Source organism: Pelophylax lessonae (genome assembly GCF_965119305.1).
Source record: "Pelophylax lessonae genome assembly, chromosome: 10".
NCBI classification, from domain to species: domain Eukaryota; kingdom Metazoa; phylum Chordata; class Amphibia; order Anura; family Ranidae; genus Pelophylax; species Pelophylax lessonae.
Window position 1 is genome coordinate 7428582 of NC_138777.1, and position 72089 is coordinate 7500670.

The 72089-nt window shown below is 45.0% G+C and overlaps 2 protein-coding genes across 2 annotated transcripts; both read right to left on the minus strand.

Annotated features, from left to right (window-relative positions):
• Window positions 1-1248: 1248 nt before the first annotated feature.
• LOC309565494 (vomeronasal type-2 receptor 26-like) lies at window positions 1249-35784 on the minus strand (the record flags this gene model as incomplete). The annotated part of the gene is made up of 4 exons (XM_082270464.1): window positions 1249-2156; window positions 25489-25612; window positions 28896-29108; window positions 35719-35784. The coding sequence occupies 4 exons, from the start codon at window positions 35782-35784 to the stop codon at window positions 1249-1251; spliced, it is 1311 nt and encodes a 436-aa protein (XP_082126590.1).
• A 1616-nt stretch (window positions 35785-37400) lies between these two features.
• LOC309565371 (vomeronasal type-2 receptor 1-like) lies at window positions 37401-52114 on the minus strand (the record flags this gene model as incomplete). Its single annotated transcript, XM_082270293.1, has 2 exons — window positions 37401-38183; window positions 51854-52114. The coding sequence occupies 2 exons, from the start codon at window positions 52112-52114 to the stop codon at window positions 37401-37403; spliced, it is 1044 nt and encodes a 347-aa protein (XP_082126419.1).
• Between the last annotated feature and the right edge of the window lie 19975 nt (window positions 52115-72089).

Here is a 72089-nt window from a genome sequence, read left to right on the forward strand (position 1 = left end):
TAAATAAACGTCTGATGCCCATTTTTAATTTTATTTTCTATTTTTTATTTTCTCTTCTTACATACATTATTTTTACGGAATTTTTTTACACATATTCGTTCTTAATAAAAAATTTTTGTTCTTATATCCTTGTAATTCAAAATTGATCCACTAGATGGCAGCATGATCTATTATGATGATCAATATAGCCTAGAGAGACATCCCATAATAAACCTGTACACTCCACCATTTCTCCATTTTCATACAATCATCCTCAGATGTGTATCAGGGCGAATGATTGGCTGATGGGATGACTCTGGCTATTTCTGGACGATGAGGTCGACTGACGGGTACCGCTCCCCGTAGACGTCCTATGACGAAACGTACGTAGGGCGGAAACCCACGTCACTTCCGGTCCGCAGCTCGCCTAGGCTTGGAACGCAGGAGCTTCCTTGGCGCAGACTGCCAATATCTGAAGGGATCTGCTGCATCTACCCAAGCGTGAGTCGCTACTATCACATTGTATACCCGATCCACACTTATCACACTGAGTAGCTTTTCTCTTTTCTCCCTTTTGTACCCAGATGGGATCTTTTTGGGTCCGAGGGGACCGTCAGTAGACAGGTTTGAGGATCTCACCTACATCCTGTCTTTTGGCTCATATACTTAACATCTGTGGTCTTAGGGTAAGTGTGACACCTAGTGTTCAAATTGGAGAACTACATCCCAAAAGGTATACAATTAGTATCCTCACTGCTCCTTTGATTTAAGATCGATTTATAACCAATACATTGAGCGTTTTTTTTACCTAATATTTATTCAACAGTATTTATTCTACATTATTCACCTATTTAATAATTGTATTAATCATCACTTATTCAGCAGTACCTATTGGAAATCACTATATTATTGATTTTATATACATCTTTTAACATACATTTTTACCAAACTTCACATTCTTTCTTTTATTCATTTATTTATTTATTGTCTTGGCCTAAGTTTTATATACATCGACCTATGTACACAACTATCTATATGTCACTTTGCACGCACTAAGCTTTTTTTTCCTCTTCACCCGCATCTTTGCACATGCGTTAGGTAGCGCCGTTTTCCAACTATTCACCCCCACACTATATATATTAGTATGTGCATTAATTATGTTCTGATTGATCTGTATACCACATTATTGGGCTATATGGTCACTTACAATCCTTGTCAATAAAGTTTGGTTCAAAAAATCTTTTTTGATGTCTTTAAATAAAAGAAAGTTTATATATTTCTTTGACTGTGCAGATAGCCTTTTGTATTCATTTCTGGCCTACAGAGAATTATAAAGCATTTTTTAAAAAATAAACAATACAAGAGACCATTATTTGAAATCAGTATGGCGAATATCTCCACAGCCACCGTGTATTTCCCTTTGGTGCTCAGATAGGCCGGGATCATGGCAATCCACACACTGCAGAACACCAGCATGCTGAAGGTGATGTATTTGGCTTCATTAAAACTGTCCGGTAATGTCCTGGCAAAAAAAGCTATAATAAAACTAACAGCGGCCAGGATCCCCATATAACCCAGGACAGAGTAGAACCCGATAACTGACCCTTCATTACACTGAATGATGATCTTTTCCTGGTATGAGTGTGTGTCCAATTCCTGGAAGGGAGGAGAGATGGTCAACCAACTAACACAGATTATAACCTGAACAGAAGAACATGCTAAGACTATACAGATGGGCAGTTTTACCCCAATCCATTTCTTCCAAACACTGTTGGGTTTGGTTGCTTTGAAGGCAATGCAAACCATAATAGTCTTGGCCAATACAGAAGATACGGCTATTGTAAAGAGAATTCCAAAAGAAATTTGGCGTAGCAAACAGGTTACATCCACAGGGCGACCCAAAAATAGGAACACACAGAGGAAACCCAACATGATGGAAACCAGAAGGACAAAGCTGAGGCTCTTGTTATTGGCTTTCACAACTGGTGTGTCCTGGTGTAAAATAAAAATGATGAGTACTAGAAGAGTCTTCCCAAAACACAACAGTGAGAAGACTATAAAAACTAGGGAGAGAGTGTCATCAGCGAAGGATAGAAATTCTACTTCCTTGGGAATACAGCAAGTTTTGTTCTTGTTTGGCCATTCATGATCGGGGCATTTCATGCAGTTTTTACTATCTGGAAAACAAAATAAAATCAATGAACACTGTGATCACTTACAGGATATCTTGTTTGGTTTATGTATATGGATGTAATCAGATAATAATATGCATCAAAATATCTAATCAGCTACAGTGGTGATCGAAAGTTTGGGCACCCCAGGTAAAAATTTGTATTAATGTGCATAAAGAAGCCAAGGAAAGATGGAAAAATCTCCAAAAGGCAGCAAATTACAGATTAGACATTCTTATAATATGTCAACAAAAGTTAGATTTTATTTCCATCATTTACACTTTCAAAATAACAGAAAACAAAAAAATGGTGTCTGCAAAAGTTTGGGCACCCTGCAGAGTTAATATCTTGTACTGCCCCCTTTGGCAACTATCATAGCTTGTAAACGCTTTTTGTAGCCAGCCAAGAGTCTTTCAATTCTTGTTTGAGGTATCTTTGCCCATTCTTCCTTACAAAAGTCTTCCAGTTCTTTGAGATTTCTGGGCTGTCTGTCACGCACTGCTCTTTTAAGGTCTATCCATAGATTTTCAATTATGTTGAGGTCAGGAGATTGTGAAGGCCATGGCAAAACCTTCAGTTTACGCCTCTTGATGTAATCCCCCATGGATTTCAAGGTGTGTTTAGGATCATTATCCATTTGTAGAAGCCATCCTCTCTTTAACTTCAGCTTTTTCACAGATGGCTTCAAGTTACCATCCAAAATTTGCTGAAATTTTTTTAAATCCATTTTTCGTTCTACTCGTGAGTAGGGTTGAGCGGACACCTAGATGTCCGTGTTCGACGGGTTCGGCCGAACTTTAAAAAAAAGTCCGGGTCCGTGTCCCGGACTTTTACCGAACTTTTCCCGGACACCGAACCCCATTGAAGTCAATGGGGACCCGAACTTTAAGGCACTAAAATGGCTCTAAAACACCAAAGGAAAGGGCTAGAGTGCTGCAAATGGCAGCAAAACGTAATTAAGAGCATGGCAAGTGCTCTGCAAACAAATGTGGATAGGGAAATAACTTAAAACAACAAAAAAAAACAGAAAAATAAAACAATGTTCTTCTTCATCTCTGAAGGACGAGGCCCATATGGAGTAGGAGGGAGGTTGAGGTGGTGGTGGATGTGGCGGTGACATAGGCGTGCGCACAGGGTGTGCTGGGTGTGCCTGGGCACACCCTAATCACCTAGGGCACATAGCATTGCCAGTGAGGAGATGGGAAAGATCTCCCTGGGACCTGCTCTGCTCTATTTCTCCTTGCCTACAGGTACATGGCCCCGATACATTACTCTCCCTGCTGGCAAACACATGCATGTGTATTTCAACTTTGGGGTGCACACCTTAATGCAATAGGCTGCGCACACCTATGGGCGGTGTAGGTGGAAGCGGCGGTGGAGGAGGACCAGGGCCGGATTAACAGCATCATGGGCTTGGTGCTGAGGATTTTGAAGGGCCTTAAGGGCCGTGCCTTGCCATGCACCCAGAGGAGGAAGGGTGCAGCCATGCATGCCTAATTCAACATGGGATGCTGTCTCTGAAGCCCATAAACACATCCATGCATCGCCAACTGTCCCTCCTTGTCCGGCCTTCACGCTGTGTGGGGAGGTTCTGAGGGTGCTGCCTGGGGAAGCGAGCATAGAAGCCAGACTTCTGTGTTTACAAGTGACAGAAGAGCGGTAACAGTGAATATGGCCAACCCGGGGCCTATATAAAAGGTAGGGGCCTGGAGCTGCAGCTCCAATAGCCCCTACATTAATCTGGCCCTGAGGAGGAGGACGAGGTAGCCAACACTGCTTCTTTTCAAAAATTTTAAATGAGGGTACACCCCAAAAGAGTGAGAAAGAGCAAAAATGGAACAATGGGTGGGTAAGGTCGGTATCCATTGCTATTCTGCATAAGGTACGGAAAAGTCCCGTGGGATCCATGCCTGGTTCATTTTAATGAACGTGAGCTTGTCCACATTGTCTCTGGACAGGCGGCTGCGCTTGTCTGTTATAACGCCCCCAGCCGTGCTAAATACCCGTTCAGATAATACACTGGCTGCAGGGCACGCCAGCACCTCCAAGGCGTAAAGGGCAAGCTCAGGCCATGTGCCCAATTTGGAGACCCAGAAGTTGAAGGGGGCAGACCCGTCATTCACTACATGTAGGCGTGTGCACACATACTGCTCCACCATGTTGGTAAAATGCTGCCTCCTGCTAAGACGTTCCATCTGAGCTGCTGGTGCTGCTGTTTGTTGTGGCGTGCTGACAAAGCTTTTCCACATTTCGGCCATGCTAACCCTGCCTTCTGAGGTGCTGGCGGTGCCCTGGTTGCGTTGGCGACCTCCTCCTCCTCCTCCTCTGCCTTGTGCTTCCACTGTGGCCCCGCTGTCAGATGGGAATGCCAGCAGCATGGCGTCTACCAGCGTGCGCTTGTACTCGCGCATCTTGCGATCGCGCTCCAGTGAGTGAATTAAGGACGGTACGTTGTCCTTGTAACGGGGATCCAGCAGCGTGGCCACCCAGTAATCAGCACAAGTTAGAATGTGGGCAACTCGGCGGTCGTTGTGGAGACACTGCAGCATGTAATCGCTCATGTGTGCCAGGCTGCCCAGAGGCAACGAAAGGCTGTCCTCTGTGGGAGGTGTATCGTCCGTGTCCTCTGTATCCCCCCAGCCACGCACCAGTGATGGCCATGAGCTGGCCTGGGTGCCACCCTGCTGTGAACATGGTTCCATCTCCTCCTCCAGCTCCTCCTCCTCCTCATCCTCCTCATCCTCCAGAACTGTGCCCCTGCTGGACAATTGCGTCCCTGGCGTTTGCGTGTGCAGGAACCCACCCTCGGAGCCCCTTGCGAATGACTGCCCTGAAAGCCTTGGAAATGTTACCTCTTCATCCTCCTCCTCCTCCTCATCCTGTGCCACATCCTCTTCCATCATCGCCCGAATTGTTTTTTCAAGGAGGCATAGAAGTGGGATAGTTAAGCTGAGAACGGCGTCATTGCCACTGGCCATGTTGGTGGAGTACTCAAAACAGCGCAACAAGGCACACAGGTCTCGCATGGAGGCCCAGTTATTGGTGGTGAAGTGGTGCTGTTCCGCAGAGCGACTCACGCGTGCGTGCTGCAGCTGAAACTCCACTATGGCCTGCTGCTGCTCGCACAGTCTTTCCAGCATGTGCAAGGTGGAGTTCCACCTTGTGGGCACGTCACATATGAGGCGGTGAGCGGGAAGGCCGAAGTTACGCTGCAGCGCTGCCAGGCGAGCAGCAGCAGGGTGAGAACGCCGAAAGTGCGCACAAACGGCCCGCACTTTCTGCAGCAGCTCTGACATATCGGGGTAGTTTTTAAGGAACCTCTGCACCACCAAATTCAGCACATGCGCCAGGCAAGGGATGTGCGTCAAACCGGCTAGGCCCAGAGCTGCTATGAGATTTCGCCCGTTATCGCACACCACCAGGCCGGGCTTGAGGCTCGCTGGCAGCAACCACTCATTTGTCTGCTGTTCCATGCTCCTCCACAACTCCTGCGCGGTGTGTGGTTTGTCCCCCAAACAGGCAAGTTGTAAAACTGCCTGCTGTCGTTTACCCCTGGCCGTGCTGAAGTTGGTGGTGAAGGTGTTACGCTGTCCGGATGAGGAGGCGGTAGAGGATGAGGAAGCGGAGTAGGAGGAGTTAGGAACAGGAGGCAAACTGAAGCGCCCTGCAATCCTCGGTGGTGGAAGGACATGCGCCAAATTGCTATCCGCCTCAGGCCCATCCGCCACTGCATTTACCCAGTGTGCCGTTAGGGAGATATAACGCCCCTGACCGTGCTTACTGGTCCACGTATCCGTAGTTAGGTGGACCTTGGCACAGATGGCATTGCGCAGTGCACACCTGATATTTTCCCCCACTTGGTTGTGCAGGGAAGGGATGGCTTGCCTGGAAAAGTAGTGGCGGCTGGGCACGACGTACTGTGGGACAGCCACCGACATAAGGTTTTTAAAACTGTGCGTCTCCACCAGACGGAATGACAGCATTTCAAAGGCCAATAATTTTGAAATGCTGGCATTCAGGGCCAGGGATCGCGGGTGGGTAGGGGGGTACTTCCTCTTCCTCTCAAGTGTTTGGGAGATGGAAAGCTGAACGCTTCCACGGGACATTGTGGAGATGGTTGTTGGTGACCCAGGTGGTGGTGTTGCTGACAGATCGTCTGTTTGCGGGGTGGCAGGTGCCGGTATCACTACAGATGTGGCTGGAGCGGCCGAGACTGCAGCAGAAGAGGAAGCAGGATGAGCCAGAGACGTTTCTTGGTTTTGAAGGTGTGTACTCCACTGCAGCTCGTGCTTTGCACTTAGATGCCTGATCATGCAGGTTGTGCTCAGGTTGAGAAGGTTTATGCCTCGCTTCAAGCTCTGATTGCACAGGGTGCAAACCACTCGTGTCCTGTCATCAGCACATTTTCTAAAGAACTTCCACGCTAGAGAACTCCTTTGAGCTGACTTTGGTGCGCTCGTTCCCTTGCTGCGTTGGGCAGTAGCGGGCGTAGTGTCTAGGGCACGGCCGCTCCGCTTCTGCACCCTGCTCCCTCTTCTGCTGTGCTGGTGGCTCTGTGCGACCACCGCCTCTTCCTCCAAACTACTCAGGTCACCTGCATGACGTTCATTCCATGTGGGGTCGAGGACCTCATCGTCCTCCACATCATCTTCCACCCAGTCTTCACCCCTGCCCTCCTTGTCGGTCTCCACAATGCTGAACGCCGCAGCAGTTGGCACCTGCGTTTCGTCATCATCGGAGACGTGCTGCGATGATCCTTGCATGTACTCATCTTGAGAAATAAGTGGTTGGGCATCGCTGCACTCAATCTCTTCCACTTCTGGGGCAGGGCTAGGTGGATGGCCCTGGGAAACCCTGCTGACAGAGTCCTCAAAAAGAATAAGAGACTGCTGTATGGCTTGGGGCTCAGACTCCTGGCCTGATTTGCAAGGGGGTGAGGTGAAAGACGGTTGGACATTGGCTGCAGGTGCCAACTCTGACCTTTCTGCAGTAGACTGGGTGGGAGACAATGTGAAGGAACTGGAGGCACTGTCAGCAGCAAACCAATCTACTATCGCCTCAACTTGTTCTGGCCTCATCACTTCTAGGGGCGTTTGATGCCCTACCAAATACTGATGCAGGTTCTGTCGCCTACTCACACTTGAGGAAGGTGTTTCACTTGTGCGTGTAGCTGGCACAGATCGACCACGTCCTCTCCTTGCAACAGGAGCTCTACCAGCAGCACCACGACCCAGGCCACGGCCCTTATTTGACGGTCTCCTCATATTTCTGTAATTTAAGATCTTGCCCTAGAAAGGTTTTTATTGAATAGCGGAATAGGAAATATGATCCAAAAAAGTGTATGTATCTCGCACGTACAAAACCACACTAGGCCCCAATTACTATTGTTTCTACCCCTAAAAGGATGGATGAGGAGTAGGAGGAGTATGGAACAGACAGCACCCTCAAATCTTCAGAAGTATGAGATGAACCCCAAAAACTTGGAAAGGTGGATCTCACACGTACCGACACAGACTATCCCGCAATTCAATTGATCCTCAAAGGTTTTTATTGAATAGCGGAATAGGAAATATGATCAAAAAAAGTGTATGTATCTCGCACGTACACAACCACACTAGGCCCCAATTACTATTGTTTGTACCCCTAAAAGGATGGATGAGGAGTAGAAGGAGGAGTATGGAACAGGCAGCACCCTCAAATCTTCAGAAGTATGAGATGAACCCCAAAAACTTGGAAAGGTGGATCTCACACGTACCGACACAGACTATCCCGCAATTCAATTGATCCTCAAAGGTTTTTATTGAATAGCGGAATAGGAAATATGATCAAAAAAAGTGTATGTATCTCGCACGTACACAACCACACTAGGCCCCAATTACTATTGTTTGTACCCCTAAAAGGATGGTTGAGCAGTAGGAGCAGGAGTATGGAACAGGCAGCACCCTCAAATCTTCAGAAGTATGAGATGAACCCCAACAACTTGGAAAGGTGGATCTCACACGTACCGACACAGACTATCTCGCAATTGAATTGATCCCCAAAGGTTTTAATTGAATAGCGGAATAGAAAATATGATCAAAAAGAAAGTGTATGTATCTCGCACGTACACCACCACACTAGGCCCCAACTACTATTGTTTGTACCCCTAAAAGGATGGTTGAGCAGTAGGAGGAGGAGTATGGAACAGGCAGCACCCTCAAATCTTCAGAAGTATGAGATGAACCCCAAAAACTTGGAAAGGTGGATCTCTCTCACACGTACCAACACAGACTATCCCCCAATTTAACTGATCCCCAAAGGTTTTTGATTAAATAGCGGAATAGAAAATATGATCCAAAAAAAGTGTATGTATATCACACGTACACAACCACACTAGGCCCCAATTACTATTGTTTGTACCCCTAAAAGGCTAGATGAGGAGTAGGGGGGGTATGGAACAGGCAGCACCCTCAAACCTTCAGAAGTATGAGATGAACCCCAACAACTTGGAAAGGTGGATCTCTCTCACACGTACCAACACAGACTATCCCCCAATTTAACTGATCCCCAAAGGTTTTTGATTAAATAGCGGAATAGAAAATATGATCCAAAAAAAGTGTATGTATATCACACGTACGCAACCACACTAGGCCCCAATTACTATTGTTTGTACCCCTAAAAGGCTAGATGAGGAGTAGGGGGGGTATGGAACAGGCAGCACCCTCAAACCTTCAGAAGTATGAGATGAACCCCAACAACTTGGAAAGGTGGATCTCTCTCACACGTACCAACACAGACTATCCCCCAATTTAACTGATCCCCAAAGGTTTTTGATTAAATAGCGGAATAGAAAATATGATCCAAAAAAAGTGTATGTATATCACACGTACACAACCACACTGGGCCCCAATTACTATTGTTTGTACCCCTAAAAGGCTAGATGAGGAGTAGGGGGAGTATGGAACAGGCAGCACCCTCAAACCTTCAGAAGTATGAGATGAACCCCAACAACTTGGAAAGGTGGATCTCTCTCACACGTACCAACACAGACTATCCCCCAATTTAACTGATCCCCAAAGGTTTTTGATTAAATAGCGGAATAGAAAATATGATCCAAAAAAAGTGTATGTATATCACACGTACACAACCACACTAGGCCCCAATTACTATTGTTTGTACCCCTAAAAGGCTAGATGAGGAGTAGGGGGGGTATGGAACAGGCAGCACCCTCAAACCTTCAGAAGTATGAGATGAACCCCAACAACTTGGAAAGGTGGATCTCTCTCACACGTACCAACACAGACTATCCCCCAATTTAACTGATCCCCAAAGGTTTTTGATTAAATAGCGGAATAGAAAATATGATCCAAAAAAAGTGTATGTATATCACACGTACACAACCACACTAGGCCCCAATTACTATTGTTTGTACCCCTAAAAGGCTAGATGAGGAGTAGGGGGGGGTATGGAACAGGCAGCACCCTCAAACCTTCAGAAGTATGAGATGAACCCCAACAACTTGGAAAGGTGGATCTCTCTCACACGTACCAACACAGACTATCCCCCAATTTAACTGATCCCCAAAGGTTTTTGATTAAATAGCGGAATAGAAAATATGATCCAAAAAAAGTGTATGTATATCACACGTACACAACCACACTGGGCCCCAATTACTATTGTTTGTACCCCTAAAAGGCTAGATGAGGAGTAGGGGGAGTATGGAACAGGCAGCACCCTCAAACCTTCAGAAGTATGAGATGAACCCCAACAACTTGGAAAGGTGGATCTCTCTCACACGTACCAACACAGACTATCCCCCAATTTAACTGATCCCCAAAGGTTTTTGATTAAATAGCGGAATAGAAAATATGATCCAAAAAAAGTGTATGTATATCACACGTACACAACCACACTAGGCCCCAATTACTATTGTTTGTACCCCTAAAAGGCTAGATGAGGAGTAGGGGGGGTATGGAACAGGCAGCACCCTCAAATCTTCAGAAGTATGAGATGAACCCCAAAAACTTGGAAAGGTGGATCTCTCTCACACGTACCAACACAGACTATCCCCCAATTTAACTGATCCCCAAAGGTTTTTGATTAAATAGCGGAATAGAAAATATGATCCAAAAAAAGTGTATGTATATCACACGTACACAACCACACTAGGCCCCAATTACTATTGTTTGTACCCCTAAAAGGCTAGATGAGGAGTAGGGGGGTATGGAACAGGCAGCACCCTCAAACCTTCAGAAGTATGAGATGAACCCCAACAACTTGGAAAGGTGGATCTCTCTCACACGTACCAACACAGACTATCCCCCAATTTAACTGATCCCCAAAGGTTTTTGATTAAATAGCGGAATAGAAAATATGATCCAAAAAAAGTGTATGTATATCACACGTACACAACCACACTGGGCCCCAATTACTATTGTTTGTACCCCTAAAAGGCTAGATGAGGAGTAGGGGGAGTATGGAACAGGCAGCACCCTCAAACCTTCAGAAGTATGAGATGAACCCCAACAACTTGGAAAGGTGGATCTCTCTCACACGTACCAACACAGACTATCCCCCAATTTAACTGATCCCCAAAGGTTTTTGATTAAATAGCGGAATAGAAAATATGATCCAAAAAAAGTGTATGTATATCACACGTACACAACCACACTAGGCCCCAATTACTATTGTTTGTACCCCTAAAAGGCTAGATGAGGAGTAGGGGGGGTATGGAACAGGCAGCACCCTCAAACCTTCAGAAGTATGAGATGAACCCCAACAACTTGGAAAGGTGGATCTCTCTCACACGTACCAACACAGACTATCCCCCAATTTAACTGATCCCCAAAGGTTTTTGATTAAATAGCGGAATAGAAAATATGATCCAAAAAAAGTGTATGTATATCACACGTACACAACCACACTAGGCCCCAATTACTATTGTTTGTACCCCTAAAAGGCTAGGAGTAGGGGGAGTATGGAACAGGCAGCACCCTCAAACCTTCAGAAGTATGAGATGAACCCCAACAACTTGGAAAGGTGGATCTCTCTCACACGTACCAACACAGACTATCCCCCAATTTAACTGATCCCCAAAGGTTTTTGATTAAATAGCGGAATAGAAAATATGATCCAAAAAAAGTGTATGTATATCACACGTACACAACCACACTAGGCCCCAATTACTATTGTTTGTACCCCTAAAAGGCTAGATGAGGAGTAGGGGGGGTATGGAACAGGCAGCACCCTCAAATCTTCAGAAGTATGAGATGAACCCCAAAAACTTGGAAAGGTGGATCTCTCTCACACGTACCAACACAGACTATCCCCCAATTTAACTGATCCCCAAAGGTTTTTGATTAAATAGCGGAATAGAAAATATGATCCAAAAAAAGTGTATGTATATCACACGTACACAACCACACTAGGCCCCAATTACTATTGTTTGTACCCCTAAAAGGCTAGATGAGGAGTAGGGGGGGTATGGAACAGGCAGCACCCTCAAACCTTCAGAAGTATGAGATGAACCCCAACAACTTGGAAAGGTGGATCTCTCTCACACGTACCAACACAGACTATCCCCCAATTTAACTGATCCCCAAAGGTTTTTGATTAAATAGCGGAATAGAAAATATGATCCAAAAAAAGTGTATGTATATCACACGTACACAACCACACTAGGCCCCAATTACTATTGTTTGTACCCCTAAAAGGCTAGGAGTAGGGGGAGTATGGAACAGGCAGCACCCTCAAACCTTCAGAAGTATGAGATGAACCCCAACAACTTGGAAAGGTGGATCTCTCTCACACGTACCAACACAGACTATCCCCCAATTTAACTGATCCCCAAAGGTTTTTGATTAAATAGCGGAATAGAAAATATGATCCAAAAAAAGTGTATGTATATCACACGTACACAACCACACTAGGCCCCAATTACTATTGTTTGTACCCCTAAAAGGCTAGATGAGGAGTAGGGGGAGTATGGAACAGGCAGCACCCTCAAATCTTCAGAAGTATGAGATTGTGTTCACTGTACCCCACAAAGATTGAGTTCACTGCACCCCACAATGATTGTGTTCACTGCACCCCACAAAGATTGTGTTCACTGCACCTCACAAAGATTGTGTTCACTGTACCCCCCAAAGATTGTGTTCACTGCACCCCACAAAGATTCTGTTCACTGTACCCCACAAAGATTGTGTTCACTGCACCCTAAAAGGATGTTGTTCACTGCACCCCACAAAGATTGTGTTCACTGCACCCTAAAAGGATGTTGTTCACTGCACCCCAAAAAGATTGTGTTCACTGTACCCCCCCAAAGATTGTGTTCACTGCACCCCACAAAGATTGTGTTCACTGCACCCCAAAAAGATTGTGTTCACTGTACCCCCCAAAGATTGTGTTCACTGCACCCCAAAAAGATTGTGTTCACTGTACCCCCCAAAGATTGTGTTCACTGCACCCCACAAAGATTCTGTTCACTGTACCCCACAAAGATTGTGTTCACTGCACCCCAAAAAGATTGTGTTCACTGTACCCCCCCAAAGATTGTGTTCACTGCACCCCACAAAGATTCTGTTCACTGCACCCCACAAAGGATTTTGTTCACTGCACCCCAAAAAGATTGTGTTCACTGCACCCCAAAAAGGATTTTGATCACTGCACCCCAAAAAGGATGTTGTTCACTGCACCCCAAAAATGATTTTGTTCACTCCACCCCAAAAAGATTGTGTTCACTGCACCCCACAAAGATTGTGTTCACTGCACCCCAAAAAGATTGTGTTCACTGTACCCCCCAAAGATTGTGTTCACTGCACCCCACAAAGATTCTGTTCACTGTACCCCACAAAGATTGTGTTCACTGCACCCCAAAAAGATTGTGTTCACTGCACCCCAAAAAGGATGTTGTTCACTGCACCCCAAAAAGGATGTTGTTCACTCCACCCCAAAAAGATTGTGTTCACTGCACCCCACAAAGATTGTGTTCACTGCACCCCAAAAAGATTGTGTTCACTGCACCCCAAAAATGATTTTGTTCACTGCACCCCAAAAAGGATTTTGTTCACTGCACCCCAAAAAGGATGTTGTTCACTCCACCCCAAAAAGATTGTGTTCACTGCACCCCAAAAAGATTGTGTTCACTGCACCCCACAAAGGATTTTGTTCACTGCACCCCAAAAAGATTGTGTTCACTGTACCCCACAAAGATTGTGTTCACTGCACCCCAAAAAGATTGTGTTCACTGTACCCCCCAAAGATTGTGTTCACTGCACCCCACAAAGATTCTGTTCACTGTACCCCACAAAGATTGTGTTCACTGCACCCCAAAAAGATTGTGTTCACTGCACCCCAAAAAGATTTTGTTCACTGCACCCCAAAAAGATTGTGTTCACTGCAGCCCAAAAAGATTGTGTTCACTGCAGCCCAAAAAGATTGTGTTCACTGCAGCCCAAAAAGATTGTGTTCACTGCAGCTCACACACAGAAAAATGGATGTGGATCACTGACACCTGCCTATCTCCAATCCCACACCACACAGCAATATCGATTGTAGTTTGTAGAACACAGTTTCCCTAAAATTCAGCAGACTCTGTCCCTAACAGGATTGAGAAGAGATCGTAGATCAGGATTGAGTGCAGATTCACCCCACCCCCCACACAGCAATATCGATTGTAGTTTGTAGAAGACACTGACCCTATAATTCAGCAGACTCTATCCCTAAAATGCCTACAACTCGCCCTGCCTAAACACTCCGACCTGTCCCTCAATTCTATCCGGACACAAATGGTTTTTTCCTGCCTATCTTTCCCTAATCAGCAGCCAGCACATTGATGTGTGCTCTGTCCCTTAGCTAAGCAGCAGAATGACGCTGCTGCGGCGGCTGCCTCGAACTTATAAAGACTTGGTCACATGCTTCAGACGGCCAATCACAGCTACTAAGACATTTGCAGGCATGGCTGGGATGGCTTAAGGCACACCAGTTAAACGATTGTTGATTGGCTGTTGAAAGCCCGCCATGAAAAGAGCGCCAAAGCATGCAAAACCCGGAAATAAAACGACCGAACACGGATTTTTACCCGAACATACAGTAAAGTGTCCGTGTCCGTGTTCGGGTAAAAAAAATCCAATTATTCGGTACGAACACGAATAATACAGTCCGTGTTCGCTCAACACTACTCGTGAGTAGTGTTGAGCGAACACGGACTGTATTATTCGTGTTCGTCCGAATAATTGGATTTTTGTTACCCGAACACGGATACAGACACTTTACTGTATGTTCGGGTAAAAATCCGTGTTCGATCATTTTATTTCCGGGTTTTGCATGTTTTGGCGCTCTTTTCATGGCGGGCTTTCAACAGCCAATCAACAATCGTTTAACTGGTGTGCCTTAAGCCATCCCAGCCATGCCTGCAAATGTATGAGTAGCTGTGATTGGCCGTCTGAAGCATGTGACCAAGTCTTTATAAGTTTGAGGCAGCCGCAGCGGCGTCATTCTGCTGCTTAGATCAGGGACAGAGCACACATACGTGCTGGCTGCTGATTAGGGAAAGACAGGCAGGGAAAACGAATTGGTGTCCGGATAGAATTGAGGGACAGGTCGGAGTGTTTAGGCAGGGCGAGTTGTAGGCATTTTAGGGATAGAGTCTGCTGAATTATAGGGTCAGTGTGTTCTACAAACTACAATCGATATTGCTGTGTGGGGTGGGGTCTGCACTTAATCCTGATCTACGATCTCTTCTCAATCCTGTTAGGGAGAGGCTGCTGCTGAATTTTAGGGAAACTGTGTTCTACAAACTACAATCGATATTGCTGTGTGGTGTGGGATAGGAGATAGGCAGGTGTCAGTGATCCACATCCATTTTTCTGTGTGTGGGCTGCAGTGAACACAATCTTTTTGGGGTGCAGTGAACAAAATCATTTTAGGGTGCAGTGAACACAATCTTTTTGGGGTGCAGTGAACAAAATCCTTTTTGGGGTGCAGTGAACACAATCTTTTTGGGGTGCAGTGAACAAAATCCTTTGTGTGGTGCAGTGAACACAATCTTTGTGGGGTGCAGTGAACAACATCCTTTTTGGGGTGCAGTGAACAACATCCTTTTAGGGTGCAGTGAACACAATATTTGTGGGGTACAGTGAACACAATCTTTTTGGGGTGCAGTGAACAAAATCCTTTTGGGGTGCAGTGAACACAATCTTTGTGGGGTTCAGTGAAGACAATCCTTTTGGGGTGCAGTGATCAAAATCCTTTTGGGGTGCAGTGGACACAAGCTTTGTGGGGGTGCAGTGAACACAATCTTTGTGGGGTGCAGTGAACAAAATCTTTGTGGGGTGCAGTGAACACAATCTTTGTGGGGTGCAGTGAACAAAATCCTTTTGGGGTGCAGTGAACAAAATCTTTGTGGGGTGCAGTGCAGACAATCCTTTTGGGGTGCAGTGAACACAATCTTTGTGGGGTGCAGTGAACAAAATCCTTTTGGGGTGCAGTGAACAAAATCTTTGTGGGGTGCAGTGAAGACAATCCTTTTGGGGTGCAGTGAACACAATCTTTGTGGGGTGCAGTGAAGACAATCTTTGTGGGGTGCAGTGAACACAATCTTTGTGGGGGTGCAGTGAACACAATCTTTGTGGGGTGCAGTGAACAAAATCCTTTTGGGGTGCAGTGAACACAATCTTTGTGGGGTGCAGTGAAGACAATCCTTTTGGGGTGCAGTGAACAAAATCCTTTTGGGGTGCAGTGAACACAAGCTTTGTGGGGGTGCAGTGAACACAATCTTTGTGGGGTGCAGTGAACACAATCTTTGTGGGGTGCAGTGAACAAAATCTTTGTGGGGTACAGTGAACACAATCTTTGTGGGGTGCAGTGAACACAATCTTTGTGGGGTGCAGTGAACAAAATCCTTTTGGGGTGCAGTGAACAAAATCTTTGTGGGGTGCAGTAAAGACAATCCTTTTGGGGTGCAGTGAACACAATCTTTGTGGGGTGCAGTGAAGACAATCCTTTTGGGGTGCAGTGAACAAAATCCTTTTGGGGTGCAGTGAACACAAGCTTTGTGGGGATGCAGTGAACACAATCTTTGTGGGGTGCAGTGAACAAAATCCTTTTGGGGTGCAGTGAACAAAATCTTTGTGGGGTGCAGTAAAGACAATCCTTTTGGGGTGCAGTGAACACAATCTTTGTGGGGTGCAGTGAAGACAATCCTTTTGGGGTGCAGTGAACAAAATCCTTTTGGGGTGCAGTGAACACAAGCTTTGTGGGGATGCAGTGAACACAATCTTTGTGGGGTGCAGTGAACAAAATCTTTGTGGGGTACAGTGAACACAATCTTTGTGGGGTGCAGTGAACACAATCTTTGTGGGGTGCAGTGAACAAAATCCTTTTGGGGTGCAGTGAACACAATCTTTGTGGGGTGCAGTGAACACAATCTTTGTGGGGTACAGTGAACACAATCTCATACTTCTGAAGATTTGAGGGTGCTGCCTGTTTCATCCTCCTCCTCCTCATCCATCCTTTTAGGGGTACAAACAATAGTAATTGGGGCCTAGTGTGGTTGTGTACGTGTGAGATACATACACTTTTTTTGATCATATTTCCTATTCCGCTATTCAATAAAAACCTTTGGGGATCAATTAAATTGCGGGATAGTCTGTGTCGGTACGTGTGAGATCCACCTTTCCAAGTTTTTGGGGTTCATCTCATACTTCTGAAGCTTTGAGGGTGCTGCCTGTTCCATACTCCTCCTACTCCTCATCCATCCTTTTAGGGGTACAAACAATAGTAATTGGGGCCTAGTGTGCTTCTGTACGTGTGAGATACATACACTTTTTTTGATCATATTTCCTATTCCGCTATTCAATAAAAACCTTTGGGGATCAATTAAATTGCGGGATAGTCTGTGTCGGTACGTGTGAGATCCACCTTTCCAAGTTTTTGGGGTTCATCTCATACTTCTGAAGCTTTGAGGGTGCTGCCTGTTCCATACTCCTCCTCCTCCTCATCCATCCTTTTAGGGGTACAAACAATAGTAATTGGGGCCTAGTGTGCTTCTGTACGTGTGAGATGCATACACTTTTTTTGATCATATTTCCTATTCCGCTATTCAATAAAAACCTTTGGGGATCAATTAAATTGCGGGATAGTCTGTGTCGGTACGTGTGAGATCCACCTTTCCAAGTTTTTGGGGTTCATCTCATACTTCTGAAGCTTTGAGGGTGCTGCCTGTTCCATACTCCTCCTCCTCCTCATCCATCCTTTTAGGGGTACAAACAATAGTAATTGGGGCCTAGTGTGGTTTTGTACGTGTGAGATGCATACACTTTTTTTTGATCATATTTCCTATTCCGCTATTCAATAAAAACCTTTGGGGATCAATTAAATTGCGGAATAGTCTGTGTCGGTACGTGTGAGATCCACTTTTCCAAGTTTTTGGGGTTCATCTCATACTTCTGAAACTTTGAGGGTGCTGCCTGTTCCATACTCCTCCTCATCCATCCTTTTAGGGGTACAAACAATAGTAATTGGGGCCTAGTGTGCTTCTGTACGTGTGAGATACATACACTTTTTTTGATCATATTTCCTATTCCGCTATTCAATAAAAACCTTTGGGGATCAATTAAATTGCGGAATAGTCTGTGTCGGTACGTGTGAGATCCACCTTTTCAAGTTTTTGGGGTTCATCTCATACTTCTGAAGCTTTGAGGGTGCTGCCTGTTCCATACTCCTCCTCCTCCTCTTCCATCCTTTTAGGGGTACAAACAATAGTAATTGGGGCCTAGTGTGCTTCTGTACGTGTGAGATACATACACTTTTTTTTGATCATATTTCCTATTCTGCTATTCAATAAAAACCTTTGGGGATCAATTAATTTGCGGAATAGTCTGTGTCGGTACGTGTGAGATCCACCTTTCCAAGTTTTTGGGGTTCATCTCATACTTCTGAAGCTTTGAGGGTGCTGCCTGTTCCATACTCCTCCTCCTCCTCATCCTCATCCATCCTTTTAGGGGTACAAACAATAGTAATTGGGGCCTAGTGTGGTTGTGTACGTGTGAGATACATACACTTTTTTTGATCATATTTTAATTGGGGATCAATTAAATTGCGGAATAGTCTGTGTCGGTACATGTGAGATCCACCTTTCCAAGTTTTTGAGGTTCATCTCATACTTCTGAAGATTTGAGGGTGCTGCCTGTTCCATACTCCTCTTCCTCATCCTCCCTTTAGGGTAGGAAAAAATTTAATCGGGCCTAGTCTGTGTTTGTACGTGTGAGATACACAGTTTTTTATCCTATTCCGCTATTCAATACACACCCTTTTGGTGTAAAAAACATTAAATTGCAGCATAGTTTGCATATTTGACTGTGAGATACACCCGTGCGATACTGTTGTTCTTTTGTTCCGCTATTCAATAAACACCTTTCTAGGGCAAGATCTTAAATTACAGAAATATGAGGAGAGCGTCAAATAGGGGCCGTGGCCTGGGTCGTGGTGCTGCTGGTAGAGCTCCTGTTGCAAGGAGAGGACATGGTCGATCTGTGCCAGCTACACGCACAAGTGAAACACCTTCCTCAAGTGTGAGTAGGCGACAGAACCTGCAGCAGTATTTGGTAGGGCATCATACGCCTCTAGAAGTGATGAGGCCAGAACACGTAGAGGCGATAGTAGATTGGTTTGCTGCTGACAGTGCCTCCAGTTCCTTCACATTGTCTCCCACCCAGTCTACTGCAGAAAGGTCAGAGTTGGCACCTACAGCCAATGTCCAACCATCTTTCACCTCACCCCCTTGCAAATCAGGCAAGCAGTCTGAGCCCCTAGCCATACAGCAGTCTCTTATTCTTTTTGAGGACTCTGTCAGCAGGGTTTCCCAGGGCCATCCACCTAGCCCTGCCCCAGAAGTGGAAGAGATTGAGTGCAGCGATGCCCAACCACTTATTTCTCAAGATGAGTACATGGAAGGACCATCACAGCACGTCTCCGATGATGACGAAACGCAGGTGCCAACTGCTGCGGCGTTCAGCATTGTGGAGACCGGCAGGGAGGGCAGGGGTGAAGACTGGGTGGAAGATGATGTGGAGGACGATGAGGTCCTCGACCCCACATGGAATGAAGGTCATGCAGGTGACCTGAGTAGTTTGGAGGAAGAGGCGGTGGTCGCACAGAGTCACCAGCACAGCAGAAGAGGGAGCAGGGTGCAGAAGCGGAGCGGCCGTGCCCTAGACACTACGCCTGCTACTGCCCAACACAGCAAGGGAACGAGCGCACCAAAGTCAGCTCAAAAGAGTTCTCTAGCGTGGAAGTTCTTTAGAAAATGTGCTGATGACAGGTCACGAGTGGTTTGCACCCTGTGCAATCAGAGCCTGAAGCGAGGCATAAACCTTCTCAACCTGAGCACAACCTGCATGATCAGGCATCTAAGTGCAAAGCACGAGCTGCAGTGGAGTACACACCTTCAAAACCAAGAAACGTCTCTGGCTCATCCTGCTTCCTCTTCTGCTGCAGTCTGGGCCGCTCCAGCCACATCTGTAGTCATACCGGCACCTGCCACCCCGCAAACAGACGATCTGTCAGCAACACCACCACCTGGGTTACCAACCATCTCCACAATGTCCCGTGGAAGCGTTCAGCTTTCCATCTCCCAAACACTTGAGAGGAAGAGGAAGTACCCCCCTACCCACCCGCGATCCCTGGCCCTGAATGCCAGCATTTCACAATTATTGGCCTTTGAAATGCTGTCATTTCGTCTGGTGGAGACGCACAGTTTTAAAAAGCTTATGTCGGTGGCTGTCCCACAGTACGTCGTGCCCAGCCGCCACTACTTTTCCAGGCAAGCCATCCCTTCCCTGCACAACCAAGTGGGGGAAAAAATCAGGTGTGCACTGCGCAATGCCATCTGTGCCAAGGTCCACCTAACTACCGATACGTGGACCAGTAAGCACGGTCAGGGGCGTTATATCTCCCTAACGGCACACTGGGTAAATGCAGTGGCGGATGGGCCTGAGGCGGATAGCAATTTGGCGCATGTCCTTCCACCACCGAGGATTGCAGGGCGCTTCAGTTTGCCTCCTGTTCCTAACTCATCCTACTCCGCTACCTCATCCTCTACCTCCTCCTCATCCGGACAGCGTAATACCTTCACCACCAACTTCAGCACGGCCAGGGCTAAACGACAGCAGGCAGTTTTACAACTTGCCTGTTTGGAGGACAAACCACACACCGCGCAGGAGTTGTGGAGGAGCATGGAACAGCAGACAAATGAGTGGTTGCTGCCAGCGAGCCTCAAGCCCGGCCTGGTGGTGTGCGATAACGGGCGAAATCTCATAGCAGCTCTGGGCCTAGCCGGTTTGACGCACATCCCTTGACTGGCGCATGTGCTGAATTTGGTGGTGCAGAGGTTCCTTAAAAACTACCCCGATATGTCAGAGCTGCTGCAGAAAGTGCGGGCCGTCTGTGCGCACTTTCGGGGTTCTCACCCTGCTGCTGCTCGCCTGGCAGCGCTGCAGCGCAACTTCGGCCTTCCCGCTCACCGCCTCATATGTGACGTGCCCACAAGGTGGAACTCCACCTTGCACATGCTGCAAAGACTGTGCGAGCAGCAGCAGGCCATAGTGGAGTTTCAGCTGCAGCACGCACGCGTGAGTCGCTCTGCAGAACAGCACCACTTCACCACCAATAACTGGGCCTCCATGCGAGACCTGTGTGCCTTGTTGCGCTGTTTTGAGTACTCCACCAACATGGCCAGTGGCAATGACGCCGTTCTCAGCTTAACTATCCCACTTCTATGCCTCCTTGAAAAAACAATTCGGGCGATGATGGAAGAGGATGTGGCACAGGATGAGGAGGAGGAGGATGAAGAGGTAACATTTCAAAGGCTTTCAGGGCAGTCATTCGCAAGGGGCTCCGAGGGTGGGTTCCTGCACACACAAACGCCAGGGACACAATTGTCCAGCAGGGGCACAGTTCTGGAGGATGAGGAGGATGAGGAGGAGGAGGAGCTGGAGGAGGAGATGGAACCATGTTCACAGCAGGGTGGCACCCAGGCCAGCTCATGGCCATCACTGGTGCGTGGCTGGGGGGATACAGAGGACACGGACGATACACCTCCCACAGAGGACAGCCTTTCGTCGCCTTTGGGCAGCCTGGCACACATGAGCGATTACATGCTGCAGTGTCTTCACAACGACCGCCGAGTTGCCCACATTCTAACTTGTGCTGATTACTGGGTGGCCACGCTGCTGGATCCCCGTTACAAGGACAACGTACCGTCCTTAATACACTCACTGGAGCGCGATCGCAAGATGCGCGAGTACAAGCGCACGCTGGTAGACGCGATGCTGCTGGCATTCCCACCTGACAGCGGGGCCACAGTGGAAGCACAAGGCAGAGGAGGAGGAGGTCGCCAACGCAACCAGGGCACCGCCAGCACCTCAGAAGGCAGGGTTAGCATGGCCAAAATGTGGAAAAGCTTTGTCAGCACGCCACAACAAACAGCAGCACCAGCAGCTCAGATGGAACGTCTTAGCAGGAGGCAGCATTTTACCAACATGGTGGAGCAGTATGTGTGCACACGCCTACATGTAGTGAATGAGGGGTCTGCCCCCTTCAACTTCTGGGTCTCCAAATTGGGCACATGGCCTGAGCTTGCCCTTTACGCCTTGGAGGTGCTGGCGTGCCCTGCAGCCAGTGTATTATCTGAACGGGTATTTAGCACGGCTGGGGGCGTTATAACAGACAAGCGCAGCCACCTGTCCAGAGACAATGTGGACAAGCTCACGTTCATTAAAATGAACCAGGCATGGATCCCACGGGACTTTTACCTTTTACCTTATGCAGAATAGCAATGGATACCGACCTTACCCACCCATTGTTCCATTTTTGCTCTTTCTCACTCTTTTGGGGTGTACCCTCATTTAAAATTTGTGAAAAGAAGCAGTGTTGGCTACCTCGTCCTCCTCCTCAGGGCCAGATTAACGTAGGGGCTATTGGAGCTGCAGCTCCAGGCCCCTACCTTTTATATAGGCCCCGGGTTGGCCATATTCACTGTTACCGCTCTTCTGTCACTTGTAAACACAGAAGTCTGGCTTCTATGCTCGCTTCCCCAGGCAGCACCCTCAGAACCTCCCCACACAGCACGAAGGCCGGACAAGGAGGGACAGTTGCCGATGCATGGATGTGTTTATGGGCTTCAGAGACAGCATCCCATGTTGAATTAGGCATGCATGGCTGCACCCTTCCTCCTCTGGGTGCATGCCAAGGCACGGCCCTTAAGGCCCTTCAAAATCCTCAGCACCAAGACCATGATGCTCTTAATCCGGCCCTGGTCCTCCTCCACCGCCGCTTCCACCTACACCGCCCATAGGTGTGCGCAGCCTATTGCATTAGGGTGTGCACCCCAAAGTTGAAATACACATGCATGTGTTTGCCTACATGTACATGGCCCCGATACATTACTCTCCCTGCTGGCAAAGAGAAATAGAGCAGAGCAGGTCCGAGGGAGATCTTTCCCATCTCCTCACTCGCAAACAGAGCGATAATGCTATGTGCCCTAGGTGATTAGGGTGTGCCCAGGTACACCCGGCACACCCTGTGCGCACGCCTATGACACCGCCACATCCACCACCACCTCAACCTCCCTCCTACTCCATATGGGCCTCGTCCTTCAGAGATGAAGAACATTGTTTTATTTTTCTGTTTTTTTTTTGTTGTTTTAAGTTATTTACCTATCCACATTTGTTTGCAGAGCACTTGCCATGCTCTTAACTACGTTTTGCTGCCATTTGCAACACTCTAGCCCTTTCCATTGGTGTTTTAGAGCCATTTTAGTGCCTTAAAGTTCGGGTCCCCATTGACTTCAATGGGGTTCGGTGTCCGGGAAAAGTTCGGTAAAAGTCCGGGACACGGACCCGGACTTTTTTTTAAAGTTCGGCCGAACCCGTCGAACACGGACATCTAGGTGTCCGCTCAACCCTACTCTTGAGATGTTCCCTGTGCCACTGGCTGCAATACAACCCCAAAGCATGATTGATCCACCCCCATGCTTAACAGTGGACAGAGGTTCTTTTCATTAAATTCTGTGCCCCTTCTTCTCCAAACGTACCTTTGCTCATTCCGGCCAAAAAGTTCTATTTTAACCTCATCGGTCCACAGAACTTGTTTCCAAAATGCATCAGGCTTGTCTATATGTTAATTTGCAAAGTTCAAACGCTGATTTTTGTGGTGAGGACGTAGAAGAGGTTTTCTTCTGATGACTCTTCCATGAAGACCATATTTGTACAAGTATCTCTTAGTGGAATAGTGTACCACAACTCCAGTGTCTGCCAGATCTTTCTGGAGGGATCGTGCAGTCAAACCTGGGTTTTGAATTGTTTTTCTCACAATCCTGCGAGCTGTTCTGTCTGATATTTTTCTTGGTCTTCCAGATCTTGCTTTAACTTCCACTGTTTCTGATGACTGCCATTTCCTAATTACATTCCGAACAGAGGATATTGACATCTGAAAACGCTTTGCTATCTTCTTATAGCTTTCTCCAGCTTTGTGAGCGTCAACTATTTTCAGTTTCAGTTTTCTAGGCAACTGCTTAGAAGATCCCATGGTGCTGATTGTTGGGGCAAGGTCAGATGAGTCTGGTCATTTAAAACCTTTGAGATTGACATCACCTGGTCTTCCCAGACAATGATTGAGAGCAATCCATGACACTGGCAGGTCTCAGCCTTGCAAAGGGGACAGTGCATGCTATAAATTCTGCAGGGTGCCCAAACATTTGCAGACCCCATTTTTTTGTTTTCTGTAATTTTGAAAGTGTCAATGATGGAAATAAAATCTAACTTTTGTTGACATATTATAAGAATGTCTAATCTGTAATTTGATGCTTTTTGGAGATTTTTCCATCTTTCCTTGGCTTCTTTATGCACATTAATACAAATTTTTATATTAAAAAAGAATAGCGCGCAAATGCAAAGGAAATTACTACCAAATCTGAAGAGAGTCCATAAATAAAAATGGGGGTTTGGTCCCACCATATGGCCATATCGTGCTCAAGCCCACTACTGCGTCAAAGTACCCCATTATCAGTGGGTCCTACACTATCCATGAAAAAGAGATGAATCCAGCCTTTCTAACCCATGGAGATAATACTCCTTGCTGGGAAAAATGTGCAAATGCACTACAGGGGACTCCTCCTATATCCACTTGATGGTGGACACTGATTGAGTACAGGTGTGTGTGGGGGGTGGGGAGGGCTGCTCAACCTCGATAGTCTGGTCAGACCGAATACAAATTTTTACCTGGGGTTCCCAAACTTTTAATCACCACTGTAAGTCACTAATTTCTAGGTTACAATTTGGCCTTTTTAATGTTCTTTAACCACTTTAAGACCGGAAGGATTTGCCCCCTTAATGACCAGGCCCTATTTTGCCATTCGGCACTGTGTTACTGTAATGGACAATTGCGTGGTCGTGCAATGCTTTACCCAAACAAGATTTATGTCCTTTTTTCTGCACAAATAGAGCTTTCTTTTGGTGGTATTTAATCACCTGTGTGATTTATTATTTTTTGCGCTATAAACAAAAAAGTGTGACAATTTTGAAAATAAATATATATATTTTTCCCATTTTGCTATATAACATTTAAAAAAAAAAAATTAACAATCAAAATGTTTTAACATTTTAGGCCAATTTGTTTTCTGCTGGTAAAAAAAATCAAAATAAGCGTATTTTGATTGGTTTGCACAAAAGTTATCGTGTCTACTAACTACATGAAAGATTTATGTCATTTTTATTGTTTTTTTTGGGGTTTTTTTACTAGTAATGGCGGCGATCTGTGATTTTTTGCTGGACTACGACATTGCGGCGGACAGATCGGACCCCTAACATTTTTGACACTTTTGGGGGGACCAGTGACATTACTACAGTAATCAGTGCTAAAAATATGCACTGTTACTGTAATAATGACACTGGCAGGGAAAGGGTTAGCCCTATGGGTGATCAATGGGTTACATGTGAGCCTAGGGGAGTGATTCTAACTGTGGGGGGGCGTGGCTTGTGAAATGACCATAGAGTAATGTGATCCTATATAGTAGGATCACATGGGCTCTGTGAAGATTTCAGGGAGAAGGACGGTTGGCTGTGTTTACCACAGCCAACCGTCCTTCTCTCTCAGCGGGGAACGATCGCGGGTGTCAGACGGCAATCGGAGCCGCCTGACCCATGCATCGGCTTCCCCGCTGCCAAATAGGTAGACCTACGTCTGTTTGCGCAGGAGAGCCACCCTGCCTCAGTAAATAGGCGGCGGGTGGTCGGGAAGTGGTTAAAGACAATACATAAAAAAAACTAAAACCTTACCCCCAGTAAAATTTCCTAGCCATTACCTGTAATATTTGATATTTCTCCATATGAACACGGGACACAGCTATGACAACAAGGATATATAGAAATGCCGGGAACTTTCCGGTATCCTGGGACACAACTTTCTGAACACTGAGATTTTGGAACCTAACAGAAAGCAACATGTTGTATTATGTATGGATGTTCACTAATAATATCTACAAAACCAAGTTTTCTCATCAATAGTGGATATTGTTGAAATTTTGGAACCTAACAGAAAGCAACAGTGTATGTTATACAGTATATGTTTTATATTGGTTTTTAAAACCATGTATGCTCATGTATGATTGACACTTTGCAAGTGATGTAATCTCATCTCTATCCTACTTTGTCAGATAAAATCTCTTTTCCTATGAAGAGTGTGATAGACTCACCCAGGACAGAGGCCTTTGGAGGGGACTGCACGCTAGCCTCTTGCCTACTGAAAATGGGCCCCGGCTTTTAAGGGAACACTACTTATTTGAGGTGTATGCTGGGGGGGGGGGCCTTGGAGTAATGTTACTTTCGCTTCAAGTCAATGTCTCCCCAAGACACACAGACACTGGGACTCTAGGCTCAGGGTCCTTGTTAGAGCCTAGCTGCCCATTACCAATAAGGACTGCTCCACACAGTCAGACTCATAGCAGATGCTAATATCATCAGCTCAACCACCTTCCTTCCACACATTCTTAATTTTACTAATTAACCCACCTCTTATCTGCTAAGTAAAAACAAAAAGCAAAGCGCCTCTAAGTGTTATCAGTTTAATTAAAAGGGTAATGCAGGTACAGGAAAACTGCTCACATTTAAAACAGTATAAAATAGCTCTTATCTGCTAAGGGATGTGTTTACACTTATAATAATGTGTATTGTTCTTTGGGAGCTCTATGTCGATAAGTCTGAACTTGAATAGGATCCCTGATTGTCCAGGTGGTTAATTGTGTCACCTATTGGTTGCCTGCTAGCATTCTGTGTAGTCCACCTAGGCTGGTTTAGGTGCTGAATTAATTAGCATGTTACTTATATCATTGTCAGCTAGTAGTTGCCAGAGGGGGATTAGCCATGAGTCAGCCATACCTCATTATCTAAACCATTGTTTGGTGTTTTGGGTAACTATTTGGTTGGTCACTGACATACTTTTCAAGTGTATAAAAAGCCTCTATTCTTCTTCAATAAAGGAGTTCCAGATTTGCAGCTAAAACGAGTCTTGCCTAGTTATTGGTTGCAATATGCGGCTATAATATCTGATATCTATCGTCAAGACTGGTGGAAGCACTCAAGCACAGTGCAGGTAGATTCCGTCACAAAGAGCAATTATTGTGCTGAGATTCTTCAACTTGTAAACCATCTATCTATTCATAAATAGCATTGAGGACGGGGTCAGTAGCTTGATCTCAGTTTTTGCAGATGACACAAAATTGAGCAGGGCAATAACTGCACATCGTGAGGCAGAAATCTTACAGAATGACCTGAACAAAATAACAGAGTGGGCAACTACATGGTAAATGAGGTTTAATGTGGATAAGTGCACGGTATTGCACTTAGGGACCAATAAAATAAAAGCAAAATTCACGCTAGGGGGGGAACCTCTGGGGGTATCAAAAATGGAGAAAGATCTGGGGATCTTAGTATGCAATGTCAAGATGCAGCTGCCAAAGCCAGCAGGATATTGGCATGCATAAGGAAGGGGATGTATTCCGGAGATAAAAACTATAATCCTACCACTTTATAAAACTCTGGTCCGACCTCATCTGGAGTATTCTGTCCAGTTTTGGTTGCCAGTCCTCAGAAGGGATGTATTGGAGCTTAAAAGAGTACAGAGAAGGGCAACACAACTTATTAGAGGATTAGAGGACCTTAATTACGAAGAGCGTTTAGAAGCGCTTGATTTATTCTCCCTGGAGAAGAGACGCCTGAGAGGGGACATGATAGCAATTTACAAATACCTCAACGGTGATCTGAGCATAGAAAAAAAAACTATTCAGTCACAAGGAATGCTTGAGGACACGAGGTCATACGATGCATTTAGAGGAGAAGATATTTAACCTCAGGCTACGCAGGGGGTTCTTTACTGTAAGGGCTACAAGACTGTGGAATTCTCTACCAGAAATGATAGTAACTGCGGCAAGTATGGCTACTTTTAAAAGACTCCTGGACGTACATCTCAAGGATCGAAACATTCAGGGGTATGGGAAATGAATACGTCCACACACACCTACCCAGGTTGAACTGGATGGACTATTGTCTTTATTCAACCTCAACTACTATGTAACTATATGTAACTATATGTAACTATGGTTTTACTCCAATGGCCTTGTCACACGTCTCATTTAAAGTCTCAACTCTTTTTCCCCTTTCTCTAAACCAGTTGCTAGAAACTGTGAATGAAATTGCCTTTCACTCAGTGGAGATGGAGGGTGGCTATAGACTTCAATGTCATCTGTCATAGTTCACCCTCAAAGTCTCCTCCTATTGGATTCCTCAGCAATTTTTCCAGCTACCCATCTTCCCAAAGTTCCTTCAAAATATGCAAAGCCAACATCTCATTATAGCCTGTTTAACTTCCTGCCAGTGTTTTTGTTTCCCTTTAGTTATCTCCACCCATCATGGCATAATACTTTTTCACAGTAGGCTTTCTAAGAATTTAGATCCACAAACACTTCATATAGATTCAATGCGCGGGGGGTTTCAAGATGGAGCATAGTTACACTATAACATATAAAATTATCTTCCACTTCTGTGAACCCAACTAGAGAAAATTAAAATCTTAATAGTTGAGTGATCGATTGGTGGATTTTTCCTCTTTTGGGTTCTCTCTCCTCCTCATCTGCCCCACTCCTACTCTTTTTCTTTTCACACCCCACTCAAGAGTCTCTCCGTTACAAAAGGTAATTGAGGATGACTGACACATATGTCTGGCCCCCAAATCACATGTTAGTGTGGGAGCTTCTTGTTCCTTGTTAGCGACCCTATTGGATTCACATAGATTTTCCTCCTCTCCAGGAATTTCCCAGTGGAAGTTGCCATTGTCATACCTAGGCATTGTTTCAATGTAGTTCACCATGGAGGGGCCTCCCTAGTGGCTGTACCCAAAGGGCATGTGATGTTAGTAACCATTGCCTCTATTACCCTGGTACCTCATTCTTGCCACTTACAACTTTTTCATGATAAATCTTATGGTCCCCACTCTTATTTTTATTTATTTGTTTACTTTTATGTTTATTTGAAAACTAAATCTTGCTTTCAGTGCTTATCAATGATCCTTTGAGCATTATACCATCAATCCACAAAGAATCAGAGTCAAAGTTTGGGAGAGGTTCCTTTCTATTCCAGCATAACTTGATTTTATGAGTTTGATGTTGGCCAAGTTTTTTTGTTCTGTAGATCCTTACAGAATCTCATATAGCTTTACCTGATTTTTCTTATTTTTCCATTTAATTAAACTAGAATTAATTGCAAGTTTCCAATAACCAAACTGATCACTAAGGAAATTCCCAACAGATCTTGTAATCAAACTCCCATTAACAAAAACATGGTTCTGAATAGTAAAGTGCATAGAAAGGTCTTCATTTCCTTTATTTTTACCGACATTCTCATTTGATATTAATTTTAAGCACAAGTTCAACTGCAGAGTAAAAAAACATTGCATATTATATTACATATCACTGTTACTAAATTACTACATTTAAGTAGATGTAAACTCAATTACTAAAATAAGTTTACTATTAATTTAATTTCAAAACTCATTTTTAATATTTTTTTTTAAATTTGTAGCTTTCATTTAAATAGTTTCTGGTGATCCTGCCATGAAGGTCCTTGCTTCCTGTTGTATGGTGGGCTCCTGTCTCCCAGTTGTACTGCTGCGTTATCACCTTGTCACATGAGATTCCACCATTGACTACAAGTGACCAATTCAATACATATTAAGCAGGCATGGTCCATTTTTGTCACCATCAGGAAACCCACCCTAGAAAATGGTGTACGGCCATTACTGGAGTGAATGCAGAGAGGAAGTGGTTGCAGCAGATCAGCAACACTCAGATGTAACCATTGATAATAAAAGTTGAAAACAAGTGAAATCTTTTTTTACCCCCCAGAAGCTATTAAGGACCTCCACAAGTCAGGTGGACACAATACCAGACACTATTCACCCCTTTCCTGAGTCTTTTGAAAATTTAATTTATTGCCACATTTTTGTATCAAACATCGTCTGTTCGCCTGTTCGGCGAACGCCCAAATTTGCGGGGTGCTCAGCAGAATGTTCACTTGCCGAGTGCCCCACAATGCACTGTGCACTTCTCAGTGCATTCTAGGACCCTGATTGGATGAAGCCTCTGCCAATTAGGGCACAGAGCACTGTCAGAGCCCCTGATTGCAGAAAGCGATGAGGACTTTCTACAATCACGGCTCAGTGCTCATTTTCCCACCCCACACTATAAAAGGTTCCTTTGCAGTGTGTTGTTGTAGTGGAGATAGATAGAGCAGGGCCCAGTTTGCTTCTAGTGAGTTAATGTGCTCACTTATTGTGACTCTGAGTGTAGAGTGTTAGTGTAGTGTTAGTATAGTGTGTCACTCAGTATAGTGTGTGAGTATAGTGTGAGCATAGTGCAGTATCATAGTCAGTGTAGTATGTTAGTGTAGTGCTGTGTTTAACACAGCATTACATAACATTTAGTGCTGTATACAGTGCTGTATACCCTTTTTTTTGGTTGTTGCAGAGTAGGTGGTGGACTGGCTTACTAAACCACCCTCATCCTCTATGACCCAAGCTGACACTAGTGCACAGTCCACCGCAGCTGTTAGAGTGGCTTATTCTGCCTCCTCGTCCACAGCTACTCCTGCCATAGCCCCAGCATCATGCATGGGGGAGTCAGTTGAATTTTTCGAACAATGAGGATTTCCATAGCATGGATGTAGAGGAAGAGGATAGGATACAGCAGTCTTCAAGGGATGGTTTTGATTCCCCAGAAACCCCGGTAGTTGTACGTGGTTGGGGAGAGGTTGCTCCTGCTGACAATGTCATCCTTAGTGACCCAGAGAACTCAGAAGCTCATGCCTCCTCCAACTTACGTTGCATGGGCTCCCTGATTCTTCAAAGCCTGTGAAAGGACCCAAGGATTCGTGCTATCAAGGAGAGGGATAATTACTGGTTGGCAACCCTTCTTGATCCACGTTACAAGGGTAAAGTTGAAGAGCTCATCCTGCCTTCACAGAGGGAGCAGAGAATGAAACATCTTGAGGAGGCCTTGAAAAAACACTGGGATGTCAACATTCTCTGGACGTGTTTCTGAGGCATCGTTCAGCCAAAGGAGGAGCGGTGGAGAAGGCGGCCGGCTGACCGATGCCTTTAAACAGTTCTTTTTTCCTCAGCAGCACCCAGGGCTGTTAGGTTTAAGCAACCATCACCAGGGTCTCCATCATTTGGTGCATGATTATATAGGTGCAAGAGCAGACTTGGAGACCTTTCCAGGTGTGCATCCACTGGCTTACTGGGTCTTGAGGATGGACCACTGGCCAGAACTTGCTCAATATGCAATGGAGCTACTGGCCAGTCCTGCTTCCAGCGTGCTTTCCGAACGGACGTTCAGTGTCGCTGAAGGGTTTGTGACAGACAAAAGAGTGCGTCTGTCCACAGACTCTGTTGATCAGCTGACTTTCATCAAAATGAACCAGTCCTGGATCAACAATAGCTATCAGGGATGCTGATGAAGCAGATTGAATTTGCTAGGGGTCTGCCATCCCTTGAAAACTGCATATGCTGCCTATCCTATTCCTCTACCTTGATTCTGCTAGCTTCCAACAATGTTTTTGGTTTAGGTCACTACTAACCCCCAAGGCCTAATTTTTCTGCACTTGTATGACAGGTGCATACAATTGAAATCATGGGTGTCCAACCTTTTGGCTTCTCTGGGCCACATTGAGTGTAGAGAAATTTTCTCGGGCCGCATATAAAATATATACTATAGTTAAGGTATATAAGTAAAAAAATGCCGCCCGCCCCCGCACTAATTTAACACAACTAGAGGATGATCAAATTAAATTGAATCAGTATACAGAGGTTTACTTCTTCTGAGAGATATTAAAGGAACACTCTAACCACCATCACCACTTCAGTGATTTTAAGTGGTTATGGTGGTAGGAGTCAGAAACACTGCACATGCTCGCCTTCCCCCCCCCCCCTCCCCTCCAAGGCAGCCTCTGCCTACCATTAGTTGGAAGCCTCTGTGGCCGTGCCCCCGACCCGACTTCCCTCCTCCACAGCAAAAAATAAATAAATTGTCAAGGGTCAGTGGGCCACATTGTCTGCGGTTTCGGGCCGCATGCGGCCCCCGGGCCGCAGGTTGGATATGCCTGATTTAAATGTTGTATGTCACTTGTAACAGCAGGCCCTGTCCCTGTGCCCTGCTAGCTGTGGAGTTACAGTGTTCAGGCACCACCTTCCAGAAAGGCCCAATTTCTTAAAAACTTGTATAGCACATGTGATTTCAAATTTGCATGGCATTCTTACCAGCGGGTCCCATTCCTGCACCAAGCAAGAATAACTGCAAGGACTTGGATACGGTGTTCAGGCAACACCTTCCACAAAGGCCCAATTTTTGGCACTTGTATAGCACATGCGATTTCAAATTTGCATGAATTTCTTACCAGCAGGTCCCATTCCTGCACCCAGCAAGAGTAACTACGAGGCCTTGGTTACAGTGTTCAGGCACCACATACGGCACAGGCCCAATTTTAGGCATTTGTATAGCACATGCAATTTCAAATTTGCATGGCATTCTTAACAGCAGATCCCATTCCTGCACCAAGCAAGAATAACTACGAGGCCTTGGTTACGGTGTTCAGGCACCACATTTCTCAAAGGCCCAATTTTTGGCACTTGTATAGCACATGCGATTTCAAATTTGCATGGGATTCTTACCAGCAGGTCCCATTTCTGCACCCAGAAAGAGTAACTCTGAGGGGTTGGTTATGGTGTTAAGGCACCAGCAACACCAAAGGCCCAATTTTTGGCACCTGTATGACAAGTACATGCGGTTTCATATTTGTGTGGATTTTTTAGCACCAGGGCCCGTTCCTGCACCCAGCAAGAGTAACTGCGAGGGGTTACGGTGTTCAGGCACCATCAACAAGCAAGGCCCAATTTTCTGCACCCGTATGACAAGTACATGCGATGATTTGATATTTGTATGTATATTTGTATATGACATTTTTTGCTTTAGAAATGTCAGTATAGCTGCAGCAGGCTACATACATCGTAGAGATGCGCTACTTTACAGGCACATTCAGGGGACCCCTCAGGCATGATATTTGAAGGAATTTTTCATTTTTATAGTTTCACTTTAAACCTCATTAAAATCAGTAAATCAGTGCTCCTTTAAAAATGATCATTTTTAAAAACTTTCTTTTCATTGCTACATGTTCCCCAGGTCAGGACCCGGACCCCCATACACTTTTTTTTGGGGCAATAATTTGCATTTAAGCCTTCAAAATGAGGCCGTTTGATTTTCGAGGTTCGAGTCCTATAGACTTCAATGGGGTTCCTTTGTTCAAACAAACTTTTCCTCTGTTTGCGATATTCTGGTGCGAACCGAACGTAGGGATGTTCGGCTCATCACTACTCCTAACCCAACAATATGACAAACACTTCCGGAGGCTTAAACTTAACTACTACGCCAACGCTAACAGATCTGGCAAACTCTTAGCCACCAAATTGAAAAGGAACCCGGACTGCCACCAAAATAAACCACCTAATCCACCCAACACTCAAACACAAGGTACTCAACCCCCAACACATCGCCAATCAATTCGCTGACTTTTATAGCACGCTATACCTAAAAGACGATCCGGACACCCCCCAACCGACCGAGGCGACCCTCAATTCCTTCTTGACAGACCTGAAACTTCCTTCTCTGACCGCAGACCACTTGGCCACTCTTAATGCCCCCCTAACCACTAAGGAAATTGAGACAGTAGTAAGATCCCACCCCAATGGGAAATCCCCAGGCCTGGACGGCCTACCGGCAGAATATTTCAAGACCTTCCATTCCGTCCTATCCCCTCACATGTGCAACATTTACACGGCAGCGGCCAATGACTCCCCTTTTCCCCCTGAGATGTTGGGAGCATACATAGTAACTATACCCAAACCAGGGAAAAAACCCAACACGCCGGTGAATTTCAGGCCCATTTCACTACTCAACGTCGATATCAAAATACACGCCAAAATACTAGTCAGTCGCCTGGCTGACATAGTCCTCTCCCTAATACAGTGCGACCAGATGGGGTTCACGAGGAGTAGGCAGCCACTAGGCGTAATCTGAATTTAATGCATTATGCTAAAACTACACAAATGCCTTCTCTGCTTCTCTCTGTGGACGCAGAGAAGGCATTTGATAGGGTCCATTGAACCTACATGCACCATGTATTGTTGAGATTTGGGTTCACAGGTCCAATACTGTCAGCTACCCACCCCCGAATAACTGGATTTCGCTTTCCACATCACACCCACTCAGTTACCCTATTTGCTGATGATGTTATACTATTCCTCACTGAACCCCAAACTTCTCTCCCGCACGCCCACGCCCTTATCGAACAATTTAGTTTGGTCTCTTTCTACAAGGCTAACCACCTCAGATCCCTTATACTGGACTTAGGGGTCCCCCCCTTATCAGCTCCGAACTCCAGCAACAACTCCCACTCAAATGGAGCCAGTCCGGAATCCCTTACCTGGGCCTACTACTCACTACTCCCCTCGCTTCCCTATCGAAATCGAACTTTGAACCACTGATCTCTTCTATCACAAAACAGCTAACGGCAATGTCACGCCACAAACTCACTTGATCTGGCAGGCTGGCAGCCCTGAAGATGATGATACTCCCACAAATACTTAATGTGTTCAGAGTCCTGCCAAAATTGACACTCGTACCTCCATAAACTGACAAAGGTACTGTGCTCATAGATGAGGGGAGGGGGGAGGGCCAGGTGCCCACAGTCCACCCTGATTAAGCACAAATTGGTGGGAGGCATGGGCTCAATCGACTTGTACGACTACTATTGGGCCACCAAACTATACCAGCTGAAACACTGGTTCAACATGGAAGACGGCCCGCTATGGCTTGACATACAAACACACCTAGCACCCTGTAACGCTCCTGCGTTTCATGTATGGTGTGGATTTTCAGCTGCAGAAATATTCCACTTCAGTAGTCATGTAAGAGAGATGCTGAGATACCATTCCCAACCTCAATGACTCATCATGTGTGGAAGGTCTTAATTCAGCTAGTAAATACACACACTCAACAAGCTGGTTCCTAGAGTGACTTTATGAATGTAGTAACACAGTGGTAGGTGACAGACACTTGAAGGTAAGACAGTAGCAGATGGATGCAGGTAGGTTTAGCAATCATGTATGGTAGCAGATGACAGAGTAGCAGGTGGACATACAAGAGAGATCAACCCAGTGCAGGAATAAGTAGCAGTAGTCTTAAGAGCTAGCAATCTAGATATGCAGATGTGATAAATAGTCTTTACTATGCAGAGCTAGATAGTGTAAGCTTAGTATAAGTTTATAGAGGGTTCCCCTGCGGGGTACTTAGCACTAATAGCAATACAGCCGAAGGTTGGTTCAGGAGGAGCGGATGATCTGGAAGCGGGATACAGGGATCAGCGCAGCGAGGTTCCGTCAGCGAGGTATGCTTGCAAGCACGAAAGCTTCAAGCCAAGTTAGCATCCAGGTAAGGGTGTTTGAACGAACACATGTGAGTGAGAACCGGCGATTTAAATAGCCATCTAGTCCGGCGCTGAGTGATGACAGCTTCAGTCTTAAAGGTGTATGCGCACCTTTCCAAAAGAGAATGGTGGGGCGCATATACTTGTGAAAAGAGTAATTTAGGGTACCAAAGGTACCGGAACATTACACACCCGCGCGTAGTCTCTGCACATTACTGTTAAGTGATCTGTGGAGACCCTGGGACACCAAAGCCATGCCACCTCCCCTCAAGGTTTCCCTTCAAGCCTGGAGACATCTATTAGCACAACCACCCTCCCAGCCGGCCTGTCCCCTCCCTCCAACATCCCTTCATGTACTTGGTAGCATAATCCCCTCTCTAAATACGGCACCACTCCAGTCCTGCAGCCCCACTTCCATACAACAGCTCTGGGATCACTCTTCCCTTAAATCATGGACCACCCTAAGCTCTGAATTCTGCTTACCAACCTCCCTACAGTACACATACCTTAGAATACGCCACTTTCTCTTGAAGCACCCCGTCCCCGCTGCTACCCTTCACCCTGGGGCTCATTCAATTTTTTTCAACCCCTCAAATTGTGCTAAAGGCATATCCCTTTTCTACAGCCTCCTCCATGACATGCGTGCACCCCTCAAGTCGAAACCTATGGAACTGTGGGAATGAGACCTACAGACTCCAGTGACCTGGCACCAATAGCAAACATGCATACGGTGATACACTCTTACTCCCACTGTGTCAACCACTGGGAGATGATGTTCAAGATACTCCACAGATGGTACTATACTCCATCCCGGCTAGCCAAAATGTTTCCCAACTCCTCCACGGATTGCTGGCGCAGCTGTGGAGGACATGGGTCACTGCTACACATTCTATGGAGTTGCCCAGTTATCTCCACTTACTGGAAACGCATCTTTTATCTCTTACCTACTACAACAGGTATTTTAAAACCTCCCAATCCCACTCTGGCAGTTCTGCACATTGGCATTGAAACCTACCCGAGCCCCGTGAGACCTGTGGTGACCCATGTCCTCCTGGTGGCTCGCAATCTCATCCTAAGAAAGTGGAAATCGGCTGAACCGCCTACTCTACCAGAACTAATAAGCACAGTCAACATCCATCACTAGCTCGAGCGAGCCTTTGGCGATCAATACCTCCGCCTGCGCCCGTTTTGATAGCAATTGGGCAATATGGATATCTAAATACTCCTGATGACTATCCCTTTGCTTTGTGTTGGCGTAACTCCCCCCCCCCTCTCTCTCCAATGAATCTCAAAGGTCAGGTCTTTCCTTCTCTTCTAAAGTAGATACCCTGTTGAGTACTTAGCTCTTTGCTGATCGTCATGGCGGACCTCCCGGCCAATTTGAGAGACCGGAAGAGGCCCGCACAGAACATACGATGTCAGAGTTAATGTACCTGTGTTATGTTCAGTTTCTTACAGTTGCAGATGTTTTGTATGTTACATGACCTGTACCTACTTTCGCACATTTGTGGAGTTGTAACCTGTTTATCATTAATACCAATAAACATATTGAAAAGAAATACAAACAAAGTTTAGTGTCACTTTGATGAGGGATTCCTACTTAGGGCAGGGTGGCTACACAAGTGTTAAAAAAATGATAGGTTGCTAAAACACTGTGTAGCCTAAACAGCTACGTGTCATTCAGTTTGCATCTTGAATTTACGAACTAACCTTCCCCCTGAAATAGCACCATTCATTTTTCCTGACACCTAAATATATATCTAGACAAGACAACAGGAAGAGAGTATGTAAACCCTAGATTTATTTTCCAGTATGTTTCACATGATGCCTCACTATATACAGTATTATTAAGCATATTCTTTTTTTTGTGAATGTGTTGCAACGTTTCTTACCCAGAGATCCATGCCAGTAGCAGCACTTCCTGTTTCAGGTTGACAACACTAAACAGATGCTTCACAAATTTCAGCAGTGTTGTCAACCTGTTGTGCTCACTTCTTTAGTTGACCATTGGGATGGCTATCTGCTATACCTGATATTACAAACAGAAAGCTGCATGTTGGTCACAAATCATGACTTCATGACTCGATGACACATGTCCACTGAAGGATTCTAATAAAAGTCTAATCTATTTTTGGCCACATTTGTGCTCACCTTGTGTCTATATTTTTCTATATCATCTGCCTGACCTTTAAGACAAGAAATTATTCTGGGATGAGTACAAAACATGTAGACCGTTGACCATTAATTCCATTGCACGATACACGGGGTCTGAAGTTCTGTCAGATGAGTAATCTCCGGAGTCCGGTAAATGTTCCTCACCTGTACAATTGTGAAGAGAAATATAGTAAACATTTTCATACAAAGTATCTTTTTCTTTGTTTCCTGACAAGCAGAAAAGTGTTGTCATCCACAGATTTTCAAGTAACTTGTCTTTTGGGCGGATCATTGGATGGAAACCATCAACAAAATTCTTAAAGTTCTTATCAGCTTCAGACCAAAAGTTCAAGGATAAGCTACAATTCAAAATCTCTGGATACTTTTCTATAAGAGGAATGTTTGAGGCCCAATTGGGAGGGAGAATGAATGTTACATCCCCGAGTAATCTTCTTAGTGAGGATTCAAATATTATATCATGATATGTTCCACAGAGTATGAACACTTTTACAGAGAATTTCTCAATGGCTCTATACGCATATTCCAAAGCATGACTTTCAGGCATTATTGATTTAATACCAGATCGAAATATAAAGGCCACACAAATTTTAAGACGTGACAAAATTGTTAATATCCAAGTTGAATCACTCTCCCCACTTTCATCCGCAGATGTTACTATTCCAACCCAGGTCCATCCAAAATGTCTAATTAATTCTGATATATAAAGATAAATCATAAAGTCACCTTGAACTGTACGGTAAAAAGAGGAAACAATAGCTCTGTCAGCCAAAGAATTATCCATTGCCCCGTAACTGATCTAAAACACAGGATGACGTGTTTCAACATTGTGGCTATAAACTTACAAGAAATGGCTAAGCTTCGAAGGATTTAGGAAGACACCCCAATTATAAATGAGATTTACTGCACATTCTCCAAACATTTCCATACAAATCCTTAACTGCGTTTGTGAAATACATCAACACAGTGGTGGAACTACCAGGGTCGCAGCAGTCGCACTTGCCACAGGGCCCTGGAGTTCCACCACTGTGGGGGGGGGGGGTGCCGCTGCCCAAGAGATAGTACATTGGACTGGTCATTCACACAGGCACACAGACTCTGCCCGTCCTCTCCGCCCGCCCGGTGATTTCAGTAGGGAAGAAAGATGTCATGTCGGGACTCTGGAGACTGAAAATTATCTGACTCAGGCCGGGCCAGTAGAGTGAAGGGGGAGGAGCTCTCTATCGTGTGTGGGGAGACGCCATGTCGGGATAGGAGTTACTGAAACCACAGGAAGAAAGCCGAAGATACACTGAGACCTAGCAAGGAGGAGGAACCAAGTGATCTGCAAGTGAGTGACACTGATCCCATCCCTCAATATCAGCAATGCCACTAATCCCCCCTCACCCCACCATCACTGCTGCCACTGATCCCCCCCACACCACCAACACCACTTCTGCCACTGATCTCCCCCACCACTAGCACTGCTTTCACTAATCCCCACACCACCACTGTTGTCACTGATCCCCCCCACCACCACTACTTCTGCCACTGATCCCCCCACCACCACTGTTGCCACTGATCCCCATTCCCTACCACCACTGCTGCCACTGATCCCCCCCACCACCGCTGCTGCCACTGATCCCCCCACCACCACTGCTACCACTGATCACCCCACCACCACTGCTGCCACTGATCCCCCACCACCACTGCTGCCACTGATCCCTCCTACCACCACTACTGCTGCCACTGATCCCCCCTAACCACCACTGCCACTGATCCCCCCACCACCACCACTGCTGCCACTGATCCCCCCTCCACTACTGCCATTGATCCCCCCCCACCACCACCACCACCGCTGCCACTGATCCCCCCACCACCACTGCTGCCACTGCTCCCCCCACCACTGCTTCCACTGATCCCCCCTCCACCACTGTTGCCACTAATCCCCCCACCACTACCACTGCTGCCACTGATTCCACCACTACCACTGCTGCCACTGATCCCCGAACTGCCACTGATCCCCCCACCACCACTGCTGCCACTGATCCCCCCCAAACAGCACCAATGCTGCCACTGACCCCCCCATCACCCCCACTGCTGCCACCTTTCCAAACCACCACTGTTGCCACTGATCCACCACCACTGCTGCCACTGATCCTATCCCATCCTATCTCCCAACCAGGATCCTTGCCACTGATCCCATCCCCCCTACCATGGCTACAACTCATCCTATCCTATCTCACCCAACCACCACCCTTGCCACTGATCCTATGCCCCCACACTGCTGCCACTCATCCCATCCCCCCACCACCACTGCCACTGATCCCATCCCCCCACCGCTGCCACTCATCCCATCCCCCCTCACCACTGCCACTCATCCCATCTCCCCCACCACCACTGCCACTTATCTTAATCTATCCCACCCCCCCCCCACCGCTGCCACTCATCCCATCTCCTCCACCCCCGCTACCACTCATTCCATTCTCCTCACCACGGCTGCCACTCATCCTATCCCCCTCCCCACCATTGCCACTCATCCCATTCCATCCCACCACTACCACAGCTTCCTGTCATCCCATCCTACCACCACTGCCGCTCATCCCATTGTATAACCCCTCCACCACAGATGCCAATCATCCAATCTCCCCACCACCACCGCTGCCACTGATCCCATCCCCAACCAACCACTATTGATGCCACTGATCCCATCCCCCACCACCACTGCTGCCACTCATCCCAGGATCTAACTACAGGGGTCGCAATTGCAATGGCCCATGTGTTGCCCCTGTACACCTGGATGCCGGGGGTGGCAAATACAGGAACAAATCCCTTCCATTTTTTTTCCTGCAGCCGCTAAATGCCAGCTTTTTCTCCTCCTCTCCCTCCCAGGCATTCAGCGACAGCAGGAGGAAAATGGAGGGAATTTGTTCCTCTAAATGTCGCCCCCACCGCCCCTCCTATCCAGGTCCTGCTGCCCTCGTGGATATTCTCAATCGGTGGTGGATAATCTCAATCGGTGGTGGTTATTTAATAATACGCAGTATCACACTGTGTCTTCACCTAGAAGATTCTGCATTTCTGGAGTATCACTGGTTTTATCACTGACTTTTTCATTTTATACCAGCACACAGTATCATGCTGTATTTTCATGTAAAATTATTTGCAACCTTTGGACTATCACGGGTGATTTGCCATTGATATTTATATCTACATTTAATAAAGGTTTTTGTGATTGTCACTATACACAAATTTTCATTTTGTTTCTTAGCGCAACTCTTTTTGGTATTCATGTTTGGTTGGGTGGTATCTCACTGTATAGTTGCAGCTCATATGTATAATTTCTATTTTCTTTCGTGTCGTTTAGCGCAGTTATTTTTTCCTTTTCACAAAACTAGTAAAAAGCAGTCAAAAAACATGAGTAGGGAAAACAGTCAGTGGCCTCCACCTGTAAAACCATTCCTGTTTTGGAAATAATCTCATTGTTGCCCATCTAGTGCATCTGTTGTTAATTTCACGAACAACAAAGCAGCTGAAACCGATTAACAACCCCCTCTGCTACTGAACTGACCAGATAAATATCCCAGGAGTTTAATTGACATGATGCTATACTCTGATTAAAAAGTGTTCCTTTCATTTTTTGAGCAGTGAATATATACATATATATTTTTTTTATTGTACCTAAATGCTTTTGCTGCTCTTCTGTAATGTTAAAAAGTGAAAGTGTTGTGAAAATTTGTTCCCAAAAAAAAAAAGAAATAACGGATGAGACTGACAAAACAATCCTGATACACCAGACTTCAGACATAGTTAAGTAAAATTTGAACTATCAAGGCAGTAGTGTCACCACATGATTAGTGATGTCGCGAACCTAAAATTCGCTGTTCGCGAACGGCGAACGCGAACATCGGCAAATGTTCGCCAACCGGCGAACCGGGCGAACCGCCATAGAGTTCAATAGGCAGGCGAATTTTAAAACACACAGGGACTCTTTCTGGCCACAATAGTGATGGAAAAGTTGTTTCAAGGGGACTAACACCTGGACTGTGGCATGCCGGAGGGGGATCCATGGCAAAACTCCCATGGAAAATTACGTAGTTGACGCAGAGTCGGGTTTTGATCCATAAAGGGCATAAATCACCTAGCATTCCTAAATTGTTTGGAATAACGTGCTTTAAAACATCCAGTGTGTGAATACGATCAGGTATGATGTTTTATCGGTCAAGTAGTGTAAGGGTTACGCCCGTCGCCCGCTTCACAGTGACAGACCAAACTCTGACAGACCAAACTCCCCGTTTAACAGTCAGTCAGTCCATTTGCACAACCGCAAACTCCCCATTTGCACAAGGTTGGATACCAAGCTAGCCATGTCCCGTTCCTTGTCCTCACTGACATCATTGAAGGTCTCTTCCTCCACCCAGCCACGTACGACACCAAGGGTCCCCGAAAGGTGAGAACAAGCCCCCTGGGACGCCTGCTGTGGCTTGTATTCCACCTCCTCAAAGCCACCTACCTCCTCTGACTTCTCTTCTTCAGACTCCTCTCTCTGCGTTGCCACAGGTCCAGCAATTGACAACGACAAGGCTGCTTCTGGTGGTGATGGGGAGTGGACCACAACTCTTCCTCTTCATGCTCATCTACAGTCTGATCCAGTACTCTTTACAGGGCACGCTCCAGAAAAAACGCATATGGGATGAGGTCGATGATGTTGCCTTGGGTTCGACTGACCACCAGGGTTGTCACCTCCGCAAAAGGACGCATGAGCCTACAGCCATTGTTCATGAGCATTCAGTAACGCAGCCAAAAAATACCCAGCTCCGCAGAAAGAATGAAAGAAAATGAATGTTTTTTCTATGAAAAATTATCCTGCGGATCGCTTTTGGTCTGTTCACAATGAAGCAACGACCTTATCATCTGGGGTGTGCCAACACACTCCTAGAGGTGATGATCGCTTCATTGTGATACGCAAGCCCCTTCACCACGACAAGGTAACGATCACGAAGGGGAATTGACACATGTATGTGCCTTTTTTTTTGTTTTTTGTTTTTTTGCAGCCACAGAGGCCAGAAAAATTAGGCATGTACACATGCATGAAAAAGTAGGTATTGTTGCAGCCACTGCTGTAGCAGCGGCCTGAAAAATTGAGGTTTTCAAGGCAGAAAGTGCACTAAAACATTGCGGCTTGAACCGTAGTTGGTGGCGGAGACGTCACGTAAGTCATCCGGCATGCAGAGAATGATTAAAGACAGCAGCGTGTGGACCATTTTTAGGCCAAGGCATCTCAGTCATCACCAGGCCTTTTTTAGTCAAATGCATCCCCCACTGTCAGTCCCTTCGGGATCCATGTCTCATTCATCTTAATAAACGTGAGGTAATCAAGACTTTTTTGACCTAGGCGACTTCTCTTCTCAGTGACAATACCTCCTGCTGCACTGAAGGTCCTTTCTGACAGCACACTTGAAGCGGGGCAGGCCAGAAGTTCAATGGCAAATTGGGATAGCTCAGGCCACAGGTCAAGCCTGCACACCCAGTAGTCAAGGGGTTCATCGCTCCTCAGAGTGTCGATATCTGCAGTTAAGGCAAGGTAGTCTGCTACCTGTCGGTCGAGTCGTTCTCTGAGGGTGGACCCCGAAGGGCTGTGGCGATGCATAGGACTAAAAAAGCTCTGCATGTCCTCCATCAACAAGACGTCTGTAAAGCGTCCTGTCCTTGCCGGCGTGGTTGTGGTTGTAGGAGGAGTATTACTTTCACCTCTTCCCCTGTTGGATTCCCGTTGTGCTGTGACATCACCCTTATATGCTGTGTAAAGCATACTTTTCAACTTATTTTGTAGCTGCTGCATCCTTTGCGACTGCCGGTAATTGGGTAACATATCAGAGACTTTCTGCTTATACCGGGGGTCTAGTAGCGTGGCCACCCAGTACAGGTCGTTCTCCTTCAGCCTTTTTATACGAGGGTCCCTCAACAGGCATGACAGCATGAAAGACCCCATTTGCACAAGGTTGGATGCCGAGCTACTCATGTCCAATTCCTCGTCCTCACTGATGTCATTGAAGGTGTGTTCTTCCCCCCAGCCACGTACAACACCACGGGCAGAGGCGTAACTAGAACCTTCAGGGCCCCGATGCAAGAAACCATGAAGGGCCCCCCAGACCCCTGGCCGGGGCCCTTCCCTTCAAGCCCGGGGCTCTTCCCACTAATCCTGGGGCTCTTTAATCTCATTGCATTGCCTTTTATTATGGTCCCGCATCAGGATCCTTTCACAAGTTCTGCAGTGGGCCCCCTTCCTGCAATCTTGGGGCCTCCCCACAGTGGTGAAATTCCAGGGCCCGGTCGCAAGTGTGACCTTTGAGATCCTAGAAGTTCACCCACTGGTTTGCTACCGGGCCCCCTGGAGCATGGGGCCCGGTAGCGATTGCAACCCCTGCAACCCCTGTAGTTATGCCCCTGACCACGGGTACCAGATAGGTGACAACGAGCACCCTGGGATGCCTGCTGTGGTTGGTGTTCCTCCTCCTCAAAGCCACATTCCTCCTCTGACTCCTCTTCCTCACACTCCTCTTCCAGTGTTGCCGCAGGTCCAGCAAGCGATGGTAAGGCTGTTTCTGGTGGTGGTGATGGTGACCACAACTCTTCCTCTTCCTCTTCACGCTCATCTACGGCCTGATCCAGCACTCTTCGCAGGGCACGCTCCAGGAAAAAAACATATGGGATGATGTCGCTGATGGTGCCTTCGGTGTGACTCACTAGGTTTGTCACCTCCTCAAAAGGACGCATGAGCCTACAGGCATTGCGCATGAGCGTCCAGTAACGTGGCAAAAAAATACCCAGCTCCGCAGAGGCTGTCCTAGCACCCCGGTCATACAAATACTCGTTGACCGCTTTTTCTTGTTGGAGCAGGCGGTCGAACATTAGCAGTGTTGAATTCCAACGTGTCGGGCTGTCGCAAATCAAGCGCCTCACTGGCATGTTGTTTCGCCGCTGAATATCTGCAAAGTGCGCCATGGCCGTGTAGGAACGCCTGAAATGGCCACACACCTTCCTGGCCTGCTTGAGGACGTCCTGTAAGCCTGGGTACTTCTGCACAAAACGTTGCACAATCAGATTCAACACATGTGCCATGCACGGCACATGTGTCAACTTGCCCAAATTCAATGCCGCCAACAAATTGCTGCCATTGTCACACACCACTTTGCCGATCTCCAGTTGGTGCGGGGTCAGCCACTGATCCACCTGTGCGTTCAGGGCGGACAGTAGTGCTGGTCCGGTGTGACTCTCTGCTTTCAGGCAAGTCAACCCCAAGACAGCGTGACACTGTCGTATCCGGCATGTGGAATAGCCCCTGGGGAGCTGGGGGGGTGCAGTTGGTGTGGAGCAAGACGCAACAGCAGAAGAGGACTCAGCCGAGGAGGTTAGCAAAGAGGATGGAGTAGGAGGAGTAGAGGAGGTGGCAGCAGGCCTGCCTGCAAGTCGTGGCGGTGTCACCAACTCCTCTGCAGCAGAGCCACGCATTCCATGCTTGGCAGCCGCCAGCAGGTTTACCCAATGCGCAGTGTAAGTTATATACCTGCCCTGACCGTGCTTTGCAGACCAGCTATCAGTGGTCAGATGGACCCTTGCCCCAACACTGTGTGCCAGACGTGACATGATTTCCTTTTCCACAATAGAGTACAGGTTGGGGATTGCCTTTTGTGAAAAATAATTTCGGCCGGGTACCTTCCACTGCGGTGTCCCAATAGCGACAAATTTTTTGAAGGCCTCAGACTCCACCAGCTTGTATGGTAAAAGCTGGCGGGCTAAGAGTTCCGACAAGCCAGCTGTCAGACGCCGGGCAAGGGGGTGACTCTGTGAGATTGGCTTCTTACGCTCAAACATTTCCTTGACAGACACCTGACTGTGGGCAGGTGACGAGCAGGAACTGCTGAAGGTGAGAGGCGGAGGGGCGGGTTGTTGATAGGGGGCATGGAGGACAGCAGTGGTTGACGTGGCTGAAGATGCTGGACCAGGAGGAGGATGGTGGCTTTCAGTTTGTGTGCTGCTTTTACTCATGTGTTGATCCCATAGGCGTTTGTGATGTGAGATCATGTGCCTTCGCAAAGCAGTTGTACCTAGGTGGGTGTTGGACTTCCCACGACTCAGTTTCTTTTGGCACAGGTTACAAATGGCATCGCTGATATCAGAGGCAGACACACAAAAAAAATGCCACACTGCTGAGCTTTGCAAGGACGGCATTCTGGTGGTGGCAACAGCTTGCGTTGATTGGCGTGCTGTCTGGCTGACCCCAGGTGCCGAATCTACATGCTGTCTGACTGCGCCACTAGCTCCTTGCGATGACCTCCTCCCCCTGCTTCCAACTCGTCTCCTCCTCCTCTCTGTCTCCCCATCTGAACTTTCCCACTCTTCTTCTGCTCTTCGAGCAGGCACCCAGGTGACATCCACAGACACATCGTCATCATCAGCCGCTTCACTTGACAACTCAGCAAAGGCAGCAGCAGCAGGTACAACATCATCATCATCATCATCACAATGTACGTCCATGTGTATAATGCTGCCTGACTGAGACATATCCCCGTTATCTACATCCTCTGGCACTAATAGTTGCGCATCACTTATTTCTTCCAACTGATGTGAAAATAACTCCTCTGACGGATCAAGTGAAGCGGCTGTGGTGCTAGTGTTGGTGGTGGTGCCGGCGGGCTGGCGAGTGGTAAATTGAGAGGTGCCCGAAGCTGAGCTGGAGGAGGATGGTGCATTAGGGTTTCCGAGCAGAAGCTGTAGACGATTGGGTGTCCTGTGTAAGCCAGTCAACTATGGCCTCAGAATTTTTTGAGTTCAGGGTCTGTGGTGGCCTCTGAACACTGGGCATTATTCTAGGGCCTAAGGAAATCACAGCACCACGACCACGACGGCCCTTGCGGGGTGGCCTGCCTCTGCCTGTAATTTTTTTTTTTTAATGTGTTGTACTATGAGTGCAAGGTGCTGTGCCACCCTATAGGAGTGTTGGGCAGTGGGTACAGTACACTCTCTGTGGACCTGACAGTCACTGGCACCCAGGCAACTGCAATTAAAAAAAATATATATATTTTTTTACTTTGCAAGCTGCTGTGCCACCTTATATATCAGTGGTGGGTGGGCAGTGGCACAGTACACTCTCTGTGGACCTGACAGCAGTCACTGGCACCCAGGCAACTGCAATTAAAAAAAATATATATTTTTTTTTACTTTGCAAGCTGCTGTGCCACCTTATATATCAGTGGTGGGTGGGCAGTGGCACAGTACACTCTCTGTGGACCTGACACTGACAGCAGTCACTGGCACCCAGGCAACTGCAATTAAAAGATATATATATATATATTTTTACTTTGCAAGCTGCTGTGCCACCTTATATATCAGTGGTGGGTGGGCAGTGGCACAGTACACTCTCTGTGGACCTGACAGCAGTCACTGGCACCCAGGCAACTGCAATTAAAAAATATATATATTTTTTTTTACTTTGCAAGCTGCTGTGCCACCTTATATATCAGTGGTGGGTGGGCACACAGTGGCACTGCAGTGGGCACAGTACACTCTGTGGACCTGACAGTAACTGGCAGCCCAGGCAACTGCAATAATAAAAAATATTTTTTTTTTTCACTTTGCAACAAGATGCTGTGCCACCGTATATATATCAGTGGTGGGCAGTGCACTGCAGTGGGTACAGTGCACTCTGTGGACCTGACACAGCACTCACTGCAATTATGACAGAGGAAAAAAAAAATATTTTTTAAAATGCAAGGTACTGTGCCTGTGCCACCCGAAATGAGTGTGGTGTGCACACAGTACAGTCTGTGGTAGGTCTGTGGCCTCTCACACACAGCGGGCAGGCAACTGCAGTGTACAATATATATATATATAAAGAAAAAACTCTATTACCTTACCAGCCCTTAAAAGGGCTTTTGGGGACACTATATATATATATATATATATATATATATATATATATATATATATGTATATATATAAATAAAAAAAAATCCTCAATTACCAGCCCTTAAAAGGGCTTTTGGGGACACTAGATAGATATAGATATATATATATAAGAAGAAAAAACTCAATTACCAGCCCTTAAAAGGGCTTTTGGGGACGCTAGATATATATAAACATAAGACATATAAACTCCTGAAGAAGCGCTCACCGCGCGAAACATGTAGAGTTTGCCTCTGATCGAAATATTATTGTTCAAATACCGAGCCTCAAAAAATCACCATCGGTGGATTTGGTTCTAACGTCCTACATTGTATGCCAGGAACAGCCCTAGGGCCGTCTGGTACCTCTGTTTTTTTAGAAATCCTATAGATGGTATATTTTGCCCATTAGAGTGGTTCTAGAGGCCCGGTTCATTTCAATGAGTATATAAGGCTATGTATGCCTTTTTAGACTTTGTTTTTTGATCTAATTGTTTTGTTCTGTTTTTTGTATAGCACTTGTGGTGGTACACATATGTTATATATGTCTTTTTAAATCTTTTCTAAATAAAATATTTGAAGTTTTACGACATAACTGTCTGGTTGTCAGTGCCAATAAAGTCCATGCAGTCTTACTTTTCCAAGTAAAATTTGAAGACATTACCTGTAGGTTGTGGCACCACATCCATATAAAGTGTACAAAAGCAAAAAACTAGGAAACTAGAAACTAGGACTTTAACAGTTGCCACTTTTTATTTTATAATCCTAAGTATGAAAGAGAGAGTACTCGTATATATAAAAAGTAACAAGCTTTATTGGAACAACATGTTTAAAATATAATAAAAGCATATCAACAGAGCATACAGGTATTAATAATCCCCATCATGAATGAATAGGTACGTCTACATACAAAGAGATCTGTCTGAATGGCCCGCTGTCAATGAGTCTAGTGGTATATATAAGGGTAAGCATAAATCCACAATTTGCAGGGCCAGATGTAGAAATCAGTGTATCAGCACCAAATACATCACTACGTGTTTCACCAAAGGCTTCTTCAGGGGATCCTTTTGGTACTGGAAGATATATTATAATTAGTGTTCAAATTAATTAAGTATTATGAGATGCATGCACATATAGAAACAATACAGGTATTGTAGTTGTGATAGTCATATAGTGCGGAAGTATTCGGCCCCCTTGAACTTTTCGACCTTTTGCCGCATTTCAGGCTTCAAACATAAAGATATAAAACTGTAATTTTTTGTGACGAATCAACAACAAGTGGGACACAATCATGAAGTGGAACGAAATTTATTGGATATTTCAAACTTTTTTAACAAATAAAAAATTGAAAAATTGGGCGTGCAAAATTATTCAGCCCCTTTACTTTCTCCAGAAGTTCAGTGAGGATCTCTGAATGATCCAATGTTGACCTAAATGACTAATGACGATAAATAGAATCCACCTGTGTGTAATCAAGTCTCCGTATAAATGCACCTGCACTGTGATAGTCTCAGAGGTCCGTTTAAAGCGCAGAGAGCATCATGAAGAACAAGGAACACACCAGGCAGGTCCGAGATACTGTTGTGGAGAAGTTTACAGCTGGAGTTGGATACAAAAAGATTTCCCAAGCTTTAAACATCCCAAGGAGCACTGTGCAAGCGATAATATTGAAATGGAAGGAGTATCAGACCACTGCAAATCTACGAAGACCTGGCCGTCTCTATAAACTTTCAGCTCATACAAGGAGAAGACTGATCAGAGATGCAGCCAAGAGGCCCATGATCACTCTGGATGAACTGCAGAGATCTACAGCTGAGGTGGGAGACTCTGTCCATAGGACAACAATCAGTCGTATACTGCACAAATCTGCCCTTTATGGAAGAGTGGCAAGAAGAAAGCCATTTCTTAAAGATATCCATAAAAAGTGTCATTTAAAGTTTGCCACAAGCCACCTGGGAGACACCAAACATGTGGAAGAAGGTGCTCTGGTCAGATGAAACTAAAATCGAACTTTTTGGCAACAATGCAAAACATTATGTTTGGCGTAAAAGCAACACAGCTCATCACCCTGAACACACCATCCCCACTGTCAAACATGGTGGTGGCAGCATCATGGTTTGGGCCTGTTTTTCTTCAGCAGGGACAGGGAAGATGGTTAAAATTGATGGGAAGATGGATGGAGCCAAATACAGGACCATTCTGGAAGAAAACCTGATGGAGTCTGCAAAAGACCTGAGACTGGGACGGAGATTTGTCTTCCAACAAGACAATGATCCAAAACATAAAGCAAAATCTACAATGGAATGGTTCACAAATAAACATATCCAGGTGTTAGAATGGCCAAGTCAAAGTCCAGACCTGAATCCAATCGAGAATCTGTGGAAAGAACTGAAAACTGCTGTTCACAAACGCTTTCCATCCAACCTCACTGAGCTCGAGCTGTTTTGCAAGGAGGAATGGGCAACAATTTCAGTCTCTCGATGTGCAAAACTGATAGAGACATACCCCAAGCGACTTACAGCTGTAATCGCAGCAAAAGGTGGCGCTACAAAGTATTAACTTGAAGGGGGTTGAATAATTTTGCACGCCCAATTTTTCAGTTTTTTATTTGTTAAAAAAGTTTGAAATATCCAATAAATTTCGTTCCACTTCATGATTGTATCCCACTTGTTGTTGATTCTTCAAAAAATATTACAGTTTTATATCTTTATGTTTGAAGCCTGAAATGTGGCAAAAGGTCGAAAAGTTCAAGGGGGCCGAATACTTTCACAATGCACTCTATATAACTTTACATCACAGAAAAAAGGAAAACATTTCTCTAATAGATAAGTACTCACTTATATGTCAAACAGGCCTGGGAGCCATCGAGTATCTGGTCTACAACAACTGGAACAAGGGGGCTGTGTGTATCCAGCTCATAAACGGGGGGAGGGGGGGGGAGAGACCATGCATCAATCCAACCAGCTAATGAGGAGTATCACTAAGATTGAGCCTAAACCTAATAGATAAACATAGTGAGGGTTCTATATAAATGCATATAGATAGACATGTCTATAAATGACTCGAAGTGGATAATCATACAGTCAGGGATCCCATAGTGGGGAGAATGGAGTGGAAGGCAGCCACAAAGTGTATGATAGTAATGAATGGGACAATATGTGTTTACTATTTTAGTGCCATTAAAGAACTCAGTTTAGAAATGATGGGGGGGGGGGGGGCAGTAAGCTTCCAACTCATAGCTTGGAAGGGACTGTACATTCTTAGATAGATAAGCCGCCCCATGTATCACTGTCCTCTAGAAAGAAACAGCAACAGCAGCATTTGCTATAATATAAAAGCCATTCCATACGTAGGTCTCTAAATTGCCAGTAACTGTCCGACATGAAAGGAGGATAAAAACTAACCTAATGTGTGAAGTATTTAAAAGGCTTCTCCTGTCCCAGTCCAGGCTGTACCCCCCTTTAGTCCCAGGAGAGTGATCGTCTTAACACCTCCTCTAAATAGGGAGGCAGACATGGCTGCCAGAAGCATGGCTCTTCCCAGGACTGGCCCAAGACATTGTGCTTCCTGGGTCCAAGAAAGAATCCCCCCCAAAAAAAAAAAACATGTCCACCAAGAGGCTCCCACATCCATTATTTTACATCATTATAATTAAAACTAAAATTTAATTTATGAGGAAGTCAGATTTACATTCAACAGTCTATATGCAATTGCATTTGGGGTGGGGGGGTTAAGGGACTGCTTTGTGAGGGAGGTTAAGGGGCTGATTTGTGGGGTATAGGGGCATAAAAAAACAAACAAACAAAAAAAAACCCTGTAATAACTTAAGAAAATATAACATTTTGAAAATACTATATATACTGTTATCTTCTTCCATACCTCACCACCGGATAGGTCCACCAAACACCCACTGTCTGTCCTCCTGTCCCTCCTGTGGCTGCCGGGGCCACTGCCCAAGAAGATCCAGTCTGCCCTGCGTGAGATGGAGTGTGCTGATGTCTGATGTAATTGCGCACACCACAATCATGCGAGGAATGTTCCCTGAAGAAGACGCTCCACCTCCTCATATTCCTCAGTTTGCACTTTGGTATGAGATGGGGAAATGCTGCCCGTAATGCGCTGCAAACTGATAACACAAAAAACGACTGGAAAAAAAATGTTGGTCGGCAGTTTGCTGCCCCTGTCAAAGTTCTGCTTGGGTCCGATGGACCCAGCAGGACCCATGGTAGGGCCGGCCCTGACTCCTCCTCCACGCCCCCGTGCTGACCACCAGCACGTGGGATTGGCGCCGCTGCTCTCTTCCCTTTTTTTTTTTTTAGCTACTGGGTATGTGGGCCACTGCTTTTTCCTGTGAGGTGCTGTGGGGCCAGGCTGAATGGATAAATAGATGCTGAACTGACTGGTGTTAGTGCAAGTTTTGGACATGCGGCCAGTTTGTAACTGAAGCCCAGCTTGAGCTTCTCTTTAACAGTGGCAACCATTAAAGTCCTAGTTTCCATTGGTTGCTTTTGCAGACTTCAGACATCATTCATGCTATTATACTCACTTGCACGTAGTTATACACAGATGATAGCTGGGCTATAGGCAGGGTTGTGGTTGAACTCTGATCTCCAATAAAACCAGCTAATTTCTGGTGGTCTCGGCAGGAATAATTTGGGATAGTCTCTCCCGGGCCGGATAAAATCTGTAGAACACTTTTTACAGCTTTGTTTGGATTAGAACACGAATCATAAATATGATATCCTAGGGTCACATTAGGCAGGATCGTTGGATTTTTATTCACTTGGTCAATGGCAAAAAGGAACATTTGAATATTCTTGTAGTAATGTTGCAAAGGTCTGTTAATATAAGGGAATAATAATATGGATACAAGAAGTCATCAGTTTCCTAACACTTATTGCTTTAATACAAATATGTAAATGAAAAAATCTTATAACAACCAATCAGTTTTCCCATCAAAGCTGAACTTAGGCAGATACAGAAATCAGAATTGTATTTGGTAATATCTCATAAACTGGCTTACCAATAGGGATGAGCTTCAGGTTCAGGTCAGTCATGAGTTCAACCTTAACCAAAGTTGTTTGCCATTTGCCGAATGGACGAATGAAATGGCTAGTATTGGTCAGTTCACCCACCACCTGAATTGTTGGCTACTGCAGAAGGAAATCATGTAATGGTGGCATCACTACTGCCACTAACTGATGACAGTTTCCTGCTGCCCGGGTATCCCGGTAGGCCAGTCAGGCCCTGAGCACTACTCACCCCCATGATCATGGCTGTGGACCAAGCAGTTCTTAAAGGCCTAGAGCAGTGAAATCAGAATTTACAAATCCAAGCCATGCGAATCACACAGACCGAGGAGCCGATCTCCCCTTTTGAAGATGAAACTGCAGCAATATCTGCAACGGTGGCTAGACTCTCTAACGGGAGCTTCAAGATAAGGTTAATGACCTGGAATATCGATCAAAATGTAACAATTTGTGCATGATAGGCTACCAGAATCCTACATGCCCACCATGCTTAGCAAACTCTGTTCCACTACTATCCCAGAGCAGTTGAGTCATGTTGTCGCTATGCCTGGTGGAGTGTGCTTATCTCAATGGTTAACTCACAGAGTCGCAGTCCAAGATTAGAATGGTAATTGTCCTCTGCCTCCATAATGAAGATAAATATGCTATTCTCCAAAAATTCCAGCGGATGCCTAATCTTTCCATTAATGATCATCTACTACTACTTTTTACCAACTATTCCATCGAGGTGATGCACCAATGCAAAGTCTTCTCATCCATCTGCTCCTCCATCTACAACAACCATGTCAAATTCACCATGGCGTACTGGCTGTTCTCCACATTCAATCCTCCACTGGAGACCGCATCTCCTTCACATCTCCCTCAGAGGTGGAGCACTACCTCATACTTAGCTCATAGCTATAGATCAGGGAGAATCTTACCCCTCTTATGGACTCTCCTTTCCTAGAAGATCTGCTTTATCCTCTCGGAATCCACAGAAGCCTCCTCATAGGCGTGTTCACTTTGGCCTTCCAGATGAATGCTCCGTAAACTGCTGAACTGCTCTACCTAAGCTTACACTTGCTTTACTCTAATTATTTGTTAACTCCCTCTGGTTGCTTTTTGGGTCATTTTCTTGTCTGCTAGATATTCCGAATTGGTTTCTCTCTTGGAACTTATGGGCTCTCCCTATTAGGGATGGCCTTGCGGTTCACCCGGCAGTTGGTTTGCTGCGAATTTTGCTTGTTCGCTACCCGCCAATTTTGCAAACACATGGCGTTGTTCGCGGCGGCCATATTAATTTACATTGGGGAGAACTTTGACCCATGACACAGCTGTCAGGTGGAACGGGACAGCCAATTGAAACATTTCAGCACATGGACACGCCCCCTACCCTATAGATAGACCTGAGCTGTCGGCCATTTCACATTCCGTTTTTTGCCAGTGTAGGGAGAGGTTGCCTGTGCTCATGAGGGAGAGATTGCCAGACACAAATAGCTCTGTGAAGATCCACAAAAGTCCTTTTCAGGGCTGATATTTCAGTATAGGTCTACTAGTATCTTTTCAGGTTAGGGGCAGGTATCCAGTCGGTGCTTTAGGAGCAGTTAGAGATCGGCAGCAGTCACACACAAATCGCTCTGTTAATGTCAACAAAAGTCCTTTTCAGGGCTGGCATTTCGGTATAGGTCCAGTCTCTCTTCAGTATAGAGACAGGTATCCAGTCTGCGCTTTAGGGGCAGTTAGAGATCTGCATCTGCAGTGACACAAATCCCTCTGTTAATGTCCACAAAAGTAATTTAAAGGGCTGCAAATTTTTTGGTATTGCTGTGCAGTGCACTAAAAAGGGGGGGAGGGGGGGGGGGAGGGGGGTAATCCACAGTATAATATACTTTGTAGAAAGCATATTATAGTGGATTAGTAGTATTATTGTGCACTGTGCAGCATTGTGACAGGTGTGATGACTGAGTGTTGCTGCAGCAACACTACACACAGTGACAAAAGCACTTATAATGTATTATAACTGGTGTGTTAGACCAATGGCCCCCCCAATACGACATATTGAAGTGGGGTGTTATCTGAGTATACTTTTACATGTTTATTTGTGTCCTGCCACAATATTGCCTCTTTTGCTGAGTTAAGTCTGGTACACACAGTGCCAAACTCACTGGCCAATTTTTTTGAACTGCTGTGATAGACCAGTGGCCCCCCAATACCACATATTGAAGTGGGGTGTTATTTAACAGTATAATTTTCTAAGAGTGTATTTTAGTCCTGCAAAAATTTGGCCTCTTGCTGTGTAAACTGTGCTACACACAGTGACAACAGTTAGTTTCCAATTATTTGTAGAACTGGTGTAATAAACCTGTGGCCCCATAATACCACATATTGAAGTGGGGTGTTATCTGAGTATACCTTTACAAGTGTATTTGTGTCCTGCAACAATATTCCCTCTTTTGCTGTGTTAAGTCTGGTACACACAATTTTTTGAACAACTGGTGTGATAGACCAGTGGCCCCCCAATACCACATATTGAAGTGATGTGTTATTTAACAGTATTATTTTCTAAGATTGTATTTTAGTCCTGCAAAAATGTGGCCTCTTTTGCTGTGTTAAAGAGGAAGTAAACCCTCCTCTACAACTTGTACCCATAGGTAAGCCTATGATAAGGCTTACCTATAGGTACTGTAAATATCTCCCAAACATGTACCGTTTAGGAGATATTTACCTTACATGCAGCCAGTGACGTCACTGGCGCATGCGCTCTGAGGAACGGCCGCTGGTGCCGTTCCTTCAGAGTCCCGTGCCGTGACTGTCGGCTCTCGCGCGCGTGCGCGGGAGTGACGTCACCGCGGCTCTGGCCAATCAGATGGCCGGATGCCGCGATCCCGGAAGACGGGCAACTGGACATGTCGCCCGTCATAGAGGTGAGTGAGCGGCACGGCGGGGGCTCGTTCTAAGGTAAGTATTGCATAATGAGCTAGTATGCGATGCATACTAGCTCATTATGTCTTTCTCTTGCAGGGTGAAAAAAAAAAAAAAACAATGCGAGTTTACAACCTCTTTAACTGTGCTACACACAGTAACAACAATTACTGGCCAATTATTTGTAGAACTGGTGTGATAAACCTGTGGCTCCCCAATACCACAGATTGAAGTGAGGTGTTATTTAACAGTATACTTTTCTAAGATTGTATTTTAGTCCTGCAAACATTTGGCCTCTTTTGCTGTGTTAACTGAGCTACACACAGTGACAACAGTTACTGGCCAATTATTTGTAGAACTGACAAACTGACGGACCGGCAGATAGGGAGGAGAGGCAGGCAGAACTTGCATTGCACAAGAGGTACAAAGCAGACTGCAAATGTATCAGGAGTGAGCCATCAACCATGTACAGTCACATCTGGCGTTCCCAGGACATCGTCACATGGCTTGGTAGTGTGGGCTTTTTCTAATGTGTCCGTTTCTGACAACAGTGTTGCCATCTGCAGCCTTTGCAGTCAATGCATAAGTCGCGGTAAGCCCAACACTCACCTAGGGACGACAGTCTTAAGAAGGCACCTGAAATCCCATCACCGAGCCCAGTGGGAGCAACACCGTCAGAACCCACAAAGCCACACTCCAGCCTCTCACCGTCCAGCCTCTTCTCCTTCTCCTATTCTCCTGTCTCCTCACAGTTGTCCAGCGCTCCACCTTCCATGATGCCGTCATCACGTTGTTCTGGAAAAAGGCAGGTTTCTGTGGCTCAAATGTTGGAGCGTAAAAAAGGTGTCCGACAGGTGTCCGACTACATCGGGTTAACGGCCGATGTGGACGCTCTGAGGAGTGATGAACCCCTGGACTACTGGGTGGGCAGGCTTGACCTCTGGCCAGAGCTTGCACAATTTGCAATGGAACTGTTGGCTTGCCCCCCAGTGTCCTGTCCGAAAGGGGGAATCGTGACCGATAAGCGCACTCGCCTAGCTCATGACAGTGTAGACTACATCACGTTTGAATGAGGCATGGATCTCTGAGGAATTCAACACATGTGACCAGTAGACCATGTTTCATTGAAATTCCTCATGACAGGACACAAATATCTGCCAGACCGCCATCCACCCACAACAATTCCTGGTCCTTGTCTTCGCTAAATACAGCGGCATAAAAGGCATTTCATGTCCATTGAATGGCTAATTTTTGGGGCCTATACAGGCCGACACTTACTTCTGTATACTGTGAATGCCTAATGTACCTTCAGCCACAGAATACTAAGTTCTTAGCTGTCAGGTAAACCCATGTGGGCTAATTTTTGGAGCCAATACTGGCCGACACTTACTTCTGTATCCTGTGAATGCCTAATGTACCTTTAGCCACAGAATACAAAGTTCTTAGCTGTCAGGTAAACGCTTGTGGGCTAATTTTTGGGGCCTGGAATGGCCGACACCTACTTCTTTATCCTGTGAATGCCTAATTTTTCAGACTGGAATTGAAAATCAATGGGTCTGTAAAGGTTCTGCCAAATTGTGGAATGGATGCAGACCCATTTTACAGATGTGAGAATGGACCCTATATGTATTAGATATGTATTTACCGGCTGCTGTCAGCTCTGGCTGAAAAAAAAAAAATATATATATATATATATACTGTATATATATATATATTTTTTTTGCTGTAAAAAAAAAAAAAAAAAATTTAGGGCAACTTTTTCAATTGCGATACTTCTGTTATGACATTGTCCATGTGCTGGGACTATTTGTGCACAGCTACTACGTATTTTGTGGCTGCAAATATGACCTAAAGGTTTTTAAAGTTCGCCTCCCATTAAAGTCAATGGGGCCCACCGCGAAACTCGCGGTTCGCAGACTTTTGAGAAAATTTGCGGCTGACGTTCGCGAACCTCCCCGGCCGATGTTCGTCCATCTCTATTGCCTATTATGGGAAGTAGGGATCCAGTCAATTTTATTTCTCTTGAGTAAGCTCCCTTAGCCTCACTTTCGGAATTCATCACGTTGTTGACCATCATTAGAGAATGATTTGCTCTCTCCATGGGATCAAAGGCTGAACTGAGCTCTTTATCATGCTCTGACCAGAAGAAGCAGACAAAATCCCCAGTCTGAAAAGAAAAAGGTATGGTGGCGCTGCCTAAAGATAAAGTGTCAGATGTGTTAAATAAGCTAATTTTTTAAAAACTTTGTAAAAACTGTATATAATGACCTAACATATAAGTAAAGCGTCAAATGTGCTCAAATGTTCCTATACACAAATACATAGATATAAATAAATAAAGTGCCAATCAATATATTAAGGCCTTATAATAATAAATATATACAGAACAGTGCTAAAAATCACCAATCATAGATCGATATCATCATCCAAAAATAAATTACATAATCCAATAGACCCAGTAGTGCAAAGTTCAAAAAATCTGTGCAAAAATTTGTTCGTAATTCTGAAAATCACTCCGTGCAGATAGGTGCGATGGTGCTCCCCCAATTGGACCACACTCACCAGATGGAGGTACCCCTGCAGGGGTCAGAGGTATATAGCCAATAAACAGGGTCAGACTCCCCCAACTGCTATGGCACCGATCAGCCCAGATGGTATTTCAGCCCACGCATATAAAAGTGTAGTTCCTATCCAGCGATTTTATGGGTGGTGGACAGTCCTCACAGACATACAGGAAGAAAGACTTTCCTAGTGTAAATCCATTAAAATAAAACAGGTTTATTCAATAGCTGTGCACTTACATCAAAAATACAGTATAGTCAGCAGTAAAACCCGTGCTCAACAGCGGCTCCTATTGAAGTCATTCTGACGAAACGCGTAGAGCGTCACTGCGTCCCTTCCGCCCTGTCACTTCCGGACTTTTTTCAGAATTACAGAAAAAAATTTTTTCCACAGATTTTTTGCACTTTGCACTACTGGGACTATGGGATTATATAATTTATTTTTGGATGATGATATTGATCTATGATTGGTTTCATGATTTTTGGCACCGTTTTGTATATATTTATTATTATAAGGCCTTAATATATTGATTGGCACTTTATTTATTTATATCTATGTATTTGTGTATAGGAACATTTGAGCACATTTGACACTTTATTTACAGCATATGTTAGGTCATTATATACATTTTTTACAACGTTTTTATAAATTTTCTTCTTTTGCACATATGACACTTTATCTTTAGGTAGTACCTTTTTCTTTTCATATTGTCTTTATATTCCTTGGATATCCTAGCGCGGAATTTATATAAACCATTTTTTAAAAATCCCCAGTCTCCTCCATGGCCCATAATCAGTGGGTAGGAGGCTTCCCCCAACTTCCTTCCAAAAGTCTGTGTCCCAGTTGGGTCTGTCACATACTCAATCTCGCACACACCAAATTCCTACATCCTGGCTTGCGCCCTTTAAACCCTGCATATCTGTTGTTGGCAAAGAGGACATTCTTAAAAAGATACTGGCAGGCTACAAAAAAATGTTGTTTCCTAGTGGTCTGTGAAACATGGCATGAAACACAATTTAAGATTGCACACCGAGTCTACTACCCCTTCTGCTCTGGTGCTGCGGATCCTTCTCAATCATCATGCCCCTGGTTTACTGCCTCCTGGATTGTCAAGCGACCTCCACATTATGGGATCAAGTCCTCAAATATATTTATTAAGTCCACAAAGTCACTGTTTTGAAAGACCCCATGCTATGCATTTTCAGATGCAACACTGCACCAGTTCATCACGATCATCCAATCACATTGTTCCCCCCCCCCTCACTTTCCTCCTCTGCTCTATCAGGCACCCAAATAGAATCAGTGACCTCATCATCATCATCCCCTACATCCTCATCACTGGAGCCAACTTGGCAATATGCTTGGCTATATACCTCTGACCCCTGCAGGGGTACCTCCATCTGGTGAGTGTGGTCTAATTGGGGGAGCACCATCGCACCTATCTGCGGCCGAGGAAACATGACTGACAATTTATTGTTTACCAGTGTTCTCACCTCTCTGTAGGCTTATGTTCCTACCTCAGAACCAACATCAGAATCAAGTATTGACTGTGGATCCTCAAGAAGAAAGTGGCTGGCGCTGTGTTCAAATAATTCAGCTGACTCCTGCATGCATGAGCCAATGGCAGGAGTAGCTGTGGAAAAGGAGGCAGAATAGGCCATTCTGGAAGCTGCAGTGGACTACCAGCTAATGTCAGCCTGGGTGATACAGGATGAGGAGGATGAGGATGGTTTAGTAAGCCAGTCCACCACCTCCTCTATATGCTATGGCTGGATAGCACGGCCAACATCAGTAAAAAGAGAAAAACGTGCCCTGCCTAAGGATGGACTTGGTGATATGCCCAATACTACATTAATGCAGTGCAATTTTAACCTTTTTACCTATTTTTAAAAAATGGTTTACACTTAGGGGATTTCTGGTACCAGCAAGCCAGGCCTGCTTAGCTTATATGAATGGGGAATGCTATAAGTGACACTACACTAAGCTATATTACCTTACCTTTACAGTACACTGAGGTGACCCTTACAGTACACTGTTTTTGATACAATTGGTTGATTTCTGTGTTACAGAAGATACAATATCAGGCATATATTCAGTCAAAACTTTAAAAAAGTTTCACAAATGTGGTGTCTCTATGCTTTGCAGGTGTAGCAGAATGTATTTTGGGGGAAATTTCTAAGAATGTCCATGTTGTTCGTGAAAAATATCTTATTATAGTAACAGATTGCAATGGCCACCCAAACTAATGGAGAGGCCAATAATCAATTGACACAAAGTAAGGAGACCGCCAGGTATCACTCCTCTACCAGCACTGGGCTCCTTCTTTGCTGGGTGTCTGGAAGTCTCAGACCATGTATCCTTCACCAGGAACAAAGTGCACAAGAGGGTCAGGCTCTGCAGCATGTATGGTGAAGGGCAGTGCCCAGCTGTCCCTGCTGCTTCCTTCCTTCTATCTCTACCAGTACAAAGGTTTTCTGAGAACTGCCTGCAAAGGGGGAGCCAGGAGTACAACCAATGTCAGCACTGCCGCCAAGTGGCCAAACAGCAGAACCAGAATCGTTCGGACAACTAACTGACATTTTTGACACTTTTGGGGGAACCAGTGACATTACTACAGTAATCAGTGCTAAAAATATGCACTGTCACTGTACTAATGACACTGGCAGGGAAGGGGTTAATACTAGGGATGATCAAAGGGCTAAGTGTGCTCCTAGAGAGTGCTTTCTACCTGTGTGGGGGTTGTATTCACTGGATGAACACAGAGACCTGTGTTCTTAATAGGAGGATGTGTCCATCACTGACATAACAGCGGTCTACCTTGTTTACATAGGCAGATCGCTGCTCTGTCTACATGGCTGGCGGACATTGCAGGTTGCCAGTGGGTATCGTATCTGCCGGCCCCACTGATTGGCTCCCCATCTGGCCAATCAGCACGTTTGTGTGCCTTCACCAGCGCATGCGTGCCCTCACTATCTGTTGCACGAAGTGACATACAGGCACGTCATTTCACATAACAGAGCTGACCTGCCGCAGTAAAACTACGATGGTTGGTTGGCAAGTGGTTAAAGACATCTCCCAAGCATGTAATTGAAAGGTTTGGTAATTTCCCCCCCTTGCCTCCCTCAAAGTCACATTAAGAAGAGAACACTCTCTTCACTATGCATAACTCCCAACTTTTTGAGATTTAAATGAGGAACACCTACTAGCAAAAGTATGTAGGCAAGGAGAGGGGTTTTTTTTTTTTTACCACTATTATTCCTTTATATTGGCTTTTGAAATTAAAAAATGCAGCCATTTAGAAATTGGATGAAAGGTTTATCACTGGGAAACACTAATTGAAAGATAAAAAGTGCATTTTATGTACAATTATATAGATTAGGCCAAAATGAGGGACAACTGATAAGGAAAGAGGGACAGAGAGACTTTGTTTCAAATCAGAGACAGTCCCTCAAAATCAGGGACAGTTGGGAGCTATGACTATCTATGTATTATTTAAAGCCAAAAATATTTGCTTTGTTAAATGTCCCCAACAGAAATGCCCGACCTCCATGTGATTTTTTACAAAAACTTGCCTCTTAGCCTTGAAAATGGTCAGAATTTAGTATAATGATTCACTGATTCCCCCCCCCCCCCCCCCCTCCAATAGACTTCAATGGGGTTAATGGACTTCAAGTAAGCTTTGACAACCTCCCCAGTTTGTACACAAAATGTAGAGAAATCTCTCAACCTTTTTTCAATCAAGGCCCGCTTAAAAATTCTACACAACCTCATGGCACCCCATTATAAAATGTAATAAAAGAAAACGAATAGTTTTGCATAATGTAGCAACATCCACATGCATAGGACACCCAACATTAGCAGTGATTAATTCTTCCAAAGCAAATACACTTTTGCATACTGGTACTGATTATTATTCCAATGTTTCTCTTCCTCACTCAGCTAATGTGACCCTGGTGCTGCAGGAGAGGGGCAGGGGAAGGTCAAACGAGGATGCTGTGCAGGTGCCCTACTTATTAACCAATGACATCATTGGTTGTTGGGACAATGACAGCAAAAGGTTGTAATGGTGCCCAATAAAAACCCGTGGCTTTGTGTAACTAATAATAAGCAGCCTTGATTTACCTGCTGACTTGTATACAGTTTTTGGACAATTTCTAGGCATTTTACCAAGGCCCCCCTGAAGAAACCTAAAGGCACCCCAGGGTGTCTGGGCATCCTGGTTGCAAAAGGCTGATGCAGAGAATGTAGCAGTTCATACTAACTAGAGTGCAGTGCATTTAAACCTACTTGGTATGGATTACTAAACTTTATACCCCCCAGTCAATAAAGTTAGTAACATTGATTTGTGAAGTCTGACTGGGTTGAACTCGGTTGTAATATAATAGCGATAATATGCACAGCCTTATTGCCCTAAAACTAGCATGAGCCAAAAGTGAGAAAAAGTCAGCTTGAATCTGAGGCTTCCCACAGAGGTATGTGTGTTGGATTTAATTTTGTATTGTTGCAGTAAACCTGAGAATAGGGATGATCTTCTGGTCTGGGTTAGATGAGAGATGTACTCAGAGATGTATAGTAACTAAGTAGAACTACTTCACTACTGTACTGAAGTACGGAAAGGCGGTATCTGTACTTTCCTAGAGTAGAATTTTTTTCTCCTACTTCCACTTTTACTTCACTACATTTTTTCGATGATTTCAATACTTCTACTCCAATATTTTTTCTTTTTTGTGCTGCATAGTTACTTGTTACTATTATAAAAATCACCACTACCAGAACAGTAGATGGCAGGTTTCATGAAGCTCAACACGTGTGTATTATCAGCACATACGAAAATAAATGCTACTGTATGTATAAATAAAAGCTGCATTTGAAATAATAAAAAACAATATGATGTTCAAACTTTTGACTTCTTTCTTTAATAACTACATACCACAGTACTTGTACTTTTACTTTCAGTACTTGAGTAGCAATTTTTTTTTTCAAAACTACTGGTACTTTTACTTTTAGTACTTGAGTAGCAAAATTAAAAAAAAAAACTACTTGCGATACTTAAGTACAAAAAATGTTGAATACTTTAGTACTTCTACTCAAGTCACTTTTTGATCGAGCGCTTCCACTTCTACTCAAGTCACTTTTTGATCGAGCACTTGTACTTTTACTCAAGTATGGGTTTTGAGTACTTTATACAACTCTGGATGTACCCCAACTTAGCATCTACAACCTGGAAGCCAGCTCCGCGAGGAGGACTTGCAGCCCGCACCACTGACCACCAATGTTATTGATTACTCATTTTTAATGCAAAAAACCCGATTATTGGGTAAATAAACTGCCTTTAAATTTACTACTACACTATTTGGACCATTCTTTCCTTCCTCCCTTATTGGATCTGACCGCACATATCGGAGCCCAGGAGCCGTTGCCAGCCTATGGGACAACGATAAGAGGGGATCCATTTAAGCCCAGGGGGCTTACAAAGCTCGTTTGGTTCTGGTGCCATAAGGCATTGAGGACCCACTCCTTTCGGTAAGTGACCCAACCTATTACCCACTTGGGACCAGAAACAACTGAGATTTTATCAATCAAGCCTGAGCACGAGCACTTTTTTTTATGAACTTTGAAGCATCACTCTCACAAAGGCCATTTGCATATATACTGGAGCACAAAAGTCACTGTATATATTTTTTGGATTGCTTAACCATTATTAATGTTTGTGATTTATTTAACACTGATTAACTTAACACTTGTGATTAATTTAACACTGATGCACTTTATTTACACTAAAAATTAATGATATATATTTTTTGCTTGAATTCATATATTTAATCACATTTATTCAATATTAGTATTTACACCAATTATCACAGCAAGCGCTGTATTTGGTCTATTAGACCAGTCACACAAAACATAAAAAGATTTAATACAGGCATACCCCACTTTTAAGTACACAATGGGACCAGAGCATGTATGTAAAACGAAAATGTACTTAAAGTGAAGCAATACCTTTTTTCATTTCTCAATGCATGTAAATACACTAGCTCCATAGGAAATCTTGGTCAGCTTGACATGGCATTGCTCCCAAACCATAAGTGACAAGGACACCAAGCTTGGGGAGCATGTTAAAGGGATCCAGGACTATGACATAGTAGATTACCTAGGCAAGCTGGCCAGCCACAAACAGGATATATTGTAGTCCTGGGTCCCCTCTCGGTGCTCCCTAAGTTTGGTATCCCTGTCACTTATGGTTTGGGAGCAGTGCCATGTCAAGCTGACCAAGATTTCCTATAGACGGCAATGTTAAAAACCGGGAGTAGTGCAATGCCAAGCTGACCAAGCTGTGTCCTTACTCGCGAGTGTACTTAAAGTGAGTGTACTTAAAGTGAGTGTACTTAAAGCGGGGTATGCCTGTAAAATATTAACATAAATGTGAAGGGTGTACTCCCTTTTGTGAGATACTGTATATGGTAGAAAAGCTGGTATTCAAATAACAGTAAAACTCTTTTGAGCTTGAAGTGGCTGTGTCTTGTGTTTTGGGCTTTGCTCTGTGTTTGGGATGATGTGATTTTGTGTTTAAAGCGGAGTTCCGGGCACAGAATCGTTTTTTTTTTTCAATCTCCCCCTAACAATCACCCTTACACATCGATACATCCGCTAATCCTGGTTAGAATGGTGAAATAATGAGTTTGCAAGAATAAAAATTACTTTATATAATTTCTGATGTGCGGCGCCATCTTTGTTGTGGATTGCCGAGTCCGTTGTGGGGAAATGTCTTCCCTTCTTCCTGATTCCAGTGGGCGTAGACCTGTGAGTCAAGAAATGAGAACAGTGGTCGGCCGCCCATGTGACTGCAAAGTGCATCATGGGAGCGCCGAGGAAGAGCTCCCAGGACACATTGCGGCACGGAAGTGACGAGGAGAGCCGAGGCGCAGGAGGGAGGAAGTCCTTTGAAAGGTGAGTATACAAACCTCTGTAAACAGGTAAGTGAAAAAAAAAAAACTATGGGAATATCCAATTCTGACTCAGCGGAGGGTAAGGAATACAATGCAGTAATTATTAGAAATTGAATTTTGTGCCCGGAACTCCGCTTTAATTTGTGATTGTTTGTGATTAAAGTGACTGTGTCTTGTGTTTTGGGTTTAAAGTGAGTCCCTGCAATAGAAGTGCAATAGAAGTGCTGAAATATATGTAAGGGTGGAGGCAGGAGACATGAGCCTTCAGAGAGATCAATATATTCCTTCTTCTACAGAAATGTACTTTCATTTGTTTTCCGTTTTTTTTTTTTATCTTTTTAAACCTGATAGAATCATTTTAAGAGATTGTATGATAGAAAAATGTATAGACTTTTCTTCCAACTTTGCTCTGTGTTTTGGGTTTAAAGTGAGTCCCTGCAATAGAAGTGCTGAAATATATGTAAGGGTGGAGGTAGGAGACATGAGCCTTCAGAGAGATCAATATATTCCTTCTTCTACAGAAATGTACTTTCATTTGTTTTCCGTTTTTTTTTTTTTTTTTTTTATCTTTTTAAACCTGATAGAATCATTTTAAGAGATTGTATGATAGAAAAATGTATAGACTTTTCTTCCAACTTTGCTCTGTGTTTTGGGTTTAAAGTGAGTCCCTGCAATAGAAGTGCTGAAATATATGTAAGGGTGGAGGTAGGAGACATGAGCCTTCAGAGAGATCAATATATTCCTTCTTCTACAGCAAAGTACTTTCATTTCTTTTTGTTTTTTATCTTTTTAAACCTGATAGAATCATTTTAAGAGATTGTATGATAGAAAAATGTATAGACTTTTCTTCCAACTTAGAGAGAATTTTATTGCATCAGTAAAAGGAACACAATCAGTTATTTTGAATAAAGGGAGCAAATAATATGCAAAATGCAGCAATACATAATGACTGATCAGAAGCCGTCATCCACTAATCTGGCATCATAAATTGTGTTTGTTAGATGTGATTGCAATTGTTCAGTTCATTATTATTTCATTACCTTACAGATATGAGTATCAAAAGGCTTTTTTTTTGTTAAATTTACATACTTCATACAGAATATCTTAGTAAGGTTTGGCTTCTCAGGGATCTTGTACCCAGCCATATGACAGTTGACGGTGAAGACTCCTCCAATGATGATGTCCCCATCCTGAACATATTCATAATCCTCATATGCTGGTACAATCTGAAGGTAACACGCTGGTGATGGACTGCGGAGATTGATCAGACATAATGTTAAAAACAGAAATAAAATACGCCACATTGTTTTACCAAATGAAATGTTTCCTTAAATCTTAACAAATGTAGAGGAAAAAAATCTGTACACCACACTGGTGTGAGCTGCCGTGTCTGTCAGTGCAGCAGGTCGGAGCCCTCTGTGCTCGGTTTATAAAGATGTGTAGTGCACAGATTTAGTATCTCAAGTTTATTTAGCTGCAGAAAAGAGGAAAATTAGGGCTTTGAATTTTAGTTAAAGCCTAAAAATTGACCTGAAAAGGATATTTAAAAAAAAAAAACAGATGTATAGAAAATAAAGCATTTCTATTAAAATATGTAATGTGATAAAAGCATTTTTTCTCTCTCTTTTCATGCTTCTGTTTACTTGACCACCTGATGCTCTTAAAATTTCAACACATTATGGGAGGGCATGGAGACCACTGTCTAAGATGGCCGCTTGAGACCTCAGCTCCACTGCCAGAATCTATGGTCAATCCATGAGCCCCAGCACATCGCTTACACCAGTAAGCGTGCCTGCCTGTCTCCAGAACACCCACAGATGTACCACAGGAGAAGAGAGGAGCAGGGGCTCCAAAAACTCTCCAGATTCTTCGCTCCAATCCGGAGAGGTGTACAACAAGATGGCGGTAGGAGTCGTCCTCCTGCGGCCGAGGGCAAACCTCTAGCGGCAGCCACTTTCATCTTCCCTCAGGGAGATGTGGGGACAGAGAAGGATACAGAGCATGGAGAAACAACACTTCCTGCATCCCCTGACAGTCTCAGCCCTGTTATATCTCTCCCACGGTGGAAATCTGTCACAAATGTGACGGAGGACCCCTGCATGGAGGTATGTGACCCCTCCAAATCATCGGGCAACTGCACCTCTGACCCTACTGCTTCCTTTCCCACAGTGGGACAACCTATGTCAGACATGGTGATGAAGGACATGCTCCTATCTCTTCGCTCCTCTTTGCAAGCCGACATGCTTGCTTATTTTAAGAAATATGCAGTGAACATTCAAGATCTGGGGGAGAGGGTGAGCCATCTATTGGAAGCCATGGGTACATCCTCAGACTCTTGCAATAACATGGTGGATGCTCAAACAGCTCATGCAGAGGACATTGGTTGAAATCCAAAGTAGCAGACCTTGAGGATCAATCCAGGTACAACAATTTGAGGCCATCGCAACTCCATCACTATGCATGAGACCTCTTCCAAGCGGTAGCACCCTCACTGTCACATGCAGATCTCAAAATAAATTCCCCAAACAGTTGTTCCTTCCAGCAGAAGTTGTCTGGGACGTCCTCCTAAGAATGCACTACTTTAGAGTGAAGGAAACAATCCTCCTGGCATTCCACAAAAAGGCACAACTCCTAGAATGTGCTGCCTCTATACAGCACAACTCCTAGAATGTGCTGCCTCTATACAGGTTCTCCTGGATCTATCCACGCACACCCTACAAAGCAGTGGTGGGATTCAAAAATTTTAGTAATCAGTTCCGGCTTTCAAGCATGGTGTAATTTTTTTGATCTAATGTCAGTTAGGGGTCCAATCTGTCCGCCGCAATGTTGCAGTCTTGCTAAAAATCGCAGATCGCCGCCATTACTAGTAATAAATAATCAAAAATGACATAAATCTTTCCAGTAGTTTGTAGATGCAATAACTTTTGCACAAACCAATCAAAATACGCTTATTGGGATTTTTTTTTTACCAAAAATATGTAGCAGAAAACAAATTGGCCTAAAATGATTAAAAAAAAATTGATTTGTGTGAGTTTCACCACCTCAGGGGTTTCATCATCCCAGTCAGGCAGCAGTAGGGCCCCCGGGACTCCCTGTAGGGAAAGAGTTCTTGGTGGGAGATAGCCATGGAGAAGCCTTAAGGGGAGAAGGGGTTCCTGTCCTCAGGAAAGAAGGGGTCCCTGTCCCCCAGGGGAGAAGGGGTCCCTGTCCTCAGGAGAGAAGGGGTCCCTGTCCCCCAGGGGAGAAGAGGTCCCTGTCCCCCAGGGGAGAAGGGGTCCCTGTCCCCAGGAGAGTAGGGGTCCCTGTCCCCAGGAGAGAAGGGGTCCCTGTCCCCAGAAAAGAAGGAGTCTCTGTCCCCAGGGGAGAAGTGGTCCCTGTCCCCAGGAGAGAAGGGGTCCCTGTCCCCAGGAGAGAAGGGTTCCTTGTCCCCAGGAGAGAAAGGGTTCCTGTCCCCAGGAGAGAAGGGGTCCCTGTCTCCAGATAAGAAGGAGTCCCTGTCCCCAGGGGGAGAAGGGGTCCCTGTCCCCAGAAAAGGAGTCCCTGTCCCCAGGGAAGAAGGGGTCCCTGTTCCCAGGGGAGAATGGGGTCCCTTTTCCCAGGGGAGAATGGGGTCCCTGTTCCCAGGGGAGAAGGGGTCCCTGTCCCCAGGGCAGCGGTGGTCCCTGTCCCCAGGGGAGAAGGGGGTCCCTGTTCCCAGGAAAGAAGGGGTCCCTGTTCCCAGGGGAGATATAGTGGGGTGGGGGATGGGATGGAGTGTGGGCAATATGGGGTCATCTCACTCACCATTCCCAAGCTGCAGTGCACTCATCCTCGGTCACCTGGGCTCCCTCCAGCAGCAGCACGGATGGCTGATCAGCATATCTCAGACTCCGAGGGCGACCTGTGTATGACAGGGGGGAGGAGGGGGGCTGGCCTTGCAGACAAGTCGGCTGTGTCCTCCGGCTCTCCTAGGGCTTCTGTTGTGTTTTCCTCATACACAGCACCTGTGTGAATGTATCATTTGCGCGGCAGCCGACCCCGGGGTGGTGGCGGGACTCTGGCTGGGGAGGAGACGTTGCTGAGATTGGAGAAGCCAGCTGAGCACAGGGGCGGGAAATTTCAAGTTGCCTGGATTTCCGGCTTGCACACCGGTTCTACGAACCTGTTAAATGTTAGTAACAGGTTCCACAGAACCGGTGCGAACCGGTTGAATCCCACCACTGCTACAAAGGCATAGGAAACTGATTTATATCACTAAGGCCTTGCGTAACAATGAGGTAGGTTACCAGTGGAAGTACCCCACCACTTTAAAGGTCTCCCTTGATGGTTCTACCTCTTTCATTAACACTCTTCCCACTGATCCTGGGGCCTTTTTTTTTCGTTGCGGGGCCCTTTCACAAGTTCTGCAGTGGGCCCCCTTCCTGCCATCTTGGGGCCTCCCCACAGTGGTGGAATGCCAGGGTCCAGTCGCAAATGTGACCTTTGCGATCCTGGAAGTTCACCCACTGGTGTCAGTAGTTTTTATTTTTTGGAATTTTAATTGTATTATTTTTTATCATTTTATTTTATTGTTTTACAATGTCACTGACTATCAGACTTGTATAAAGTACTCAAAATTTCTACTTGAGTAAAAGTACAAGTGCTCGATCAAAAAGTGACTTGAGTAGAAGTGGAAGTGCTCGCAGAAAAAGTTACTTAAGTAGAAGTACTAAAGTATTCAACATTTTTTTTACTTAAGTATTGCAAGTAGTTTTTTCAAAAAATTTGCTACTTAAGTACTAAAAGTAAAAAGTACCAGTAGTTTTGAAAAAAAAATTCTACTCAAGTACTGAAAGTAGAAGTACAAGTACTGTGTTATGTAGTTATTAAAGAAAGAAGTCAAAAGTTTGAACATCATATTGTTTTTATTATTTCAAATGATTTATTCAAATGATTAACCTGTGTTTGTTAGTAGTTTCTTGATGCACTTTAAGCGCTGTAGCACCATTTATTTGTTTGTTTCATATTTTCTTTTTATTGGAAAGATTTGGTATAGCAGCTTTTATTATACACAGCCTTTATTTTCGTATGCGCTGATTTACAAATGACATTATACACATTTTTTTTAGCTTTATGCAACCTGCCATCTACTGTTCTGGCAGTGGTAATTTTTTTAAAAGTAACTAGTAACTATGCAGCACAAAAAAAAAAATACTTGAGTAGAAGTATCGAAATCATCGAAAAAATGTAGTGAAGTAAAAGTAGAAGTAGGAGAAAAAAATTCTACTCTAGGAAAGTACAGATACCGCATTTCGGTACTTAAGTACAGTACTTAAGTAGTTCTACTTCGTTACTATACATCTCTGCTGACTATGACTCTGTCCATTCAGAAAAGGAAGGAGCTGGTAAATTACATATTTACTGACCCCTTCCTGGTTCTCTATTGTGACACATCCCCTGCAGCAGCCGGCAGGAGAGGGGAGGGAGAACAGGGGGGGACCAGGGGAGCACACAGGGACCCAGAGGCAGCAGAACACAAGGGAACTGGATAGGAGGAGTGGCGGGGGTAGCATACAGAGGAACCAATCTCCTCCATATCCTCCTGCAGCTACATGAGGAAAAAGGAGGACAGTGATTCCTCTACATGCTGCCCCCACTCCCCTCCTATCTAGGTGTACAGGGGAGCCGCATTGGCCTCCTGGAGCATGGGGCCTGGTTGCAATTGCAACCCCTGCCACCCCTGTAGTTACACCCCTGTTTAAAAAATCCCAAAGGTGTGGCCGGCAGCCGAGGCTCATGGACGCAGTCTGAAAGAGCTCCCAGAGACAGCTCACCATTCAGGCTTCCTACAGAGGCCCTAATCAGCAGTAACCCGCTACTTAGCTCAGGGAAGAATTGATCAGGACAGCGGTCACCACGATGGGGAGAAGACTCCAAAAAGGACCCCGTAGGTTGACAGACTTTTTTCAAAGTGTCTACTCCCCAGCCAGCCAAGATGGTGCCGGCTCACCCCGCTCGGTATAACGCTCCTGCGTTTTATGTATGATGTGGATTTACAGCTGCAGAAATATTCCACTTCAGTAGTCATGTAGAGAAACGCTGAGACACCAATCCCAACTCCCAAAGACTCATCATGTGTGGATGATCTCAATTCAGCAAGTAAATACACACACTCAATAAGATGTTCCTAGAGTGACTTATGTATATAGTAACACAGTGATGATAGGCTGAAGAGACAGGTTGGGTAGAGATGGTAGATGACAGACACTTGAAAGGAAATGTTCTTGAAAGTAAGATAGTAGCAGATGGGATGCAGATAGGTTAGCAATCATGTATGGTAGCAGATGACAGAGTAGCAGGTGAACGTACAGGAGAGACCAACCCAGTGCAAGAGCAGATGGTAGTAGGCTCAAGAGCTAGCAATCTTAGATAATGCAGATGTAATAATAGTCCTTAGTATGCAGAGCTAGATAGTGTAAGCTTTAGTATGAAGGTTATAGAGGTTTCCCCTGTGGGGTACTTATCACTAGTAAGAAAAATAAGAACTTCCGCGCTATGGATTAAGTGGATAGATAAGTGAATAATTAAGTGAAAAAAATGTGTATAAATAAATAAATAAAAAATATGTAGTAAATGTATGAAATATAAAATATATATATATATATAGATATATCTAAAAATAGGCTGCAGCCTCCCTGGATGATAGTCCGGAGACTATGCACTGGATATAAAAGGAATAGGGGTGATGGCGCTGCCTGTGTAATTTAGATATAATAAAAAGCTGTGATGCAAAGTGACTTAAGCTAAAAGCAATAATGTGTAATATTCAAACAATAATATATTCCATAAAAACTTCAATTAAGTGCAAGTGCAAGGTATAAAAGTGCCTGCAGAAAGATTGGAAAGTGACTGGTGCAATAATTGTATGAGCAATAAATAGTATTTAACATGCAATATTAATGTGCTAAAAAATGTGATACTATATAAAGTGAGCTGTTCCACTCATACCACGTGTTGGTATGGGGAATAAAAAAGTGCCAACAGAGCAAAAATAGAAAAAAGTTATTATTTTAAAAAATACAGCTTGCAATGTCCAATAAGGAAAGATCCAGTAGAAAAGTCTATATCATGTGCGGTGACTTCAAAAGCAATAAAGGTGACAACACTCGGAACAAACCGACACTCAGGTGAAAAGGTGACCCCGTGGTGGGTGGTAAGGTGCTGGGATTCCTTTGATAAAATTGCACACTTACCAGAGACACCCACCCCACACAGGGGTATAGAGCGGGTGTATTTATGGGTCTGGCAACCTAGCGGTATCCTCCTATCCCTGGGTGGAGGGCGTGTGCCGAGGATCAGGCTGGTCCTGGTGTGGATGTACCCT